The sequence below is a fragment of the Anomaloglossus baeobatrachus genome, chromosome 5, assembly GCF_048569485.1.
Source record: "Anomaloglossus baeobatrachus isolate aAnoBae1 chromosome 5, aAnoBae1.hap1, whole genome shotgun sequence".
Classification (NCBI taxonomy): Eukaryota; Metazoa; Chordata; class Amphibia; order Anura; family Aromobatidae; genus Anomaloglossus; species Anomaloglossus baeobatrachus.
The window spans coordinates 442303119-442375207 of record NC_134357.1 but is presented as its reverse complement, the minus strand read 5'-3'; the positions used below and the strand labels follow the sequence as shown (position 1 = coordinate 442375207).

Sequence of the window (72089 nt, the reverse complement as noted above, 5' to 3'; positions counted from 1 at the left end):
AGTTAGTTGCTCGTGGTCATAATCATGGATACCTAAGCTACTGTAATGCCTTGAAAATTATGTAAGAGACATTGCTAATCAGGAGAACTATACTATATTTCTAATTGGCGGTATTTGCTATTATTATTATTATTATTATTATTATTATTATTATTACACCTACTACATATTGGGATAGAATTTTGGATATGGCAAAACCCCTTTAACTTTAAAAGGTGTTTGGAAAATGTAAGGGGGTTAAATTTTGTTCACTCTGTGCCAGGACCTGAAAAACAGGCTATGTGTGGCACCCCTGAGGCTTCAGTTGCCACAGGGTACTGCACCTCACCAGAGGTGCAGTATTCATCCGGGTGCAGAGGAGGTCATTGCCGGTAACCCACCACAATTTACCAAAACACAGTTAGTCTCCCTCTCACCAGGACTGGGTTAGGGTAGGGTCATTTGGATGTGTGAAGCCCCGCTAGTATGTGTCGGTGCAGTACCTTCAGGGACTCCACGTGGATGGAACAGTCTGGTCACAGGTAGGGAACCTTCTTTTAGGATTGTCGTGACGCCACTCTCAGTATTGCGGTCAGCGGGGACCGCCACTGCAGATTAAGGGATGCCTGGGGCTGATGGTGGGTGCAGTCAGTATATTAGCCCCCTGAGAGTGAGGCAAGCCCCAGGCCCCGGTGTATGTATGTGGGACCACAGGTCGCAGAATGACTCAAACACAGTCCAAGAAGTCTTTCAACGTGTTTACTCACTGTTTGGAGGTCACGGTGAGATGCCCGGGCGACACTGTGATAACCAGGTTGAACCAGGAATTCCAGGAGGCCGTTCTGAGGGTAGCTGTCCACTCGCCTTCCTTGCACTCTTTCTGTTTTAGGAGGATCCTTTGCTTGAAGCGTGGTAGGACCCCTCCAGGGAAGCTGTTACCACCCTGCTCCCCTCTCTCTGGCTCGTCTGCCGGCAGCGTGGCCTTGGTGGGATGGCTTCTGGCCCTGTCCCCTTATGGGCCTGGTGATTGCTGCTTGGCTCAAGCTCTGTGTAGTCGTGGTGAGGGCATGAAGTACCCCCCCACCTGTAGGTTAAGCAGCTCTGGATGATCTGCTGCCTGTACTGGGGACCTAGTTCCCCTTGTGTGCTCGGATACCGGGATCTCCGTACTCAGCCACCCTTCTCTCTGGATGATTTTCAGGCCGACCCACGGTACTCCTTTCTCCCCCGCTTTCAGCTACTGCACTCCTCAGGACCTGTCTGACACGAGAGCTCCTCTGCTCCCTTCCACACACTTCAACTTCTTCCTCCAGACTCCCCTCCTTCTCTCTCTCTCTGCCCTGCTTCCTAGCAACCAGCCCCTGAACACACCCCCAGCTGGGAATTGAAAGTTAACCCCTTCTGGCTACCCAAGGGTCCCCTCTGGTAATGTGGGAGGCCTGGTCACTATATGTTTGTGTGTGCACCTCATCCTGGCCTTTGGAGATTACCTGGAAGCATTGCTCCCGCATGGGTGCAATACTCTGTGGTGCCTGACCAGGTCAGGGGCGCCACAGATGGTCACCACAAGGTATGGGACCTCCCACCCCCTAGTTCAGGAGCCCGGGGGGCGGGGCCAGACAACAGGGAGTAAGGCGACACACACACAGACATTCAGTGAGAGACAGATGTCAGTGACGGTTATTCAGCAACAAGGGAACAAGTGAGGCGTGGGGAGAACACGGTCACTCAGGGGAGAGCGGCGCCATAGCTCCCTTAGGACCGAGCGCACAGAACAGGTTGCGGAGCCCTAGGCTGGTGGGCATTGCATGTCCCGCCAGCAGAATCTGCCGGGCAGAGGATTTCAAGTCTTCTGGCCCACACAAAGTGCGCGGGGCACAGCAGCATATGGAGCCAGGAGTCATGACAACAGAGCGGCACCAGTAAAGGAATCACACTGCCTGCCATACGGGACAGGAATGGAGCCCATCCAAGGACTCGGGTCCCAGTGTAGCTTCAAGTCGCAGGGACCCACACCAAGAGAACACTAAAGTGCAGACATAGGTGGATTTCTGTCTTTAGGGTGAGAGAATTTGTTTTGTTATCCTTAAAAAATCTACATCTTACAGTACCAGCTAAGACATTTGCTCACAAATTTGTTGGTCTGTATAAGGTAATTTTAATCCTGTGCCAGTCAAACTCCAACTCCCGATGGTGTGAAGGATCAATATTTCCTTCCATTCCTCGCTCCTTAAAAGGTTTATGGGGACGTATGATCCTTGAGACATAATTGAGGTAGATTCGGAGGAGGATCGGGAGTATGAGGTGCAGCGAGTATTGGGTGCCAAACGTGTCAAACGCTCTGCAGTAGCTTGTTAAATGGAAAAGTTATGGTCCAGAGGATAACTCCTGGGTTAATGAGGAAGAGCTGCATGCTGATCATCTGGTAAAAGAGTGTTATCAGCGACATCAGAGAATATGGACTTTGTAGTGTCCAGTGGCCCCTCATGGGAGGAAAAGAAAAAAAAATATTATACCACTAAATATGTATATTTATATAAAAATAAAAATGTACAACAGAATCACCATGTTCAGAACAACTTGATCTATAAAACTGTCACTAGTTAACCTCTTAAGTGAACACTGTAAAAAACAAATTAGCAAAAACTATGTCTTTTCATACATCTGACAAAAAAGTGGAATAAAACACAATCAAAAATGTATATGTAAATAAAATGGTATCACTGAAAACACCATCTTGTCCTGCTAAAAACAAGCTGCCATACAGTTGCATCAGGGAAAAAATAAAAAAAAGCTATAGCTCTTAGAATACAGCAATTAAAAAACATTTTTTTCTATAAAATTGTCTCTCTTTTGTAAAAGAGGCTAAACATAAAAAATAATATAAATGTGGTATCACTGTAAACGTGCTGACCCGAAGAATAAACCTGTTTTATGACAGTGAACCGTGTAAAAAAAAGTAATTCTTGAATTGCTGTTTCTTCTTGGTTCTTCCCCACAAAAAGCAGAATAGAAAGTGATTCAAGAATATTATACAGCCCAAAATGGTACCAATAAAATCTCCAACTCACCCTGCAAAAAACAAGCCCTCATGACATGAAATGTTAGCAGAAAAATAAAACAAATCTATAGTCCCCAAAAATCGATGATGCAAAAAAACCCCTTTATTTTGTAAAAAAAAGCATGTTTTTTTCGTGTGATAGTGGCCAAATCTAAAAAACTATATAAATCTGGTATCACTGTTATCATACTGACCTGAGGAATAAAGCTGCCTAATCACTTATACCGCAAGGTGAACAGTGTAAAAAATAGTTATGAAGCCAATTCTTCAACGGCTCTTGATTTGTTTATTCTGCCTCCCAAAGATCGCAGTAATGCACGGCTCACATTTATCCTGAGCTCTACGCTGAACGCTTACATTGGGAATTACTTGGAAATCTGTGAAAAACGTGATTCAGACAAAATTCCCAATGGAAAATTCACTGTAATGAGGCAGAGAGAGTCACTTTGAACTCCCTTCTTGCCTGTGGTCCAGCGATGTCCATATTTTTATGCATCTCTTTAGTTGTGAACAAAACAGCAATCAACAACAGTTTTGTTCACTTTTTAACAGGCGGACACTGCTGAACAGAAGCCAAACAGAGTCTGGAGTAATTCTGCTACCTCATTATTGAATGCATGTGTCAGAGGTTTCACATGAATCACATATTTAGGAGATGTAGATGGAAACCCTGATGTAAGTGCTTAGAATAGAGCACAGGATAAATGTGAACTTATCAAAAATGTTCTGTTCCCCAAATTGCTATCAATAGCATTCAACTGAACCCACAAAAAAACAAATCTCCACTCTGATCCATCATCTGTTAATGGAAATATAGGGGGCTTCCATGTTACCGGTATCGTAGAGGCTCTGGAAAAGCGCTATGGCTCCTCCCAAAAAAGAAATGCAGAAAAAATCTGCACTCCAAACCCAAATGCCCCTTTTTCTTCTGAGCACCACAATGTGTCTAAATCACAGTTAATGTCACATGTTTGTCATTGTTGTAGTAAGGAGAGCCCGCTTAATGTACAGGATGTGTGTCTCCAGAAGCATGAGTTGGGCACAATGTATATGCAGTACAGTGTACTGGGCACTACAAGGGCTTATTTGCAATTTTTTTATTCTGCAACATTCATAGCGTGTGATGTTTTCCAGAGACAAAATCATCACTACAACCGTAGATGACTTCTCAAAGGGGTTTAATTTCCAAAATATGGTCACTTGAAGGGGTTTCTGCTGTTCTGGCACTTAGGGGCTTTTCAAATGTAGTCCGCAAGTTTTTGTATGTAAATCTCTGCTCCAAAAATGAAGTGACGCTCCTTCCCTCCCATGCACTGTGGTGCGGCAAATTAGTACTGTACAGTCACAAGTGGAGTAATGCCACCTTCAGGAGAAATTGTGTAACACATTATGGGGCCTTTTTTTACCTTTTTCCCTTTTGATGATTTCCTCAGTACACAAAACATTGTTGGTTATAAATGACTTAAGCGGGCTTTACACGCTACGACATCGCTAATGCGGAGTCGTTGGGGTCACGGAATTCGTGACGCACATCCGGCCGCATTAGCGATGCCGTTGCGTGTGACACCGATAAGCGATTTTGCATCGTTGCAAAAACGTGCAAAATCGCTAATCGGCGACATGGGGGTCCATTCTCAAATCTCGTTACTGCAGCAGTAACGAGGTTGTTCCTCGTTCCTGCGGCAGCACACATCGCTGCGTGTGATGCCGCAGGAACGAGGAAGCTCCCCTTACCTGCCTCCCGGCCGCTATGCGGAAGGAAGGAGGTGGGCGGGATGTTACGTCCCGCTCATCTCCGCCCCTCCGCTGCTATTGGGCAGCGGTTCAGTGACGTTTCAGTGACGTCGCTGTGACGCCGCACGGACCGCCCCCTTAGAAAGGAGGCAGTTCGCCGGTCACAGCGACGTCGCCGGACAGGTAAGTATGTGTGACGGCTGTGGGCGATGTTGTGCGGCACGGGCAGCGATATGCCCGTGTCGCGCAACAGATGGGGGCGGGTACCCACACTAGCGATATCGGGACCAATATCGCAGTGTGTAAAGCAGCCTTTAGTGACAAAATGTAGAACTGGTGGAGGAAAGTTGAACTAGATGGACCTAGGTCTTTTTTCAACCTAAGTAACTATGTAAAAAAAATTGGAAATCTGGGGCTAAAACAATATTTTTGTGGTAAAAATGTACTGTATTTTTCGGATTATAAGACGCACTTTTCCTCCCAAACATTTAGGAGGAAAATGAGGTGTGTGTCTTATAAGCCGAATGTAGCTTACTCAGGGGTGGTGGAGAATGGTCACAGATGGCAGAGGCAATGCAGCTCATTGCGGGCAGTCAGGCAAGGGCCATCCTGAAAATGTTGGCGGTGGGGCCTTCAAATAACGGCGCCCAGAGTTGACGTGTATGCAGATTGAGCTCTCGGCTCAAGATCTCATTTGCGCATGTGCCACCGGAGGACCATTAATCTCCCAGCAGCGGACTTAAGGAAAATGGTACCCGAAAGTGGCGTGCACAGATGAGATCTGGGCTTGTCATTGAGCCGATAGCTCAATCTGCACACATCCTGACTACAAGCGTTATTTCTTTGAAGTCTGCACCTCTGACAGTTTCTGAATGTTCCTGCCTCACCGTTCCTGCGGCGAGCATCCGGGACACCTTCCGCACCGTCCGCAGCATAGCCCTACTCAACCACCTTCCCTGCCTCTTGTGACCTCACTCCACCACCGTTGCCGCCCTATTCCCTTAGCAAGACACCAACAGATTATAAGACGGACCCAATATTTTTTTTACCTTTTTCTTTCCTCTAAATTTTGGGTGCATTTTATAAACCGGTGTATCTCTTTAAAACGAAAAATAAGGTAATTATTTTTTTTCATCACAACTAGAGTTGAGCGGAGAGAGAGAGAGAGAAAGGGAGAGTGGGAGAGAGAGAGAGAGGGGGAGGGTGAGAGAGAGGGGGAGGGGGAGGGAGAGATAGAGGGGGAGGGAAGGAGGGGGAGTGGGAGAGGGGGAGAGGGGGAGAGAGGGAGAGGGGGCGGGGAAGAGGGGGGAGGGAGGGGGAGGGGAAGAGGGGGGAGGGAGGGGAAGAGGGGGGAGGGGAAGGGGGAGAGGGGGAGGGGGAGGGGAAGAGGGGGGAGGGAGGGGAAGAGGGGGGAGGGAGAGAGGGAGAAGGGGAGGGGGAGGGGAGAGGGGGAGGGACAGGGAGAGGGACCGGGACTGAATCGTGCACCTGGAATCCCGCGTCCGGGTCGGACTCGGATCTGCCGCTCAAACCGCACGGATCCGGATTTTGCCGGTCCGGGTCCGCTCAACATTAATCACAACCCAATAGTACAACCTTTTGTGACACATCTGTGGTGTCAATATGCTCACTGCACCTCTAGATGAATTCATTGAGGGGTGCAGTTTATAAAATGAAGTCACTTATGGGGATTTCTGCTGTTCTGGCACCTCAGGGGCTTATGTCAAATGAACACTGAAACCAAGAAAACTATATAATAATAAAGCATATGACTGCCTGCATTCATGTACAAAAGACAATTTTTATTACAAAATCAAGATTAAAAAACACCTAAAAACACTGAAAGTGAAAAGTGCAGTGCAGAGCTACCCGGTAGTCTCTCCAAAGTATGCTCAAAAAAGTTATTACCTACATATGGAGCATGTTCAATAGAATAGATGGTATAAATGACACCCGTCAATAATAAACATAGCAGAAGAAAGTAATATGAACAAACATGAAGGAATACATGAGTAAAGGTACAAAATAATAGTAGATCATCCCTAAATCATAGGATGATTAACAAAATATACCTGAAAATGCAAGGGTATAAATGGCACTTGTCCATACAAGCAAAAGAGAGACCGGGAGCCAGCTCATTGCCCCACACGTTACGCCCTTACAAGATGCTGGGCTTCCTCAGGGGTACAGTGGCTAAACACTACGTAGCAGTTTAAATAGTCACTAAAAAAGGTGCGGGCAGATCCAATTATATTCAATAAACAAACAAGAATTATTAACAAAAAAAAACAAACAAACACGAGGCAAGGAAAGACTGATGAAAACAATCTATCAAAGAAATCAAACAGAAGTTTGGAGAGATCGCGGCGTGTGTTCCACTGTAGAATGCATGGTCAGAACAGGAAGTGGAGGCAATCAACGACGTCACAGAGAACAGCGGACTGCGCGGAAAAGGCCTGTATTCCAGTGTGGGGCGCATTGCCAGACCAAGAAGTGAAGCCAGCTTTACACGAGTCGATCTATCGTGCGATAGCACAAGCGATCGTACCCGCCCCCGTTGTTTTTGCGTCACGGGCAAATCGCTGCCCGTGGCGCACAAACTCGTTTAACCCCCGTCACACGCACTTACTTTCCGGACGACCTCACTGTGGGCGACGAACGTCCACTTCCTGAAGTGGGAGGGACGTTCTGCGTCACAGCGACGTCACACGGCAACCGGCCAATAGAAGCGGAGTGGCGGAGATGAGCGGGATGTAAACATCCCGCCCACCTCCTTCCTTCCATTAAGCCAGCGGGTGCCGTGGGACGCAGGTACGCTGTGTTCATCGTTCCCGTGGTGTCACACGGAGCAACATGTGATGCCACGGAAATGATGAACAACCTGCATCCATGAAAATAAATGATATTATGAAAGTTAACGACGAGTACACGACTCACGATTTGTGAGCGATACTGTGTCGCTCAGAAGTGTCATACGAGACGACGTCGTGCGCTATGCCGGATGTGCATCACGAAAACCGTGACCCGGACGACATATCGCATGATATATCGTCTCGTGTAAAGCCTGCATGAGGGCAATACACCATGCCACATGGAGTGCTGCGATACGCATGTGCAATGATAACATACATTACAATATGACAATCCACAGCATCACAAAGAATAGCAAATTGTGCATGCGCAAAAACGGCTTGTGTTTCAGGGTGGGACACATTGACAGACCAGTAAATGAGGGCAACATAACATACCACATAAAAGGCCGTAATGCACATGCGAAATAATGGCATGCGGTAAAATATGGAACACTGACTAGGGGAATATATTTTACGTGTTCATACAAAAACGTATAGAAACGCACCTGTCAAAGGCATCAGACAGGGGCAAAGAGCAGTAGTAGCTTGTGTTCCTAAATGGAACAAATACCCATACAAAGGAGTGGATCAGTATACAGTGCCTTGCGAAAGTATTCTGCTAACTTGAATTTTTCAACCTTTCCCACATTTCAGGCTTCAAACTGTCATGGTTCTACCTCCCCGTCCACATCGCTAGGGGGCGAAGCCTTCTCTCGGAGCTCACTTCCGGAGCTTGGATGCTTTAAATTCTGTTATCTCTGGTGAACCAGCGCCGGCTATAAGCTTAGCATTACTTTACCTGTGATTGCTGGTCCCTGTAAGTGTTTCCTGATCCGTCCTTCACCTGTGCTCTGTCTGTGTTCCGTCCCACCTCCTTCCTTCCCACAATAGCCCTAGTCGTTCCCCCTTCTCCTACCTCCCCACTCGGTTGCTTTCTCTGGTACTGACCTCGGTCTGAACTCGACCCCATTTTTGCTTGTTCCTCCAGTCTTCTTTCTTACCATACTGTGTATGACCAGGCCTGCCCGACCAACCCCCGCACGTCACGTTATTCCGGCTGACTCTGCAGGGCAGTGCTCCAGCACACACTGTGTGTCCACCTCCATGCTGATTCAGCTCTGTGTAGTGTCTTTTCCTGCAGGGCTCCAGCTCCCCCTGGTGGTACCCTGGCACAAACATGTCACATTTCAGGCTTCAAACATAAGATAAAAATTTTAATGTTATGGTGAAGAATCAACAACAAGTGGGACACAATTGTGAAGTTGGACAAAATGTATTGCTTTTTTTACACCATTTAAAAAAAAAACAAAACTGAATATTGGGGCATGCAATATTATTTGGCCCCTTTAAGTTAATACTTTGTAACACCACCTTTTGCTGTGATTACAACAGCAAGTCGCTTGGGGTATGTCTCTATCAGTTTTGCACATTGAGATTGAAATTCTTGCTCATTCTTCCTTTGCAAACAGCTGGAGCTCAGTGAGGTTGGATGGAGAGCGTTTGTGAACAGCAGTTTTCAGCTCTTTCCACAGATTCTCGATTGGATTCAAGTTTGGACTTTGACTTGGCCATTCTAACTGCTGGATATGTTTATTTGGGAACCATTCCATAGTAAATTTTATGTTTTGGATCATTGTCTTGTTGGAAGACAAATCTCCGTCCCAGTCTCAAGTCTTTTGCAGACTCCAACAGGTTTTCTTCAAGAATGGTCCTGTATTTGGCTCCATCCATCTTCCCATCAATTTTAGCCATCTTCCCTGTCTCTGCTGAAGAAAAGCAGGCTCAAAACATAATACTGCCACCACCATGTTTGACAGTGGGGATGGTGTGTGCAGGGTGATGAACTGTGTTGCTTTTACGCCAAACATATCGTTTGGCATGTGCCCAAATAGTTTGATTTTGGTTTCATCTGACCAGAGAACCTTCTTCCACATGTTTGGTGTGTTTCCCAGGTGGCTTGTGGCAAACTTTAAACGACACTTTTTTGGATATCTTTGCGAAATGGCTTTCTCCTTGCCACTCTTCCATAAAGGCCAGATTTGTGCAGTGTACGACTGATTGTTGTCCTATGGACAGACGCTCCAACCTCAGCAGTAGATCTCTGCAGTTTATCCAGAGTGATCATGGGCCTCTTGGCTGCATCTCTGATCAGTCTTCTACTTTTTTGAGATGAAAGTGTGGATGGACGGCCGGGTCTTGGTAGATTTGTGTTGATATGATACTCCTTCCATTTCAATATGATCGCTTGTGTTACACAGGTAGAAGAGAAGACCGGGTTTATGCCGCGCTAAAAACCCGTGATGCGTGTAAATTAAAAGATTTCCTTTTTATTTGACAGTTCCTACGCGTTTCAGAGACATCTGTCTCCTTCCTCAGGAAAAGAAATCAATAGGATGATTTCTTTTCCTGAGGAAGGAGACGGATGTCTCTGAAACGCGTAGAAACTGTCAAATAAAAAGGAAATCTTTTAATTTACACGCATCAGTTGTTTTTAGCACGGCATAAACCCGGTCTTCTCTTCTACCTGTGTAACACAAAATTCCTTTCCCGGGGCTGCAGCTAAACCACCAGGCACTCACAGGCTATCATAAGGGGTTGTGACTGGCACAACCTCACCAGGTGAGTGCTTCTTAGTCTTGTCTGTCTACCCTCATACAGAGTAAGACCCTATTGCGCTTTTTTTCCCCCTACAGTTTTACAAGGTAATATGATCTCTTGCACAGTGCTCCTTGGGATGTTTAAAGTTTTGGAAATCTTTTAGTAACCAAATCCGGCTGTAGGCTATGTCCACACTTTGCGTCGTCCTAAACGCATGTCAAAATGCACATTTAGGCAGTAATTGATTTTGCCAAAGTTGCTTTTGTCCACAAAATAGCGCTTAAAACGCATGCGTATTTACCGCGTTTTTAGCGCTTTTTACATGCATTTCCATTGCGTTTTGACAGATGCATTTTGAACATAAAGACACAGCTAAATAAAGTTTAAACAGTCAAACATAATGAAAAAATAGAAAAAAAATGAGCACATATCTAATTTATGAAAAAATAAATTAAATAGTTATATTACATATAATTATAGCGGTTTTATACTATTTAGCGGAAAAATATCAATAAATTCATATTTTTCTTTAATTTAATTGTCGGACTATATGTGTGTGTAAAGGGTCATACTATACCATTATTTCAATTTCAGAAAAGCATGCGTTTTGTAAGTCCAAAACGCATGTTTTCAGCACCTAAAAAGCAGGTAAAACGCTGGAATTTTGATTTAGCTTGCTTTTTGCCATTTCTCATTGACTTCAATGTTAGCAAAACGCAACCAAAATGGCAAAAACAATTGACATGCTGCTTCTTTGAACGCATGGTTTTTGCCACAAAATATGCAAATTAAATTCTGCGTTTTGAAACGCAAAGTGCGGATAGCAAATCCACATTTTCCATACACTTTGCTGGAAAAACAAAACGCATGCCTTGTGGCATGAAAACTTGGCAGTTCAAAACGGACCTAAAATGCACCTGAAACGCAGGTGGAAACGCAAAGTGGGGACACAGCCTTAAAGTTCTCCACAACAGTATCACGGACCTGCCTGTTGTGTTCCTTGGTCTTCATGATGCTATCTGCACTTTAAAAAAAACACTGAGACTATCACAGAGCAGGTGCATTTATACGGAGACTTGATTACACACAGGCGGCTTGTATTTATCATCATCAGTCATTTAGGACAACATTGGCTCATTCAGAAATCCTCAATGAACTTTTGGAGTGAGTTTGCTGCACTGAAAGTAAAGGGACCAAATAATATTGCACACCCCAATTTTCAGTTATTTATTTTAAACAAGAGTTTAAAATAAGCAATAAATTTTGTTCACCTTCACAATTGTGTCCCACTTGTTGTTGATTCTTCACCATAACATTAAAATTTTTATCTTATGTTTGAAGCCTGAAATGTGGGAAAAGGTTGAAAAATTAAAGGCAGCCAAATACTTTCACAAGGCACTGTATACTCCATGTCATAACTGGGAAGGTGGGGGGGGGGAGGAAATAAGGAGCACAAGGTGCATATCTACATGGGACATACAGTATGTCCCCGCTGTATAAAGATTAGTTTGCATGTGTCACAGGACACAATACACACAATGAGAAATAGAAATAATCATTTTATGAGTGTGATATCATGCAAAGTAATTCCTAAGTGGAATGTCACTGGTGGCATCACAGCATGTCACAATAGACAGCTGTTGAGCTAGCTGTATTAGACACAGTGAAAAGTGTAGGCGTAAAGAGAATAAACAAGCCCAAATCTTGAGAGCAAAAATATCTAAAATATGTAAAGGATATTAAATTATAATCGATAACCAATCACATTAAACACACTTCAGGAAGGATATAGAAACGAGCTGATGCATATCCAATCTAGCCAAGAATTAGGAAGGCATAAACTAAACAGAATAGTATTCATAGATTAAGAGATATTGAACAAAGTATAATTGTAGGAAAACAATTGACAAACGTGTGGCAAGGCAGAAGGCTTATTGTTTGTAAAAGCCTGGCAAAGAAGTGGTAGCGTAACATTTCCACCTCTGATGTTGTCCGTCACGCAGTCCAAGCCTGTTATCTCCGTACCCCGGATCCGACTATTATGGTGGTGCAGGTAATGGGCTGCAACAGTAGAGTCTTCCCTTGTTTTCGATGCTTCTCAGGTAATGCAATATTAGAGAAATGCTGTTGTATTCGTTTTCGGAGCTCCTAAATAACATGAAGTACAATATGTCACGAAAAAACAATCTCAGAATCACTGGGATCCGCTGAAGCGTTCCAGAGTTATTACATCATAAAGTGATACTGGTCAGAATTGTAAAAAAATGGCCTGGTCGTGACTGAATATTATCCACTGTGGAGTTCTCTGAGATAAGGAAGCTTTTAGACTTCAAGGGAACCTGCCACAGATTTGTCCCCTATAACCTGCGGCCACCACCAGTAAGCCTTTATATACAGCCTTCTAGAATACTATATATAAGAGCCCAGGCCGTGCTGTATAATATAAAAAACAACTTTTATTATACTCACCTGCAGGGCGGTCTGGTTTGATGGGTGTTGCTGATCTTGACCTGGCACCTCCTCTCTTCTTATGATCACCATCTTCCTTCCCAGCTCCGTGTGGATGACACATGCTACATTATCCAATGTTCTCCATTGTGCCAATGCTCATGTGTAGGCGTGGGGAAAGGTCAAAGAACGCCCACACATGCGCACTACAATACTTTGATCTGCCCTCAGTAGGTGCGTATGCACAATGGAAACCTCTGTGTGGATGACATAAGACGCATCATCCACAAGGAGGAGGGAAGAAGGACAGCGACTGCACAGGATAGAGGAGGTGCCGGACCCGAGATGCTCATTGGCCCAGCCCGCCCCCCAGGTGACTATAATGAAGATCTTTTTTATGTTATACAGATTGGCTTGGGCACTTATATGCAGTATTCTAGAATGCAGTATATAAGGGTTCACTGGTGGTGGCCACAGTTTATAGGGAACAAATCTGGTGACAGGTTTCCTTTCAGGACATGGGAAGACAGGGGTATATTTCTGGTGACGCATTTACTCCAAACTGGTGTATTTAAGAGCTTAGAACAACTTCAAAACGCAAATAAAATGCCACGCACATCCTTCTATCAATATTTGCAATTAAAACATGCTTTTAAGATGGATTTATCTAATATTAATATTGAGCACATCTGTGCAATTACAGACGCTTGTTTCCGACTTTTCCAGAGGCACAACTTCCATGTTATGTTACACCAATCACTCCTATCAGTATACATAAGTAAAGGCTACTTTACACACTGCGATATCGGTCCCGATATCGCTAGTGTGGGTACCCGCCCCCATCTGTTGCGCGACACGGGCAAATCGCTGCCCGTGTCGCACAACAGCCGTCACACCCGTCACACATACATACCTGTCCGGCGACGTCGCTGTGACGGGCGAACCGCCTCCTTTCTAAGGGGGCGGTCCGTGCGGCGTCACAGCTACGTCACTGAACCGCCGCCCAATAGCAGCGGAGGGGCGGAGCTGAGCGGGACGTAACATCCCGCCCACCTCCTTCCTTCCTCATAGCGGCCGGGAGGCAGGTAAGGGGAGCTTCCTCGTTCCTGCGGCGTCACACGCAGCGATGTGTGCTGCCGCAGGAACGAGGAACAACCTCGTTACTGCTGCAGTAACGAGATTTGAGAATGGACCCCCGTGTCGCCGATTAGCGATTTTGCACGTTTTTGCAACGATGCAAAATCGCTTATCGGTGTCACACGCAACGGCATCGCTAATGCGGCCGGATGTGCGTCACGAATTCCGTGACCCCAACGACTCCGCATTAGCGATGTCGCAGCGTGTAAAGCCCGCTTAAGTCTGCATTGCAGAAAAGAACTAAGTGGGAAAGAGGCTCGGGTCCTGACGGTTGATCAATGGCTGATGAGTTGGAACAGACTCCCAGACTCTCTGTTATTTCTCCTCCACAGAGTGTATAGGACGCCCAGTTTTCTATATAAGATTGGGGCCAGGTCTGATGCTCTCCAGGTGCGGACAGGATTATGCGCATCTAATGTGTATAATGAGGGAGCATTGAGGACACTGGAGAATTACACTGCGCTTTATATCACAGGAACCTGGTGTTCAAACACAACCAGACTCTCGTGTCTGTGTCCTGGAGGGGAGGGGAGGTACATCTGCCTGCTATTGATGGGTAAATAATTAAATGCCACTATTATATTATAGTAACGTTATAATATTCTGAATATCAATATGATCTCTTATTAATTGCTATATCTTTACCCTGTTTCCACGAAAAAAAATAAGCCCTAGCATGATTTTACAGAATTTTTGAAATATACTGTAAGCACTACTCCAAAAATAAGCCCTAGTTACAGTCAGGGCTGGTGTTAGGTGGGAGTCAAACTGCACAATTTCTCAGGGTCTACCCACTCTCTTAGGGACCCCAGCAGTTGTATTCCAGGGTTAAGATTCTTTAACGACCTTTGATGACTTCACAGTTATGTGACAAGCTGGTATGTAGGACTGGCATTAGGGGAAAGGAGAGCAAACTGGGAAATTTTACAGGGGCCCCAGCGTTTACATCCTGATAAACTGCTTCAGGTCCTTTGTAACATCATGTGACCAGGTTGTCACCAAAAGGTCTCTTAATTGCAGGATATCGCTGGTGAAAGCACCCATCCCTGTCGTTTGTGCGTCACGAGCAAATCGCTGCCCGTGGCGCACAATATCGTTCGGAGCCGTCACACGGACTTACCTGCCTAGCGACGTCGCTGTTGCCGGCGAACCACCTCCTTTCTAAGGGGCGGTTTGTTTGGCGTCACAGCGGCGTCAGTAAGCGGCCGCCCAATATAAGCAGAGGGGCGGAGATGAGCGGGACATAACATCCCGCCCTCCTCCTTCCTTCCGCACTTCCGGCGGCCGCAGGTAAGCTGTACTTCGTCGTTCCCGAGGTGTCACACGTAGCGATGTGTGCTGCCTCGGGAACGACCAACAACCTGCGAGCTCAACAGTCAACGATCGTTTGAAAAGTAACGACGTGTCAACGATAAGGTGAGTATTTTCAATCGTTAACAGTCGCTCCTTGCTACCATACGCAACGACGTCGTTAACGATGCCGGATGTGCGTCACGGAATCCGTGACCCCAGTGATATATCATTAGATACGTCGTTGCATGTAATGGGGCCTTAAGGCTGAAGAGGAGATCAGCAGGTATGTGCTGTGTGTGTATATGTGCTGTGTGTGTATATGTGCTGTGTGTGTGTGTATGTGCTGTGTGTGTATGTGCTGTGTGTGTGTATGTGCTGTGTGTGTGTATGTGCTGTGTGTGTGTATGTGCTGTGTGTGTATATGTGTATACCTCCCAACTTTTGAAGAAAGGAAAGAGGGATAAACTCTATGGTGCGCGGAGTGAGCCACGGCAAATTATAGCCATGCCCATAGCCACACCCATTTGGCAGTAAGGGTCATTCAGCAGATGCCCTGGACTGTTCATTCATGATCATAGCAGCCAGAATTTTCTTATATTTATATAAGCGTCACTATATGACATGTTGCTTATTTGTGCTTCTAAAGCCGTGTTCACACGTTGCATAAATTGTGTTTTTTGCGTCTACCGCTGTCTGCATCAAACTACACAATAACAATCTTCTCTGGTTCTTCCATTTTTGCTGCATTTTTTCTGCCTTCTCTAAATTATTTAATGCGTTTTTGGTTCCGATGTCAATCTGTGTTATTGTTTTTATAGTACAGAAAGTTTTTTCCCTGCATTTTTTAAGCTCCACATAGAAACCTCTAGAGAAAAAAAAAGAACCAAAACCGCAGAGTTCAGCGGCGTCTTCTCATGGAATCACATCCACTTTGCTTGGATATTTACACACAGCAGAATTTATGTGCAAAAAAAGCAGCAGAAAAAATGCAGCATTTACACTACATGTGAACACAGACTAATTGTCCAAGCAAAGTGGATGAGACGTCATGAAATCTCCGCCCCTTTTACGTCTAAAGATGCCGCTGAGGGGGGCGTGTCCTGGCTATGAAGGAGTGAGGACGTGACTTGTCTTAGCTCCTGCCACTGGACTTTATAACTGATGATCCACGCAACTGAGGACTCTGCAACACAGGCTATGCAGCGGAGGAGACGAGGGAGATCCCAGGGGTGCAGCAGCAGAGCTTCACAATCGGAGGAGAGAGGGATCAAACACTTTTTATCCAGGCCGGGGCAGAGAGAAGCTTCACAGGTGGCACCCAAGATGGCTGCTAAGGCTACACACGAGGTGACCTCAGCATGCAGCAGTGAGATGGCAGCTATGGAGATGCAGGGAAAGGCTCAGCAGCTGACGCGACTGAGAGGAGAGACCACCCGGAGTGAAGAGGAGATACAGAAGATAAGGCCAGACAGCCCAAGATTGCAGGTACAGGGGAAACCCGGAGTGAGAAGCACGGGGGACGTGCCTGCTGATACAAACAGTAGCCCTGAAGCCTGGAGGCCTCTGGAGGGGGAAGTAACGTCCTCTCCTATAACACACATGCAGGAGTGTGAGGAATTTCAGGAGGGGGGACCCTGCACTGCAAATGAGTTACAGGTCCCTGACAGAAGTGAGACCATACCCAGGGAGAAGCACAACATAAATCTAAAGTTACCAGATGCAGACAAGCATGCAGGGTCAGGGCCAGCCATAACAACAACACAAGAGCCAGGAGTTCTGACAGAGCTTAATGAGATGCGGGCACGTTTCTCAGCTATACCCACCAGGGAAGATATGGAGGCATATATAACCAGGCTGGAGCAGGCGTACCGCACAGAGCTGTCAGCCCTGAAGGGGGAGGTGGAGAGAGTGGACACCCAGAGTCAAGTGCAGGCAGCTAAAATTCAAAATATGGAGGACACTTCACAGGCCCACGGGGCACTATTAGAACAACACTCCCGTCAAATACAATACGTGGTTGAAGCAATGGATGATGCTGAAAATAGGGGCCGAAGAAACAATCTCAGAGTGCGCGGCCTGCCTGAGTCTGTCGAGTCCAAGGACTTACATGGCACCCTTCAAGTGATCTTCAATAATATTCTGGGTGAACCATCAAGCCAACCCCTGGAATTGGATAGAGCGCATAGAGCGTTGGGCCCCAAACCAGCCCAGAACGACCGACCTCGGGATGTGATCTGTAGGGTCCACCGCTATGTTATTAAGGAGGCCATTCTGTTTAAGCTCCGCAGTGGAGTATCACCATCGTATGAGGGGAGCCAAATCCAGATTCTACAAGATCTATCCCGTTTTACCTTACAAAGGAGAAGAGCTCTTAAACCTCTGCTGGACATTCTCCGCTCATACGAGTTTCCATATAGCTGGGGGTTCCCCTTCCGCCTGCAGGTTCGGCACGCGGGACGAATGCATGTTCTTCGGTCTCCGGCGGATTTACCCTCGTTCACCGCGGCCTTGGACATTCCATTAGTGCCTATAGAGGACTGGCCGGACTTTCCAATTCCGTCCAGGTGATCGGATGCGTGGCTCTCGTAGAGAAAGAGGAGGGAGGCCGGTCTGATGTATAAGAGAATGGTGGATTAAATTGTTCTAGTATGTTTTTGGTTATAGGATCACAGTACGATGGAGTCTATCCCCTGGTCCTGATGGGAATTTCGCGTTGTGGGGTTATTGTATCGCCCTGGACAGGGGGGTGGGGGGTTCCCTCCTTCCATCCTGGGTGTAATGGGGGGCGCCCCTCAACATTATAAGGTACAATACCCTCTCAAAGCCCCTTCTCCCTTCTTTATACAGAGCTTTAGTTGAAAATCAAAATATATATAGTTAAAAGTTGTTTTTTAGTCCAGGGCAGGGGGCTCCTTTGTGGAAAGTTCCCTCCCTGATTGGGATAACACGCCACAGGGTAGTGGCGTAGGATTAACATCCCTGGTATATAGAGATTCTTATTTTTCTGCATTTACCTCTAGTCTATTTGACCAAGTATAAGGGTCACGTTACGACCCTACAGGCAAGAGGTGCTTTGACCTTTTTGCCTACGGTACTCTCTCTTTGTTTGTAGTTTCCTTTATATACTTAATCCTTCTACCCCCCCCTCTTTTTTTTTTTTTTTTTTTCTTTCTCTCCCCCTCTCCTAACCTTCTCTATTCTCTCCACCCACACCTCTCTTCCCATCCCCATCCTCTGACCCTACTTCCCGGTTCCTCACCGTTCCTCCTCCTCAGAATGACGCAGATTACCTTTGGCTCATTGAATGTGAGAGGCCTCAATGTCCCGCAAAAACGGTCTCAGGTATTCTTTGACATGCATAAGAAACGAGTCCATATATTATTGATTCAGGAAACACATTTCAAAACTGGTCACCTCCCTAACTTTAAAGACAGATATTACACCAAATGGGTCCATAGCACCAACCCAGAGTCAAAATCAAAAGGGGTGTCTATAGGCATCCATAAAGCCCTGGTGCACACGGTTCTGGACACGAGAGTGGACACTGAGGGAAGATTCATTTTTCTGAAAATTAATGTTAATTCATCTATCTTTACCATTGTCAATTGGTATTTACCAAACAGAGATCCGGCGACGTCCTGCTCCTCTCTCCTGTCATCATTGGATGAATTCGCAGAAGGGACCGTGATCGTGGGTGGCGATTTAAACTTCACTTTGGACCCTAAGGTAGATACAACTTCGGGACACAATTTTCTCTCTCTCAGAAAACTAACAAAAGTTAAACGCTCAATACAAGAGCTTCGATTGGTAGATGTGTGGAGAACGTTACACCCAGTGGAGCGTGACTACACATACTTCTCCCCGGCTCACTCCTCGTACAGCCGCATAGACCTGTTTCTTGTGAGCCAAAAGGCTCTGACTTGGCAGATACAGGCCTCTATAGGCAGTATATCCTGGTCTGACCACGCTCCTATATTCCTGAGCCTTACTATCCCAGATGGGGCAGGGAGGCCGTGGTCTTGGCGGCTGAACGATAGTCTGCTTGGGGATCAGGGGTGCATGAAGGATCTACAGAACACGATTGATGAATTTTTAGAAATACACTCAGAAGACCCCACAGCCCTTCCCGTGCAGTGGGAGGCACTTAAATGTGTGTTGAGAGGGGTTTTGATCAAACATGGGGCTAGGCTTAAGAGAGAGCGAGCCCAAACCATTTTGTCCCTACTTCAGAATATTTCAGATCTGGAAAGGGCCCATAAGAAGACATTATCACCTTTGACACTGGCGGAGCTAGTCAAAAATAGAGAGGAGCTTAAATCGATTCTCGACCGACAGTATGAGCGACATAGGACTGGAATAAAAAGATTCCTCTATGAGTATGCAGATAAATGTGGTAGACCACTAGCTAGGATTCTACACCCTAGGGGAGACCCCAGCCACATTCCCATGATTAAACAAGCAGACGGCTCTTCGACTCAGAACCCAACTCTCATCGCGGAACAGTTCCAAAAGTATTATAGAGACCTATATAACATAAAGGGCAAATTTGGAGACATGCCACATGACGCATTAGAAAATAAAATAAACGACTACGTATCCAGAACGGCCCTACCGGTTATACCCAGCGCTGAGGTTGAAAATTTAGAGACGGACTTTACAGAAGCAGAAGTGGCATCTATCATTAAAGAATCTCCCTCAGGCAAAAGTCCGGGTCCAGATGGGTTCACCCCTAAATTTTATAAAATATTCCAAACTCAGCTATCCCTGTTCTTGACTAAAGTATTTAATTCCATCTCAGAAAATTCCCAATGGGTGGCGCAATCTCTCGAAGCCCATATATGTGTTATCCCCAAACCGGGGAAGGATCACATGTTAGTTACAAATTACAGACCCATTTCACTGATCAATCTAGACCTAAAACTTTTTTCCAAAGCCTTAGCCAACAGACTTGCTCCTTCCTTGCCCGGGATAATACACACAGATCAAGTGGGGTTCGTACAAGGTCGGGAGGCGCGTGACAATACCAACAAACTGTTCCTCCTGATGACCCGGTCGAGGGCTCATTCTCTTCCCATGTGTTTACTCTCAGTGGATGCGGAGAAGGCCTTTGACCGGGTCAGTTGGAATTTCATGATGGCCGCTCTAAAGCAGGTGGGTTTGGGCAAAAAATTTTTAGATAGGATTGCGTCCCTTTATTCGAGACCCTCAGCAAAAGTTAGGACGGATGGGTTTCTGTCGTCATCGTTTCAGGTCCACAATGGAACAAGGCAAGGATGTCCATTGTCACCTCTGCTCTACGTCATTGTCATGGAGCATCTCGCGGTCGCCATAAGAAATAATGCTAGTATCCATGGGATAGAGGCCGGGGTAGGGAATCGCAAGTTAGCTTTATTTGCTGACGACCTTCTCATGTTTATTTCCCAGCCACACATATCCTTCCCGTCTTTGCTCAAAGAGTTCGAGGAGTTTGGTAACTTAAGTAATTTTAAAGTGAACTTCTCTAAATCAGAGGCTATGAATGTGACCCTGTCGGCGGAAGATCTAGCCCGTACAACCCAAAATTTTCCCTTTAAGTGGCAACCGTCAGCTATAAAATATCTGGGGGTAGTTGTACCTCGGGATCCAACAAAAATTATGCATCATAATTTTCTACCCCTGTTAGAGAGGACAATTAGGGATTTAAAGAAGTATGACAAAAAAAGACTATCGTGGTTTGGGCGTATCAACGCTATTAAAATGGATGTTCTTCCTAGGTTTCTTTTCTTGTTCCAAACGGTACCTATTCAGCTGCCGGGGAGTTACTTTTCCAAAATTCGGACGGCTTTGTCAAGGTTCGTTTGGGGGAATAGGAGACCTCGGACAAGCATAAAAACTCTTACCAGACACAAAAATAATGGAGGGGCAGGGCTCCCAAATTTCCAGTTATACTACAGGGCAACTATTCTAACGAGGATAATGGATTGGCACTTCCATAGGAACTCGAAACAATGGGTCGCGATCGAACAGGACGGATTGGGAGTCCCTTTGCACTTCCTCTCATGGATGGGAAAGGAGAGTAGGTCACAGATAGAGAAGGGAATGGAGTTTATTTGGACAGTGATGGGGACGTGGGACGGTGAGGTTAAGAGGGGTTCTCTCTCACAGGGGAGGGGTCCACTTACCCCCCTCTTTGGCAACCAGGAGTTCCCTCCGGGGCTTCATTCCAATAAATTTCTGGGATATGCTCGGGTGGAGGAAACTCGTTTTTTTCATGTGCTCCAGGGAAATACCCTGCCCCCTTATGCATCTCTACGGGCCACAGGGAGAGAGGTTTCCTGGATAGAATATATGCAGCTGAAATCGTTTCTATCCAACCAGGACAGGGAGAGGAAGTTGAGGACCCCCCCTACTCCATTTGAGAAATTGTTCTTGCAGGGTTCGTCACCTGGGCATGTCATCTCTCTTATTTATAAAATGCTGAACCAGAGAGACATGTCGGACAAACCCAAATTTGTCTATAGATGGGGAAAGGAACTGGGAGAGGACATTTCGGAGGACAGATGGAGCAGGGCGTTTCTGTGGACCCACAAACTTTCTCTGGCTTGTGCCGCCCAAGAGAAAAACTATATAATTCTCACAAGGTGGTACCAATACCCGACCAAATTGCATGCTATCTTTCCCTCAGTGTCCGACATGTGCTGGAGATGTGGTACAGAAAAAGGGTCTATGTTACATATATGGTGGAGCTGTGCTAAATTGCAACTATTCTGGGACTCAGTGTTTTATCTGTATAAAAAGATGAGTGGGGGTGAGGTGGAGAGATCTCCCCAGGTGGCCCTCCTCTCTATCCTCCCAGGTTCATTCAAGTCACAAAAGAGGGACCTGCAGCGATTTTGTTTAGCAGCAGCCCGTATAATTATTCCCAGATACTGGAAACAGACTAGATGCCCCACGTTAGCTGACTGGGTAGAGGAGATGGCAAACCTCCAGAGAATGGAGGAACTCACAGCTGAACTTAATGGGCTCACGGAAACATTTATCACAGTGTGGGGACCGTGGATTACGTTCATGGAGTCTCCTGAGTTCACGGTGAGTCTGGCAGGTTATTTGGGATGAGAAATGGTGACATACCTTGTCTTCCCCTCTCCCCACACACTTTTTTCCCCCACCCCCTCTTTACCCTACTTTCTTCACTCTATTTGATTCCTTCTTTTCTAAGCTTATATCTGTTCTTTTTTTTTTTTCTAGTTTTCTACTTTTTCTTAAATGTTTATTCAATAACTTAAAAGGGGATTGTTTTATGCTGAGAGTGGTCTTGTCAATTATCAGGAAGACATGTTTAGCTGGAACTCTGATTTCTAGTGTATGGTTTGTCATGGAGTGTTAGCATAAGGATAGCTTATAGAGTTCCAATGAAATCTACAATGTGATGTTATTTTTGTCATTCCGAAACTGAGAGATCACTGTTTATGTTTTATAATCTTTATAAATGTTCAAGATGTATGCTTGATTTATAAACTTAATAATAAAACAGATTTGAAATAAAGATGCCGCTGAACTCTGCGGATTTGGTGTTTTTTTTTCTTTATAAGCTTCAGGATTCACTTCTGCAATAAACGTATCAAATAAGGGGGACAATGCATAAAAAAAACCACAAATACGTAATAATCAGAGAAGAATGTTATTGCGCTCGTGGTGCGGACACCTGCAGAAAAAACGCAGCATTTATGCTACATGTGAACAGGGCCTCAACAATACATTTTTATTACATTTTTTTAGGGGTTTTAATAAAGAAGTAAAATCAATTGCGCCTTTTTTTACACCATTTACTGATCCCTATCAATACGCTAATCGGTGTTGTTCGGGTCGTTACAGTTACAGGGACACCAAATATGTCCATGGTATTTGCTGATTTGTGATATTTATTATTTTATAAAATAAAAAACGCAATCAAAATTACATTATTCTAATTGTTTTTTATTATTTTTAGTAATTTTTATTAGAAGAAAAAAAATCTCTTTTCCTCTCCTTCTAGAATACAGGACACAAGAGATGCTGCTGTGTACAATGGATCTCTATGTTCTATGTAATCTGCTGTGTAATTGGCTGCATTGTAGGTTCATCTATATAAAAACTTCCCTCTGATATCATTATTCCTTGTGGCTCAACAGCTAAGGGCTGCTTGACAGATGTTTGAAAGTTGCTGGTTTGAATCTAAGGGGGTGAAAATAAAGACGTTTATATCTACAGTGGTACATTGGATTAAGAGTAACTTGGTTTGAGAGTGTTTTGCAAGACAAGCAAAGCTTTTTACAAATTTGTAACTTGGTTTAAGAGCAATGCTTTGCAATAAGAGGAAATACTCACCGCACACACTTACGATTCCATCCTTTCACCACGCTCTGACCCGCTCTGGAGGTAACTTTCTGTACATATGTACTGTATACAGTATGCCATTGTACAGTACAGTATATACTATACAGCATGTCTATCAAACTGCATATGTGGATACAGTATTGTACTTTCTTTCTGCTAACCAGTACAGCACATTGCTTGTACTGTGATCTGCCTGTGCAGTATTCCTATCCCACATTTGGCTTAGTTCTGCCCTTATTTTGGGGAGAATAGATTTGGGGTGTGTTTTTTTGTGTATTGTACTAGAATAAAGGTTGTCAAATTTATACATAATTTTTTCTCTCTATAGTGTACCTCCCGCACACCAACAATTCTTTTGTAAGCTAACGTGCAGTTTAAGTTGTCTTAGGCCTTGTGCGCACACTGCGTTATTACTCGCGTTTTTACCCACGGTTTTGCTGCAGAAATTTCTTGAGAAATGTTTGTAACCTTTCTGCAGACATTTCCCAGCAAAACCTATGGGAAAAAAAATAGCTGTGCGCACACTGCGTTTTTTTTTCAAGAACATTCTTTCTGCAGAATTTCTTGAGAAAATTTCTTGAGAAAATGTGCATGTCACCAGGTACCTGCGGTATTTCACTCCATTCACTGTACTGTAATCGCAAAATACTGCGGATATATCGCAGGTAACAAATGATGTGCAGTATACCCTCAGTATAGCCGCGGTTTACCTGCGGTAATGTTCATCACTGCCCTGCGTCTTGCAGGGAAGTGATGTAATTATGACAGGAAGAGGAAGCCGTGCAGAGAGTAAACACAAACACATATCAGACACAGACATATAGTAAACACACATATCACACTCATACACAGATATATAGAATACACATAGAAATCAAACGTACATATAAAAAAAAAAAGGGGGCTCCGCTGTATTTTTACCGTCCAGCCGAGGTAAGCACACAGCGGTAGCCCGATATTCTCAGGCTGGGGAGGGCAAGGGCCATGGCTAATGCCCCCCCCTCCTCCCGCAGCCAAGAATATCAGCCTGCAGCTGCCCCGGGACTGTCGCATCCATTATGCGTCAGTCCCGGAGTGTCCCCGGCTCTTCCAGATTGCTGTGATGCGGTGGCAATCCAGGTAATAAAGAGTTAAATGGCAGCGGATCGCTGCCATTTAAGTCCAGGTTTAATCATGGGAGCGTCTATGAGACAGCTTTCATGATTAACCCATAAGTAAAGTGAATAAGCACACACCGAAAAATCCTTTATTTTAAATAAAAGACAAAAAAGCCCCCTCTTCACCCCTTTCTTACACCCCCCGACACACAGCTCTGACGTAATCCATGCAGGTCCCACGACGCTTGCATCCAGCCGCGATTGACACTGTACAGAATGCAGCTTCGTAACGAGACCGCAGAGGTAATTACAGGTAATTTCTCACGGTCGGTAATGTGAACACACTACCGACCGTGAGAACTGCAGTGTCCTCACAGGGACTCTATCTATTGATTGATAGAGGACAGATCAATCTATTGATTATCTATCCATCTATCTATAATTCTATCTATCTATCTATCCATTATCTATCTATCCATTTATCTATCTATCCATTATCTATCTATTAGTGATGTGTCGGTCGCAAACGATCCGACACAAAGATCCGGCTCCCTGCTGTGAACGACAGGAGCCGGATCACTAGTGCGAGCCGCTGAAATATCTAATCGGCTCTTTTCGCCGTCAAAACCCCGCCCACCCGCGGCTCAACTCCGCCCACTCAGCAATCTAATTGGCTGGATTGTAAGCGGGCGGGGCTTAGTCGTGAGTGGGCGGGGCTTTAGCGGCGTTACCATAATCTTAAATATGTGTTCACCTGGGGTGAACACATATTTAATAAGGAGCCGAGAACGAGCTGAAAGATCCGGCTCTTTTTGGTGAACGGAACCATAAGAACCGGCTCACCAAAAAGAGCCGGACTGCCCATCACTACTATCTATCCATTTATCTATCTATCCATTTATCTATCTATCCATTTATCTATCTATCTATCCCTCTATCTATCCATTTATCTATCTATCCATTTATCTATCTATCTATCCATTATCTATCTATTTATCTATTTATTATCTATCTATCATTTATCTGTCTATCCATTATCTATCTATCCTATCTATCTATTTATCAATCTATCTATCCATTTATCTATTTTTTTTCCTTTCTTTTTCAACATGCTTTATTTATATATTACTGCAGTTACAGCATAAAAAACTGCAGGAACCAACCTGCGGAAAAAACGCGGCAAAACCGCATGCGTTTTTCCCACGGATTCGGTGCGGTTTTTTTACGGCAGATGTGGTAATCTTCAACTCCCAGAAGTTTCTCAAGAAATTTTCTTGAGAAAAAATCACTTTTCTAGTGTGCACATAGCCTCATGTTTGTACAGTATCTTGTATTAGTGTACTGAAATAATTTTATATGAATACAGTACATTATTTTGTATTACTGTAATAAGTTTGCATAAATACAGTAAATATATTTGGGTTATGGAACGAATTGTCTGCGTTTCAATTATTTCCTATGGGAAAATTTGATTTGATATAAGAGTAACTTGGTTTAAGAGCACACGCCCAGATCAAATTATGCTCATAATCCAAGGTTCCACTGTATATGTATTTTTTTCCCTCATTTCTTTATAGTAGTTTTATGGGAACAAATAAATCTGACTTTTTCCTTCACCTACAAAGAGATGCAGTGTTTATCTATTATGTATCTACAGTATATCTATCTATCTATTCTATATCATATATCTATCTATCTTGTATCTATCTATCATGTATCTATCTTTCCATCTATCCTGTATCTATCGCTAGCTATCAATCTCTATCTATCATGTATCTATTTATCTAGTATCTATATCTATTATCTAGCTCTATCTATATCTATTCTAGTATCTATAATCTAGCTCTATCTATATCTATCATGTATCTATTCTAGTATCTATATCTATTATCTAGCTCTATCTATATCTATCATGTATCTATTCTAGTATCTATATCTATTATCTAGCTCTATCTATATCTATCATGTATCTATTCTAGTATCTATATCTATTATCTAGCTCTATCTATATCTATCATGTATCTATTCAAGTATCTATAATCTAGCTCTATCTATATCTATCATGTATCTATTCTAGTATCTATATCTATTATCTAGCTCTATCTATATCTATCATGTATCTATTCTAGTATCTATATCTATTATCTAGCTCTATCTATATCTATCATGTATCTATTCTAGTATCTATAATCTAGCTCTATCTATATCTATCATGTATCTATTCTAGTATCTATATCTATTATCTAGCTCTATCTATATCTATCATGTATCTATTCTAGTATCTATATCTATTATCTAGCTCTATCTATATCTATCATGTATCTATTCTAGTATCTATATCTATTATCTAGCTCTATCTATATCTATCATGTATCTATCTATCATGTATCCATCTCTATCTCTCATGAACCTATCTATCTACCATGTAACTATCATGTATCTATATATTTTATCTATGTAGCTGAATAATCTGCTTCTGGTTTCTCTACTGCAATACAGGTCAAGATTACCAAATCTTCCTATGTCTTTCAATAGAGGCAGTAGCTCAATGGTAGAGCTGCTGCCTATGGACAATGAGTTCAGGAGTTGGAGTCCCAGTACTGAACTGAGTTAATTTATTCATTGCACTGAGGGGAGGAGCTGGGACATCAGCTGTGAGCAGTGGGACTGCTGGAGAAGCTCTCAAATTGGGTTGGTTGGGAGGTGTGTCTAGACTGATAGACATATGTTACACAGGGTTTGGAGAGTTATGTTGATGTTCCAGATTGTGATGATTATATTTGAATAAATGTTAATTTTTTTAAGAATAAATGTGGATTGTTGTTAATGGAAGACATAAGACATCCCCTGAAAATAAGCCCACTGCATCTTTTGGAACAAATAAGAGCCTGTCAGGGAGCACGGTATCTATATAAACCACCTAAAACCATCTTCCTCGTCTATATAATGTCTTTTACCTTCATGATTTAAGTTACGACCTATGTAATGTTATTGTTTAATAAAAATCGAATCTGATTGTTAAAAATGGCCCGGTCATGACGGTGAAGCTGGGCTTGGGGGTGACACGTGCTATTAGTGTCTGATGGAAATGTGGAGGGTTCTGCTAATCTCCAGGACCGTCCGGTGCGGAGCGCACAGCGCAGACAACCGACCGCGGAACGCTGGAAGAAAAGAACAAACGAACGCTGTAGAATGGCTGATCGTCACGTGGTGGGCTGTTCCCACAGTTCCACTTCCGCTCGCACGCCTGACGTCACTTCCGTTGAGAAGCCGCGCTGACTGCCACTGGCCTGAGAAGCGCATGCGCAGTGGCCTCTCATTCCGGCATGCAACGCGCTGTTGCTGACGTCAGCCGCACTCTGCCCAGTCCCCTCCGCCATTGGTGAGTGTGGAGTCTGTAACTCCCGGGCCAGGCCTGAACCGAGACACCGAGCGGGCCCCGGCTAATAAACCGTACGCGAACCTTCCCGACCAGGCCTGGAACTGACGCCCGGAGAACGGCACCTCTGAACCGAAGCCTGCACCGAGTGACCGCCTGCGGCCTAACCCCGCTGTCCGGGCCCCGGCCTGTACTGAGCCGCCCGCCCCCTCCCCATCCGGACTGTGTGGATTCTCCGTATCTGCTCTTCATGAATGATGTCTGCCACAAGCGTGGACCCGCAGGTGAGCGGATGTGCGCCGGCCCGGGCCCGTCCATGCTGCGGCCGCCTCCCCCTCCATCCATCCCCGCCGGCTCCTCCCGCCCCCTCACCAGGCCGGCTGTGCTCATCCTTCCTCTATGTAACGCATGTAGATGTAGCAGTGCTGAGCGTGTCTCCCGGCTCAGTGCAGGTTCTCCCACATCTCCGGTTTAGTGCAGGTTCTTCCATATCCCCCCGGCTCAGTGCATGGTCTCCCACATCTCCCTGGTTTAGTGCAGATTCTCCCCAGCTCTCTGCAGGGTCTCCCACATCTCCCCAGCTCTGTGCAGGGTCTTACACATTTCCGTGGTTAGTGCAGTGTCCCCTGGCTCTGTGTAGGGTCTCCCACATCTCCCCAGCTCTGTGCAGGGTCTCCCACATCTCCCCACACGTTCAGCTCTGCTACATCTGTTACTAAATGCACAGTAAAGCATTGCCCTGTGGATGTGCCCACCCTGTGTACAGATATTGTATACTGTTCATTACCATCTGTCCCTTTTTTTAATCTGATGCTATTTCCTCCATTTTCAAGTGCAGTTCTTTGCTCTTCCTCCAGTTGTTCCAGAGGCCTCTAATCCGTGACTTTTCCTGAACTACAACTCCCAGCCTGCATTGTCCATGTTGCGGGTGTCAGGGCATGTTGAGAGTTGTGGTTCTCTGGTTGGGGACCCTTGTATTGTACTTTATTCCTCCGCTCCCCCGTGTCATTTCTGTCTATATTCACATATCCAGTTCTTTCCATGTGGGGGTCTCTGGCCTTTTGGGTTATGTCCCTCTGAGCTCTCTTTGCCTCTGATCATCTTTCTTTGTGTTTCATCAGTTCCTTATGTCTTTTCTCCATCTTTTTCCTCCTTCCTTCTGTTTGCAGAATATTGTCTGCTTCCCGTCTATAAGGCTCTGTGCGCACTAGGAAAATGGATTTTTCTCAAGAAATTTGAGTCTGAAAGATTAACGCACTTGCGTTCAAAAAACGCATGTGTTTTTACCGTGATTTTTTTATGCGTTTTTTCCGCAGGTTGGTCTCTGCGTGTTTTTACTATTATCTATGGCAAAAAACGCAGGTACCTGCAGAAAAGAAGTGACATGCTCATTCTTTTTCTCAAGAAATTCTGCAGAGAATGTTCTTGAGAAAAAAACGCAGGGTGCGCACAGCTATTATTTTTTCCATAGGTTTTGCTGGGGAATGTCTGCAGAAAGGTTATAACCATTTTCTCAAGAAATCTCTGCAGCAAAAACGCAAAAAAACTCGGGTAAAAACGCAGTGTGTGAACAGATTCTCTAGGAATACTTTATTTTTTTTTATCCCCACAACCTTGCGCTTGGTTAAAGGTAAAATCATTACTCGCCTTCCACCACTGCCCCCAGTTTTTGTTGACAGGCTGCAGCGATGACATCATGACTTCAGTACATGTGACCACTACAGCCAATCACGTCCTGCTCACCACTCAGCGCAGTGATTGGATGCGGAGGGTAGTTGACGGTGACATTTGTTTCAACTAGAGCGTCTATGGGAAATAAACATATTTATGGGGAAAAAAACCTTTAATTCACAGTTGCTCATCATATCCATGGGAGATCCTTAAAGTGTAACTGCTTTTATAACACTTTGTGTAATGACATTAGAAGTTGTTGATCTACGCAAGTCCAGGTGCTGAGACTTACACCATTATCAAAAAGTGAGCGGAGACCCTTCCAATCACACTGTCCCCGCACCCGATGTCCATGGTTCCTTATACGACGGATACATGTTTGTGTATCTTTGGTCTCAGATCTGGATGGCCATTTCTGCAATGTTTGATTGTTCTTGTGCTGTCACTGAAAGGGGAAATAAAACTTAAGATTTCATAAATACACTTAAACCCTATTTTTTTTGAACAGTGTCTATTATCTACTTTCTGAAAATCAAGAACATACAAAAAAAAACCCCCAATCTCTTACTAGGTGATCAATTTTTTTTTTTTTTGTTTTTTTTTTTTATTAAATGTTAAGTTTTGGGGTTTTTTTTTCTCCTTTTCAGTGATTAGTATCTATTATTCGGAATTTTTCCAATACCGCAGTGATTGTACCTGTGGTCTGATTTTATACTGTCCCTTCCTCTGGTTCTACGCGAAGGAGTCGTAATAAAGCAGAGGGGGACGTCTGTCTCTTAATAGGACATATGGGGGTAGAGGGGAGGGGGCGCATCTATTGATCAGAGGAAACGCTGCAATGAAAGGCTCAGCCTGTCTATATTCCATGAATGGCTATTGATTTCACAAGACATAGCTAAACGGTCTTTTACTGTACTAAGTCAATGCTCCACCACAACCCCCACGTTGCTTCTAGTTCCCCATGAAAACACTTCCTGTTACCTCCACTCCATATGGTTCTACATGAATATCATTCCCATTGTTCAAGCCACGTGGGATGTGATCATTGATTTGGAAGCTGATTCATACCCACATCATGTTCCCAACACTGAACCTCTTACAAATCAGAACAGGAAGTGTTGTCATAAGGACATTGCTCTGATGCAACAGGCTTTGGGTTGTAAATGTAGATACTACTTTTATTGAAGCTGGCAGATCACTGCAGGTAATACATGAATGCCACTGGGACCACCGGAGTGAGAGCCAGCCCCTCTACATTAAGGCCCCATCACACTAAGCAACATCGCTAGCAACATCGCTGCAGAGGCACAACTTGCTAGCGATGTTGCTTAGTGTGACATCCAGCAACAACCTGGCCCCTGCTGTGAGGTCGCTGGTTGTTGCTGAATGTCCTTGGCCATTTTTTAGTTGTTGCTCTCCTGCTGTGAAGCACAGATCGCTGTGTGTGACAGCGACATAGCAACAACTAAATGTGCAGGGAGCAGGGAGCCGGCTTCTGCGGACGCTGGTAAGCAATGTAAACATTGGGTAACCAAGAAGCCCTTACCTTGGTTACCCGATATTTACCTTAGTTACTAGAGTCCGCCGCTCTCAGCTGTCAGTGCCGGCTCCCTGCACACGTAGCTGGAGTACACATTGGGTAATTAACCCGATGTGTACTGTGGCTAGGAGTGCAGGGAACACTGAGCCGACACTGGCAGCGGCGGACGCTGGTAACGAAGGTAAATATCGGGTAACCAAGGGAAGTGCTTCTTGGTTACCCGATATTTACCTTAGTTACCAAGCGCAGCATGCTTCCACGTGTAGCGACGCTCCAGCGATCCCTGCCAGGTCAGGTTGCTGGTGGGATCGCTGGAGCGTCGCTTAGTGTGACATCTCACCAGCGACCTTCTAGCAACTTACCAGCGATCCCTATCGGGTTGTATCGTTGTTGGGATCGCTGGTAAGTTCTTTAGTGTGACTGGGCCTTTAGGGGTGCTTCACACATAGCGAGATCGCTACCAAAATCGCTGCTACGTCACGGTTTTGGTGACGCAACAGTACCCTCATTAGCGATCTCGCTGTGTGTGACACTGAGCAGTGACCTGGCCCTTGCTGTGAGATTGCTGCTCGTTACACACAGCCCTAGTTCGTTTTTTTTATTGTTGCTCTTCCGCTGTGACACACACATCGCTGTGTGACAGCGAGAGAGTGACGAAATGAAGCGAGCAAGGAGCTGGCATCTGGCAGCTGCGGTAAGCTGTAACCAGGGTAAACATCGGGTAACCAAGGTGGTTACCCGATATTTACCTTCGTTACCAGCCTCCGTCGCTCTCACGCTGCCAGTGCCGGCTCCTGCTCTCTGCACATGTAGCTGCAGTACACATCGGTTTAATTAACCCGATGTGTGCTGTAGCTAGGAGAGCAGGGAGCCAGTGCTAAGCAGTGTGCGCTGCTCTCTGCACATGTAGCTGCAGTACACATCAGGTTAATTAACCCGATGTGTGCTGTAGCTAGGAGAGCAGGGAGCCAGCGCTAAGCAGTGTGCGCGGCTCCCTGCTCCCTGCACATGTAGCGACGTTATGATCGCTGCTGCGTCGCTGTGTTTGACAGCTAAGCAGCGATCATAACAGCGACTTACAAGGTCGCTGCTACGTCACAAAAAATGGTGACGTAACAGCGACGTCGTTATCGCTGTCGCTATGTGTGAACCCAGCCTTAGTCTATATACTCTGATAGGATTACAGGAGGTTTTTATCTGTGAGCGCACCAAGGGGAAGAAAAGTGGCCGTATGATCCAATCACATCCCAGATCTCATTTGTCAGAAGCCTTTTTCATAAAAATGGGATCAGCAACCTAATTGGTTAAAGGGAATCTTATTAGCAGGATTTCACCCCCCCCCCCACACACACACACACAAACTATGCACATGTAGCTCTTTCAAAGACAAGTCCAGCAATACCTGTACATGGGCGGTAACAGGAGCAGACTGGCCAATAACACCTATTCCTTCTTGACTTACAGCACACAACAAAGAGGCTGTCAGTCAACAATGTGGCGGCAGCACTGGGCAGGGATAGAGCTGAAGTGACGGAGGCTTCAGATATACCATAGATCTTCAGCCTCATGCACATATCAATTCAAACACTGATTTCTCAGTAACAGAGGAGCAGACTGGCCATGTACAGGTATTGCTGGACTTGTCTTTAAAAGAGCTACATGCGCATATAATTAGATTGGGGGGAAATCCTGGTGACAGATTCCTTTTAAAGGCAACCTGACCACTGACACATACTGCCCGATCCTTGGCAGCAGGTATCAGACACTCTTAACAATTTCAGCTAGGTATGTTTGACCCTGAAACAATGTTGCGTTTTAGAGAAAAACCTCACTTTTAAAGGGAATCTGTCAGCAGGTTTTCGCTATGTAAGCTGAAGACAGCATGCTGCAAGGGTTAAAACATAGAATTCAGGGTCTGTAGGTTATTTGCTATGTTTGTTTAAGCAGGAAGACCCTTATTGTGGTCGGACTAAAAAGTCATGCTATAGTTTAGCGCTCGTCCCCTCCCCTAACACCTCGCTGTCAATGTACAAGCCTTGTTGGGAGCCTGGTATGGGCGGGACAGCGCTCTAAGCTCTAATACATTGCTAAATATAAAAATTCTGATTGTGTCACAACGGCACCAGCCAGTAATCATTGGATTTGGGATCTCTTTGCCTACATCTTGCTGCTCTCAGATGAGGTAGACAAAAAACTGCTGACAGATTCCATTTAAAAGGAACCCACCATCAGGATTTTCAGTAAAATAAAGCCAGTGTTATACTGGTGCTAGGATGCTGAATGTATCCGTACCTTTTGTTCAGAGATTGGATATTTTATTTCAGAAATATGTGAAAGTAAAGTTCCAGCAATGCACTGCTGTTTGACAGGTGCAACAGGAAATTAATACTAGGGTCGTGTCTTGCTATCTATTCCCACCCTCTTCCCCTTTTGCCGTCATAGATGTTAATTCCGACGCAGGTTGACGGGCGGTAATAGATGGCAAGACCCGACCCACATATTCCCTTCCTTTTGCACCTGTCAATCAAATAGTGCATTGCTGGAACTTTACTTGCACATATTTCTGAAATAAAGCATCTAATCTCAGAACAAAAGGTATGGATACATTCAGCATCCTAGCACCAGTATAGCACTGGCTTTACTGTTATATTGGAAGATCCTGCTTGTTGGTTCTCTTAAAAGCCGCCAGGGACCAAGTCACATGGGAGACTTGTCACACAAACTGGTCTCTGATTTTCTCCTCGCCTACTACCTTGGAGTGACAGATCTTCCCCTGCATGCATTCTTAGGGAGAGACCTGTCAGGCACCAGCAGCGAGCGGGGAGAAGCCCCTGTGGACCCATCTTTTCAGTTGGTCACCGGCAGCTTTCAAAGTATGGCTAAAATCATTCATCACGTGTCTGATGATGGCCATGGATCGGGCAGCATGTATCGGCTGTCAGGCTCCCGCTAATATGGGCAGCTGCTCCAGCTTTCATTCATCCAGGCTTTTTATCCCCTTCCCACATTTGATGAGATGACAAGCATCGCAGTGTTATACAGCATGTCTAGAAATATGGATCTAATTTACCTTATTTTTTTTTTCTTCTTTTTTTCATGTGGAATACGCCAGAGACCAAAAGGACAGGACAGTAAAGGTAATTATTACCCTCCATCACCCCATCTATACATAGACTATAAAGCCAATGTCTGGGAGTTACTACAGCTACAAGCTGAAGGCTGCATTCACACAAATAGGCTCATATAGGAATATTATAATCCTGCGCCCCTCCTCGCTGTTGAGGGTCCCATTCCTAGAGTTGTGCCTTTATAACGGCTTACTACCCATTTACAAGATCGGTGATAATGTTGCTGATCACTGGGATTCCTGCAATGGGTTTCTGTAAAGATGGGGGGGGGGTAACACCTACTAGAGCATTGTTAAAGGGGGTCATATAAGCTTATATGGCTAGGTCAATATGAGATCGATGGGGGTCCAGAACCGGCCACCACCGCTCCGCACACGGTGTAGAGCAGTGTCAGGAGCCGCGGAGGGATGCTTTTTTATTATTAATCATTAATTTAAAATTAGATTTGGGTCCATTCACATAGCCGGGTGCAGTATGAGCCCCCCTCAGCCTCTGTTTAGACTCTGTAAGCCCCCTCTCATGTCATGTTAGTTTGCGAACTACATTTTTTCACTTGGATGCTCAAACAATGATCTTATTTCAGTTCAAAATGGATCCTTGCACCAGAAAGACAACGTCCATGACAACGACTTTGAGCAGTACCTGTCGGGGCAGTCCAATCAGGTGAGTGCGGTCATCACAAATCCCCCTCCACTTTATTAAACCTATAGAGAACTGCCGTCTATGGGATGTCCCCTTGTGGGGGTTTGTTCATAGTCCCGAGACTTTCTGCTTTACTGAATTTATGAAGGAAGGATACATTGCCAGTATAGATACATCATGTGGGTGGTTTACAGATAAACTAAGGAAAACTCTTATTGAAAAGTCTGCAACTTTTTGCTGAACTCTATTAAAGGGGTTGTCCACTATTAGGACAGCGGCTTTTCATTGCCGTTGTTTGGCCCCATTAAAATAAAAACGCATACACCCAGGGCTCACGTGAGGTTGTGATGTTATGTGAACATCGAGCCCAGTCAGCGCCGGCTTCTCTCTCCCCGCCTTCTGAAGTATTAGCAGTCAACAAGAGGTGAGCAGCAGCTGCAGCTCTTCCTGTTAATTACTTATACATGTGAATACAGACGCCGGCGCTGATTGGCTCGAGGTTCGCGTGACATCAACCTCGCATGAGCCCGGGAACGCAAGCGTCGACACTGCTGCTACCGCGCCAGCACAGGAGGGGAGTATAAGTGTTTATATTTTGGGGGCAAACATGGGGAATGGGATTGTTATCCTACTAGTGGACAAACCCTTTGATTCCATGTTGATTTCATGATGTTTTCCTGCTGTCAGTCATTTTGTTACATCCCGATTTTTATTCAAACACAAATCGCATTCACTGACAGCACGCAAATACGTTATTGAGTTTCAGATAAGGGTGCTCTCTGCTTTCCACAATTCCTACTTAAAGGGAATCTGTTGCCAGCCACCACCAGTAAGCCCTTATATACAGCATTGTGGAATTCTGTATATAAAGCCCAGGCCACTCTGTATAACATAACATAAAAACCCCCCACCTTTTATTATACTCACCTGCGGGGGAGTCCGGCTCCTCCTCTTTTCTTGTAATCACCATCCTCCTTCCCTGCTCTGTGTATGACACGTCTTACGTCATCCACACAGTGTCCACCATTGCGCTCCTGCACATACGCACGTTTCTGCCTTGCTGAGGGAAGATGAAAGTATTGTAGTGCGCATGCGTGGGCATCCTTTGATCTTTCCCCCACCTGTGCATTACAGTACTTTGAGCTGCCCTCAGCAGGGCAGAGAGATGACCGCACTGGAGGACACTGTTTGGATGACATAAGACATGTCGCCCTCACGAACCGAGGAGGATGGCGATTGCAAGAAGAGAGGAAGCACCAGACCGAGACCAGGGACGCCTATCGGACTGGACAGAATTCTGTATATATGGGGTGTACTGGTGGTGGCGGTTGCTTATAAGGCACAAATCTGGTGACATGTTCCCTTTCAAGTGGCCCTATTGATAATAGGCTGATCATCTCATCAGTGGGTTTTTTTTGTGTAATGCAAGACCTGACAGGTCCTCCAGAGCAAGAGACATATATTGTAACCTCTCACGAGATGAGATTCCTGAACATAAGGATATTTATTTATTACGCATTACTTATATAGCGCGGTCATCATCACGGTTCCCGCTGCGGCTCATAAGGATAGGCAACAATTTGTTTTCCTGGAAATTAATTTGATAGGGCTTTAGATTTTTGCTCTTTCTTTGACTGATTATTTGGGTTCTAACTCTCTACTTTCTTCTGCTAACAGAGTAACAGCTACCCATCCATGACAGACCCGTACCTCTCCAGCTATTATCCGCCATCAATCTTCCCGTACTCGCTGAGTGAAGCGCCGTGGTCAACAGGTGGGGACCCCCCCATCCCATATCTTACCCCATATGGACAGCTCAGCAATGGAGACCATCACTTCATGCATGATGCAGTGTTTGGACAGCCAGGGGGTCTGGGAAATAACATCTACCAACATCGCTTCAACTTTTTCCCTGAAAACCCTGCATTTTCCGCTTGGGGCACCAGCGGCTCTCAGGGTCAGCAGACTCAGAACTCTGCCTATGGGGGCAGCTACAGCTACCCTCCCAGCTCTTTGGGCGGGACGATTGTGGATGGACAGACCGGGTTTCATAATGAGACTCTTAATAAAGCACCGGGCATGAACAGCATTGAACAGGGCATGGTGGGGCTAAAGATAGGCAGCAACGTGACTGCATCAGCAGTGAAGACGGTGGGCTCTGTGGTGAACAGCGTAGGAATGCCAAGTGCTCTGTCTGGCAATGGTGGCAACAGTATAAGTATGCCACCTTCTAAACCCACCTCATGGGCAGCCATAGCCAGCAAACCTGCCAAACCACAGCCTAAGACAAAAACTAAACCTGTGACTATCATTGGTGGGGCACTGCCCCCACCACCCATCAAACATAACATGGATATTGGCACCTGGGACAATAAGGGTCCGGTCACTAAGCCCCCAATGCCTCCGCAGATCCCATCGCCTCAGTCCATCCCTCAGCCCCAACCCCAACAGCAGCTGCTGCAACCCATCCCGGCTCAACCCCCACCTTTGTCCCAGGCCCCTTACCAAAATCCCCCAGCGCCACCACAGCAGCAGCAGGCCCCACAGAACCGCTGGGTAGCCCCCCGTAACAGGAACGCTGCCTATGGGCAAGGTGGGGGCCCTGACGGTAATCCTTTGGGTGGGCCTCAGCCTCACGCTGTCCCTGGTAGTGATTCCCATCCAGTGTTGGAGAAGCTTAAAGCCTCTCACAGCTACAACCCCAAGGACTTCGACTGGAACCTGAAAAACGGACGTGTGTTTATCATCAAGAGTTACTCCGAGGACGATATTCACCGCTCCATCAAGTACTCTATCTGGTGTAGCACGGAGCACGGCAATAAGCGTCTGGACAGCGCTTTCCGCTCCATGAACGGCAAAGGCCCCGTCTACTTGCTCTTCAGCGTCAACGGCAGTGGACACTTCTGCGGCGTGGCCGAGATGCGGTCACCTGTCGATTACGGCACCAGCGCTGGTGTCTGGTCACAGGACAAGTGGAAGGGCAAGTTTGACGTCAAGTGGCTCTTTGTCAAGGACGTCCCCAACAACCAGCTGAGGCACATCCGTCTGGAGAACAACGATAATAAACCGGTCACAAACTCGCGAGACACGCAGGAGGTGCCCTTAGAAAAAGCAAAACTAGTGCTTAAAATCATTGCCACTTACAAGCACACGACCTCCATCTTTGATGACTTTTCTCATTATGAGAAGCGCCAGGAGGAGGAAGAGGTCGTGCGCAAGGTAATCCACCAGACTTGTTAACCCTTCTCACTGTCTGATTCTGGTAGTCGTGTGAATGTCAGTTGACTATGAAGGGTGGGCGGGGGAGGAGGGGCATTCTGGGCATTTATATTATAAGGTCACTTCTCATATTCAAGAGCTCTGCCAGCTGTCACTGAATGAAAATGGGCATCTACAGCATTTTTTTTTTTCCTATCCTGATCACATCTAACTCTCACAGCTGCAGGGCTTGTCACAGTGTATCGGAGCACTCTATGGAAACCAGTGAGATCGCATAGGGACGGGAAACGCAAGGTTTTCACTCACTGACAGCAAGCAAAGTTCTGCCTTCAAATGGTGAATGTATTTTACAAAATGAAAATGCATGACTTCTATTTCATGGGCAGAAGTGTCGGGATGTTCCCTGTCCCTTCTTACCATTCTGTGTAAAAGGAGATCTAACACCCCCCATATTGGGGCAGTGGTTGGTTCCACAGCAAGCATTGGAACAGACCACTGCATACATTTAGGGGGCTCTGTCTATTAAATAAAAAAAAAAGTTTATGAAATACAAGACTACAATAGTGGAAGAATAAGTGAGACATTCTGTTCAAATCCACCTCCCCTGGGGGTGTGATGGCTGCTGCAGATTGAGCGGCCGTTGTAGTTGCATCCTGATTGATTAGTAATGTCTGATCCTAATCTGGCCATAGACGTGACAAATCTAGCCAACGCTCTTGGCAGACTGCAATCTCTTCTGACCCCCTCATGTTCGACTGTCATCTAATCCGCTTGGGGGTCTGTTATATGTATGGTACATACAGGACTCCCTGTAGAGATCAGACCTGACCAATCCATTCTCTATTGGGAGCAGCTTTGTCTGAAGGTAATATTCCCGTGAAAGTCGGCTGAAGTGTACTCTTCTCTGTAATGTAAATTCTAGAATAAACATTGTTTTCGCTTCCATAGAGGAACAGTTTTGGGTAGGATGTCGCTTACTGGCTTGTGTGTTTGTAAAATGAATGTTATACGTGTTATTTGATGGGGTGTGACTGCTCTTCCCTTTGATCTTCAGATATTGGGGACTCATGGACGACTTCAGCGCCACCCCTCCATTGCTCCCCGGAATAGGTAGACAGTGGGTCCCTATTTCAGACATGTCAAGATGGAGAAGCAGCAGCTAAGGCTACGATTATCAGGGCATATTCGGGCCATGTACAGACTGATGGCGAGTCTCCTGACCCTAACAGCCTCCATAGACATCTGGGGTTGATAGTTCAGGTCAGGAGACCTGTGGTTCATACACAGACTACAATATATTTCTGTGAATGTAGGCGTATGCTGAAGGAGAGTTGTATTTTTGACCACGGCCGGAGTGCCTGCATGTTGGCTTTGGGACTTGCTGAGGATGAGATTACACTGACTATATTCTAAGATGGGAATCTTGACCTCTGATCGGTGAATCCCCCCCCTTGTTGCATGATGGTGCTCGTCCCTCCTTAGGCAGCTGAGTATTAGTGCTGCTGATCTCTGATCCATTTGGTTGCTGGTAATGCATCATGGAGCATGCCGGGAGCGGGCGCGCTCTACCCGGCTGGCGTGTGCTTTGCCCTTTAGTGGCACTTACCATGGCCCTGTCTTCCCATAGCACCACAGGCAGTTTCAGATTCTCTGCAGATTTGCATCTCCCTCTTTTATTACAGCAGCCATGTGTTTTTATAGAACTGTGGTTTTAAGAATTTACATGTAGACAGTGATGTGGAAACCACAGTCTGCAGGAAGGAGAGGAAGATACTTTCCACTTAAGCTATCACTATGGATTTATGAGTAAAAAATTAAAGGGGTTATCCAGTGTGCCTCACTTCTGCATCGCGAGCGACGAGGTGGTCTCATGTTAGCATCCTATTAAAGGACAGAGGCATAAATCCTGCTGATATGTGGCAGGCGGCCATCGATACCACATTGCAGCACCGCCTAATCTGGACGTGAAAGACTCTGGATAACCCCTTAAGAGAGAGCCTTAAACCTCAGCACTGCCGACACTTGGCAGTGAAGCCCCGTAAATATGGTAGATTTTAGATTGCTACATCATATTCAAGAAGGCTGAATGGTTCTGGAGCACAGAAGACTGTGCTTATAGACTATTATAGGGGCTGATTCATTATTACATGTGCTCCCTTACGTGCAACAAGATAACTTTGCAGCTTCTGGGGATTTCATGGAGCAAAAAAATTAAAATCTATGCTGTTGTGGATAGGACCTGCATTTTATCCCATTTTCTGGCTTTTAACATTGCCACGCCCCCAACATTAAACAACACCCACTTTTTAAGGATAATGAGGGAGAAGTCACCAGTAATGATGAGCGAGTTTCGAAATACTCTTAACGGGTACTGTCTAATACTCGTGTATTCATTCTGAAAAGTGTGCAATGCAAAACAATGGGGAAAAACTCGCAAAGTAACGAGTAACCCGAATGCCGTACTATTCATGCAAGTAGCGAATAGTGTGGCATTCGGGTTACTTTGCCAGTTTTTCCCCATTGACTTGCATTGCACACACTATTCGGAATGTATACGCGAGTATTAGACAGCACTCATTACGAGTATCGCGAATCCCAGTATTTCGGAACTCTTTCATCATTAGTCACCAGTTATAAAGCAGGTGTGGCGCCAATGTTTACATCTTAGAGGTACTAAACTGGCAGAAATGTCAGGAGCGCTAATATCCCCGCCATTGTCCATTGTGTTCAGATTATGTGTAAAAGTAAATTCTGGATCAAAACTAAAGCACAAAGTTGCAATAATTTTTTCATGAAACGTGGTTTACTGTCAGTGAAAGGTAATATTGTTTTAGAAACTAGAAAAAAAATAAAGCTGTGTAGATGTGTGATGAAACCTGACACTTAGTGAGCTGGACTAGGTCAGGAAAGTCTATAATGTTACCCAGAACTTGGATATAAGACGCCTAGCCTTAAGGCCACTTTACACAGAGATAAATCTGCGGCAGATCTGTGGTTGCAGTGAAATTGTGGACAATCAGTGCCAGGTTTGTGGCTGTGTACAAATGGAACAATATGTCCATGATTTCACTGCAACCACACATCTGCCAAAGATTTATCTGTGTGTGACGGGGCCTTTAGAATAGGCCACCAGTATCAGATTGTCGGACCCCCCCAACAATCGGCCATCACCAGGTCCCTTTCCACCGGATGTGGATACTGCTCCATACACTGCCTAGTGGCCGTTCTCTAGTACTGCAGCTTGTTCCCTTTCACTTCAGTAACACCCCCACTGATCTAATATTGGTAACCCAAGTCATGGACAATCTGAGTCTGATTTTGTAAATCCTAATCTGTAGGGAATGTAAACAAAAATGATAGCAAAAGATGAAGATTTTACTTCCATAATAATCTGAATACTCCATAAAATGGATTACCGTATTGGACCTCAATATCCGACTCTCAGTGCATCGGCCAAGCAGATGTGTAAAAGGCAGTATCCTCTAATCTGTACACTGCTCTGTATTTCCAGTGATGCAGAGTATTGATGTGACAGGTACGGCATCTGGCACAGCCGTGGCTAGGTGTACAGATAAGAGACCGCAGCCCCATCACACATCTGACCGGCCGGTGTGCAGTCTACCCCCACCGACCTGACACAGATGTCCTATCCTGAAGATACACCACCAATATTGTGATTGAGTAAAAAAAAAAAAAAACCCTTGAAGACCCACTAGTATCACATTGTTAGTTGCAGTGTATCTGTAGGGAAGCGGTTTCAGCCTCGGGGTCACGAAAGAATTATTTGTTGTCAATGTGCACAATTCCTGGACTATTCACAACCAAGCATGTCTCATCCACGTGAACACTGGCAGCTACTGACCTGAGGGTAAGTTTACATCCAGCAGATTTATTGTAAAAATTTCTGCAAATTAAATTCCGCTCTGTCCATCAGAATTTGCTGGTTCTGTATCAGGCGCATGGTCTCCTTCACATGACGGCCGCAGACTTGAGCAGTGCTAGGACATGATGGATGGATGCAGACCAAAAATCTTTTAGTTTTCCTTTAAAGGGAACCTGTCAGCAAAAATTTTGCACTAAACATAAGATTCCCCCTCTGCAGCTCCTGGGCTGCATTCTAGCAATGTTCCTGTTCTTGTGCCCCCTTTCTGACCTAAATAAAGACTTTATAAAGTGGTACCTTTTTGTATGCAGATACTGTAAATGGGACACGGGGGTGGGCTCTCTGGTGTCTGTTATTCTGCCTCCTGCCGCTTTAGGCCGCCCCCCCCCCATCGCTCATTTCCATAGCTGTGGACGCCGCCCAGTGCTCCAGAGGTCCCCGCGCATGCCCAGTGCCTATCTCTCGTGGATGAGCACTGTGCCCAGTGTCACCGCTGGTGACGTGTGCGCAGGCTTTAGATTATGGGCGGCGCTTTGATTTTCATTACCAAGTAACCGCCCATAATCGCGTGCCCGCGCTTTCCCCTCTGCCTCCACTGTTCTGCGCAAGCGCGGGCCTGCTGACCCCAGGTTACCTCTTTCCCATCTTGCCCTGAGGCAGGAAATAGATGGGAGGAGCGCAGAGCAGGACACCACCAATCAGGAGGAGACGCGGAGAGAAGCTTACCGACGTACACAGTAAAAAAACATGTAAAAACAAACAATGTCCTGCTCCGCGCTTCTCCCATCTATTTCCTGCCTCAGGGCAAGATGGGAAAGAGGTAACATGGGGTCAGCAGGCCCGCGCTTGCGCAGAACGGTGGAGGCAGAGGGGAAAGCGCAGGCACGCAATTATGGGCGGTTACTTGCTGAGGAAAATCACAGCGCCACCCATAATCTAAAGCCTGCGCAACACGTCTCCAGCGGTGACATTGGGCACAGTGCTCATCCACGAGAGATAGGCACTGGGCATGCGCGGGGACCTCTGGAGCACTGGGCGGCGTCCACAGCTATAGAAATGAGCGATGGGGGCGGCCTAAAGCGGCAGGAGGCAGAATAACGGACACCAGGCAGCCCGGCCCCATGTCCCATTTACAGTATCTGCATACAAAAAGATACCACTTTATAAAGTCTTTATTTTGGTCTAAGAGGGGGCACAAGAACAACAGGAACATTGCTAGAATGCAGCCCAGGAGCTGCGGAGGGGGAATCTTTTAGGTTTAGTGCAAAATTTCTGCTGACAGGTTCCCTTTAAAGGGAACCTGTCAGGTCCGATATGCACTCAGAACCATGAGCAGTTCTGGGTGTATATTGCTAATCCCTGCCTAACTGTCCCTCTATACACTAGCATAGATAAAGGGATATTTAGAAATACTGTTTCTAAAGATCCCTTTATCTATGCTAGTGTATACAGGGACAGTTAGGCAGGGATTAGCAATATACACCCAGAACTGCTTGTGGTTCTGGGCACATATCAGACCTGACATGTTCCCTTTTAACTTTGATTTTCACTGGTAACCATCAGCAAGTAGATGCTTTTGACAGTCAGCTGTGATGTTCATTTTATGCTGTTGGTTTTTTTGTGAATTTCTAGTGTCACAATACTCATTAACCTTATAATAAAGCAATTGTTAGCCAGCCAGTAGAAAGTCATTCTGAAGATGGGCACATTTCTGGTTTCTCAACCATAAAAAAACAGATGCATAATCACTTGCTTGTAATGCCCATCAGCCGCTAAATTGTGGGGAACCTAAGTATTAGTCATGATATATTCCTGATCTAATGTACCTTGTTCTCTGAACGCTTCCGCCAGCAGTGTAAAGAATGGAGGTTTTCTGGTCGCCATGGGTCTATAGAGATGCATCTGTACTGCAGTAATTTTACATAAACACAAAGGTGAAGTGTATATATATCTAAATGAGCGGTCCTCCAGAAGGAAATAACTATTGGAGGTGGCTAAACTCTAAGTCCAGTGTCTGTCCCTTTTTTGAGCTTTACACATAAGGGTTTTCACCCAAATCTGTAGCCTCTGTTATAGACATTGTTTCAGTCTACTTGCCCATCACTGGTGCGAAGTATTGGTCCATTGGATGAAATGCCTTTTAACAATTTCCCCTACAGAGATGCACTAAAGGGAATCTGTCACCAGGTTTTTGCCACTGAATCTGAGAGCAGCATATTGCAGGGGCAGAGATCTTGATTTCAGGGATGTCACTGGCTGCTTAGTGTAGTTTTGATAATCTACTGCTGATTAAACAGTGATTATATCATCATTAGAGGACTACATGTCCTGCTGCAGCTAGTCCAGCATAATCATGAGCTCCTTTTAACTGCTAGATCTGCAGCAGAGAAAACACTGATTTTATCAAAATGACAGCAAACAGCTCAGTAAGTGACACATCGCTGGAATCAGGGTCTCTGTATCTAAATTATGTTGCTCTCAGATGGGGAAGCAAAAATCTGGTGACCGCTTCTCTTTTAAAGCGAACTTGCCAGGTCCCCTAAGCCCTCTAACCCTGTCACTGCCAGCACCTGGAAATCTTGTGTATGTGCGCGGCTCATTTCAGCCTTGTCAGTGTGCCTTTGAAGCAGGGTGTACACTTCTCGGCTTCATTAGGCGCACTGTACATGACCAGACGTTCAGAAAACGTGTACATGAGCAGTCTTCTCAATTTCCAGTCATACGCGGTGCACCCCGCTTCTGAGGCGCACTGACGTGGCCAAAATGAGCCGTGCACATGCGTGAGATTTTCATTAGCTGCCAGTGACGCTATCTTGTGGATGTTATTTATCATAGCGCTATTTATTTCATGGTGCTTTACAAGTGAAGAGTATACAGAAAAACAAGTACAACAATTAGGCTATGTTCGCACGTTGCGGTTTTTTTCCCACGTGAACGCTGCATTTTGATCTGTAGCGTTTCAGTGCCAAATTGCTTCCGTTCAGCTTCCCCGGCAAAGTATGAGAAGTCCGAAAATTTAATGCGCACGCTGCGTTTTTAAACGCAGCGTTTTGGATGCCAAAAATCGCTGCGGAAAAAAAGCAGCATGTCACTTGTTTTGTGCGTTGTAGCTGCATTCTCCACCCATTGAAATCAATGATGTGGGTCAGAACGCAACCAAAATGCACTTGGACTGGATTTTTGTTGCGTTCCGCATGCTTTTTTAACAAACAAAACGCAGGTCTTTTCAGTCTCTCTATCGAAGTCGGTCACTCTCGCTCTGTCGGTCTCTTTCTCTGTCAGCTGGTCGGCTCTGTCTGTCTCTCTGTCCGTCGGTTGGTCTCTCCCCTCACTCATACTCACCGATCCCCGATCATCAGCGCGGCGCTGCACGGCGTTCACACTGCTCCGGCGGCTTCTCTTTTGAAAATGCCGGCCGCTCATTATTCCATCTCGTGTTCCCTGCTTTCCCCGCCCACCGATAAAGTAAAGCCACACGGCTCAAGGCTGGTATTCTCAGGATGGGGAGCTCCACGTCATTGGGAGCCCCCCAGCCTAACAATATCAGCCAGCAGCCGCCCAGAATTGCCACATCCATTAGATGCGACAGTCCTGGGACTCTACCCGGCTCATTCCAAATTGCTCTGGTGCGGTGACAATCAAGGTAATAAGGAGTTAATGGCAGCAGCCCCAAAGTCCTAGGTTAATCATGGCAGGCGTCTCCCCAAGATACCTTTCATGATTAACCTGTAAGTTAAAGAAAATAAACACATACACCCAAAAAAATCCTTTATTTGAAATAAAAGACAAAAAAACCCACCCTCTTTCACCACTTTATTAAAATCCCCAAATACCCCTCCAAGTCCGATGTAATCCAGACGAGGTCCCACAACGCTTTCAGCTCTGCTACATGAAGCTGACAGGAACGGCCACAGACCAGACCAGACCAGACTGCTCTGTCAGCTCCACGCAGAAACTGAAGTGAGCCACGTGATCAGTGATGACGTCACTCGGGTTACCTGTGGCCATCGCTTGATCCTCCAACTGTGACAGCAAGTCGCTCGAGTGACTGAAGTGAGCTGCGTGATCAGCGATTAAGTCACAGGTGAGTTGCGGTCTCAGGTAGAGGACTCCAGCTGGCCGCGGGTCACCTGAGTGACTGCACCGCTGATCGCGCTGATCACTTCAGTCACTCAAAGGATTAGCGGTCACCTGCGAGTCCTTCACGGGTGACCACTAATCGGGACACGACACAGAGCCGCGGGATGACAATGAAGTCGGGTGAAGCTCACCTGAGTTCATTCTCATCGCTCGACCCTGTGTCTGCTGTCAGCCGGCATGTAGCAGAGCTGAATTGCCGGGGGAACGCACCGTCAAAAATGCATCCAAAATGCATGCGTTTTGGATGCATATATTTTTTTTTTTTTTTTACAAATGCAGTGTTTACATTTGTCCAGACTGCCAGAGGGTGCGTTCTTTTCTGCACTGCACAGAACGAAACGTGCGCACATACCCTTATGAACATTACAAAGCAGACTGGTGCAGGAGGAGAGGACCCTACCCACAGGAGCGTGATAACATGGAAAGAGGGTCAGGGAAACTATTTTTTCCCTGGACTAATCACAGGTGTGATCAGCATAGAGACAGCGAGGGTTATAAGTCGTTTTTTTTAAACATTCATATTAGTGAATACCATTATACAGGGCTGGTTATGAAGGAATTTGGGCACATGAGGGTCAATGCTGCTGGGTTGGAGGGCATAGGGGACATGACAGGATCCCTTTAAAGATATGCTCGCACAAGACTTTTATCGCCTATCCATAATATCAGTGATACATTTCTGATTTCTGGAATCTTTATCTCTAGATTGGGGATTAGAGAGTGACTGGAGGTAAACACTCCTGCTCCTTTCACTCCATATAGCAAAGTGCTGTACATCTCAGTCCTATAGACAATGAATAGTGCTGCTTATTATTGGCCACCAGTGCCCTGCTCGGTGCCGCTGTGGGGGGCAGATATTCCGACACTGCAATCTACTGGTTTCTGGCCTTAGCTGCCAATGGTTATGGCTCACTCAGTTTTTCATCTTCCATGTATTTCTCACTGATGGCGTTTGAGCTGGTCACACATCCATGTATTTTTGCTGATCCAGTTGGCCGTATATAATCATGGAGACACGTCAGATTTTTAATCATGGATCAAACTTGCCAATCCTAGTCTATGGGCTTATGGAAACAAAAATGACTTGGCCTGTGGCCATCCATGTGCTGTTCGAGTTTCCCCAGACTGTTTGATAGACGATTGAGGAACCTCCATCAGCCTTTTTTCATTTTGTTTTGTTCTTTCTCTGTTAAAAAAAAATCAGCAATCTCTGATGGTAAAGACACTCTCTACCTGAACTCTACTCCTGGGATAAAGAAGCACTTCCTATCATTCCTATTAGCTAAACCTATGAGCCTAGTTATACTGACTGATCGCCCTCTTCTCACTCACGTGACGTCTCTTCCCCCTCTCCGGATCACACCGTGCTCTGAGCCAGATGTCACTTTTACCTTGGAAGTTTCCGGAGCCTCCCCCGCTGTGATCCGGGGAGTCTGAATAGCAGTCATGTGAGTGAGAAGTCGACAATCAGTATATTACTGCTCTACACTGGATGAGCATTTAATAATAATAATAATAATTCATTTATATAGCGCTATTAATTCCACAGCGCTTTACATACATCAGCACTAGTTTACCTAATAAAATTAGTATTGGGAGGGCCTGCCCCAATATCCCAAAAGCTTCATATATCCAGTAAATGGATGTGTATATACGTAGCCATGACAACTAAGGCTATGTGCACACGCTGCGTTTTTTTGACGCTGCGTTTTTGGCCGCTAAAAACGCACAGAAACGCACCTGCGTCGAAAAAACGCGGCAAAAAACGCACGCGTTTTGCCGCGATTTGGTGCGTTTTTTTGCTGCGTTTTGCTGCGTTTTTGCTCACTGCGTCCTTATGCGTTTTTTATCAGTGAACAAAAAAAAAAAGGTCTGATGTAATTTCCTTCAATGTGTTCTTCATTCTCCACTAGTGTATGCAGAAGAGCAGACAGCTGCAGAACTACAAGGCTCAGCATCCTCCATCCAAATTTGTATGCAGAAGAGCAGACAGCAGCTGTCGAACTACAAGGCTCAGCATCCTCCTTCCAGGACTGTATGCAGGATTTCTTTGCCCCCCCCCCCCCCAAAAAAAAAATGACGTGGGCTTCGCCATATTTTTGTATGCTAGCCGGGTACAGCAGGCAGGTACGGGCTGCCCCCAACCCCCAGCTGCCTATTTGTACCCGGCTGGAAACCAAAAATATAGGGAAGCCCTTTTTTTTTTAAATTATTTCATGAATTTCATGAAATAATTTTAAAAAAAAAAATGACGTGGGCTTCGCCCCATTTTTGAGTCCAGCCGGGTACAACTAGGCAGCTGGGGATTGGAATCCACAGTGCAGGGTGCCCATGCTTTCTGGGCACCCCCGCTGTGAATTGCAGTCCCGCAGCCACCCCAGAAAATGGCGCTTTCATAGAAGCGCCATCTTCTGGCGCTGTATCCAACTCTTCCGGCTGCCCTGGTTACGGGTGGCTCGCCGGGTAATAATGGGGTTAGGGCTAGCTGTATATTATCAGCTAGCCCTAAGCCCGAAATTCATGGTGTCACGCCAATATTAGACATGGCCACCATGAATTTCTAGTAAAGATAAAAAAAAAACACAACACACAGAAAAATATTTTTATTAGAAATAAAACACAACACAATTAGTGACTCCATCTTTATTGAAATAAACCCCCCTCCGCAGTAATCCTGGGTTAGGGTCCCGCGCCGTCCAATCAGGATCCAATATCATCTGATCGGTTTGCTGGAAGGCAAAGCGATCAGATGATGTGTCAGGATCAAGGATGTGAATCCCATCATACATCAGCTGATTGTATAAAAGCCGATTATACAATCAGCTGATGCATCGGTGCAAAAAAAAAAATAATAATAATACTCACTTATGTGCTGATTACCGATTACCGGCAGCTCCTGCAGCGATGGGGCGGGAGTCTGATCCCGTCCGATCGCTGCAGCAGCTGCCGGTAGGATGAAGTCTCCTGACGCATCCGCTGATACCGGCCGGGCGTCCGCGTCACCGCGATACTCGATCAGCTGATGCGTCAGGTGACTGCATCAGGTGATCCATCGCCAGGTCCTGTAAGCAAGGTCCTGCATCCATCGGAGCTTTCCCTGCCGTCTGCACACAGCCGGAGCGGGGGTGGCGATACCGTGAGAGGAGATGGGAGCGGGCATGGCACCGGGAGGCTGCAGACAGGTGAGTATAACTTTTTTTTTTTTTTTTTCTACTGTTAACTTTTGTTTTCGCAGCCGCTTCCACCTCCTGCCTGTACATGGCGCCGCACGGCAGCATACATGCACAGGACGGGAGGTGGAAGCGGTGGTGACGGTACCGGGAGGATTCACGCTTCTGTGTATACTGACAGAAGGAATCCTCTTCCTGTACACGTCACTTTACTACCCACCTCCTGCGTTTATAGCTGCGTTTTTGGTCTTAGAAACGCACCAAAACGCAGCTATTTGCGTTTCTCATTGCGTCTTTCAACATCCCATTGCACTCAATGGATGAAAAGCGCAGTGAAAAACGCGGGAATAATTGACATGCTGCGTTTTTGTGGTCACCACAAAAACGCAGCTGAAAAAAAAACGCTGTGTGGGGACAGCAAAAATGAAAACTCATAGACTTTGCTGGGGAAGCAAAGTCATGCAGTTTTGAGGCGAAAAACGCACCCGAAAAACGCGCAAAAACGCCGAGAAAAACGCACCGTGTGCACATAGCCTAAGCATGCTGATAACCTTTACGGTAGGCGATAAAATAAAGCCGTGATTGGTGGCCGGTTTTTCCTGTTGGACACCTTTTGATAAATGGGTCCAGTGTCTTTGATGCTATTTTACCATAATATTTGGGAAGTCTGATACAGGCTCGGCCTGGACACATCACTTCTAGACTGTAATTTATAACTCCATGTAGACCCCCAAGGCTGGCCGCCATAGACCTTACAGGTACTAATGTGTTCGGCTTCTGTAAGGTTCTAGTCGCTCCACCTGATTATGGGATACAAAAGGATTTCTCAAAATCAACTTCATTCACTCCAAACTGAAGGTTTGGTCGGTTTCAGACGTCCGTGTTTAATCAGGTACAAGCCACACGCATGGTTATGGTCATACGCGTGTTTGCATACGTGTGACACGTATTGGAGAAAACACAGGTTTTTTTAAATAAAGATTTTCTATATTCACCTGTATCCAGTGCTGTTTTCTCCGTCTCTGCTGCCTCCCGCTCCTGACCACTGCTCGTTATATTCATTGATTATTCACTGCACTGAGGAGCTGGAAGCCAGAGCATTGCGGATACAGCATCGCCGGTGACAGGTGAGTATGCAGCAAGCAGTGTGTGCAGTGACATCCAGGAGGTCATCGGATTTCCCAATGAACTCTGATGACATCCTGATGACACCCCAGCTACAGCGGGTGTCAGGACGATGACTTCACGGGTTCATCAGAGTTCATTGGGAACTCTGATGACCTACTGGACGTCACTGCACATACTGCTTGCTGCAAACTCACCTGTCCCCGCGATGCTGTGCCCTGCGATGTGGTCCCCGACACTGAAGTCCCCAGCGCTGCTCCGGCTTCCAGCTCCTCAGTGCAATGAATAATTAATATAATGAGCGGCGGTCAGAAGCGGGAGGTAGCAGAGCTGGAGAAAACAGAGCTGGATACAGGTGAATATAGAAAATCTTTTTATTAAAAAGACCCGTGTTTACTCCGGTACATGTCACATGGATCACATCAGTGTGCGATCCGTGTGACACCGGAACTGCCGGAGATAAAAACGGACATGTCTCCATGTGTGTGCGCGGGGCTATGAGGGGGTCATACGGTCCGTGTGAGTAGCAGTATAGGATAACAGGGGTACGTGTGGCATCTGTGTTAAAAACGTATGTCACACATACCTGAAACCGGCCTAAAACAGTGCAGGAAGCATGGCATCTGATAATGCAGACACAAATAGTCCCATTCTGCAGGACCCGTTAGTCCAGGGCATATGGTGCTGATGGTGGTGACACCTCTTCTCCGTGTACAAGCTGCTGAATGTTAATGGGCTCGTGCCAGCGTCACTCAACAAAAGTGTTGGCACGTGTGAGATCCAGAGGAAGAGGTGAAGTATAATGTGTGGTGTCATCTGATGGTCTGGGGTCCCGGATTATTGCAATGTTACTGTGTACAGTGCATGTGATTATCCCTCCTCACAGGAGAGGACTGTTTGCTCTTACATGACTCATTGTCTTCTCCCCCTTGGTTTGCATAGAATGGCAGTGGCATCAGAGAGAGGAACTGCTAGCAAAAGAGGGAGAAGACTTGTACAGAAGGTAAATGATCCACGCTGCTCCTCCAGGCGGACCGGGCTGGTCTGCTGCCATGTGTGATGTTACTGTTCACTAATTGCACTCACAGCCTATCCGCATTGCTTATGGGAGATTGACGGAAAAAAAAAAATTCCAGTGCTTTTCATCAGAGGCTATTTTGTCTCCCCTTGCTTTACACTGCAGCTCTGTTTGTTGGAGTTTCCTTTATGCACACTCTCAGCTGGAGGTCGGTGCATATAGATAAATATTGTATTCTTACTATAAACCTCAAAGCTGCAAGTGGGAATAAGACTAGAAAACCAGGGGAGTATGCCTGCAAAACTCTGGTTAACTAAGGCAATAGAGAAGTCATTTGACTGTTTAAAGGGAATCTGTCACCAGGTTTTTGCTATCCCATTGGAAAGCAGCATATTGTAGACAGAGACCCTGACTCCGGTGATGTATCACTTGTTGAGCTGTGTGCTGTCATTTTGATAAAACCACAGTTTGCTGCAGTTATTTGAATGTAGAGCAGGGCTAGGCCTTGTGCCCACATTGCTTTTTTTTCAGTCCTCTAATGGTAATCCACTGCTGATTAACCAGTGATTTTATCAAAACTACACTAAGGAGCCCAGTAAGTGACACATCACTAGAATCTGGGTCTCTTGCTTTATCCTGCTGCTCTCAGATTAGGTGGCAAAAACCTGGTAACAGTCCCTTTAAATAAAAAAAAAAAAATAAAGGGACAATCCCTTCTGTACAGACAAGTACCACCACCTCCTATACAATAAATTAGAACCTCTCCTATTTACAGTAAATAACAGGTAACACCTCTACACACAGTGGATAACACAGGTCCACTATTCACTATGGGTGATTTCACAGCTCGCCTCCTTCCCCTCCTGTACAGACAGGTAACACCTCTACACACAGTGGATAACACAGGTCCACTATTCACTATGGCTGATTTCACAGCTCCTCTCCTGTACAGACAGGTAACACCTCTACACACAGTGGATAACGCATGTCCACCATTCACTATGGCTGATTTCACAGCTCCTCTCCTGTACAGACAGGTAACACCTCTACACACCGTGGATAACACAGGTCCACTATTCACTATGGGTGATTTCACAGCTCCCCTCCTGTACAGACAGGTAACATCTCTACACACCGTGGATAACGCATGTCCACCATTCACTATGGCTGATTTCACAGCTCCTCTCCTGTACAGACAGGTAACATCTCTACACACCGTGGATAACACAGGTTCACTATGGGTGATTTCACAGCTCCTCTCCTGTACAGACAGGTAACACCTCTACACACCGTGGATAACGCATGTCCACCATTCACTATGGCTGATTTCACAGCTCCTCTCCTGTACAGACAGGTAACATCTCTACACACCGTGGATAACACAGGTCCACTATTCACTATGGGTGATTTCACAGCTCCTCTCCTGTACAGACAGGTAACACCTCTACACACAGTGGATAACACAGGTCCACTATTCACTATGGCTGATTTCACAGCTCCTCTCCTGTACAGACAGGTAACATCTCTACACACCGTGGATAACACAGGTCCACTATTCACTATGGCTGATTTCACAGCTCCTCTCCTGTACAGACAGGTAACACCTCTACACACAGTGGATAACGCATGTCCACCATTCACTATGGCTGATTTCACAGCTCCTCTCCTGTACAGACAGGTAACACCTCTACACACAGTGGATAACGCATGTCCACCATTCACTATGGCTGATTTCACAGCTCCTCTCCTGTACAGACAGGTAACACCTCTACACACAGTGGATAACACAGGTCCACTATTCACTATGGGTGATTTCACAGCTCCCCTCCTGTACAGACAGGTAACACCTCTACACACAGTGGATAACGCATGTCCACCATTCACTATGGCTGATTTCACAGCTCCTCTCCTGTACAGACAGGTAACATCTCTACACACAGTGGATAACACAGGTCCACTATTCACTATGGGTGATTTCACAGCTCGCCTCCTTCCCCTCCTGTACAGACAGGTAACACCTCTACACACAGTGGATAACACAGGTCCACTATTCACTATGGGTGATTTCACAGCTCCCCTCCTGTACAGACAGGTAACACCTCTACACACAGTGGATAACGCATGTCCACCATTCACTATGGCTGATTTCACAGCTCCTCTCCTGTACAGACAGGTAACACCTCTACACACCGTGGATAACGCATGTCCACCATTCACTATGGCTGATTTCACAGCTCCTCTCCTGTACAGACAGGTAACACCTCTACACACAGTGGATAACGCATGTCCACCATTCACTATGGGTGATTTCACAGCTCCTCTCCTGTACAGACAGGTAACACCTCTACACACAGTGGATAACGCATGTCCACCATTCACTATGGCTGATTTCACAGCTCCTCTCCTGTACAGACAGGTAACACCTCTACACACAGTGGATAACACAGGTCCACTATTCACTATGGGTGATTTCACAGCTCACCTCCTGTACAGACAGGTAACACCTCTACACACCGTGGATAACGCATGTCCACCATTCACTATGGCTGATTTCACAGCTCCTCTCCTGTACAGACAGGTAACACCTCTACACACCGTGGATAACGCATGTCCACCATTCACTATGGCTGATTTCTCAGCTCACCTCCTCCCCCTCCTGTACAGACAGGTAACACCTCTATACACAGTAGATAACTCGGGGTCCATTATTTTCCCAGATTACCACATTAGATGCTTCTATACGAATGAACAGTCTGTTTACTATAAGTCTGATCTATTAGATTATAAACCTTAACACCGGAAACGCTGACGAAAGGGAGAAAATATCTAAAGTCCTGGTGTTTTGGTTGTCTTGTGTGCCGCCCTGGTGAGACCTCTGATGTCAGGGTGCGTGGTCCAAGTGGTGATGTGACAGGCTTTTGTGATGGGGGTTAAATATAATATTAAAAAGGGGGAGAGAAAAATAATAAAATAAAGAGCTTGTGCTGCTAGTTGGGATGTTCGGCTTTGGTATGGCTGGGCACTGCTGGAGGTCCCCAGATGTTAGGTGGTGGTCCACAGTGCCAGAGGGCTGTCCCCCTCACCCCAACAACTATGGCTGGATCCTAGGGATGATGAGGTAAGGATGGCTCAGCAGAGAATAATTCAGCCAGAGACAGGACAGGGAGCTTTTACTGACACTCTGCAGAACAGTCCGGAACATTCCTTACAGCGCACACTAGCATGGCCGTCTGACTTGCCCCAATGGGAGTTCAGTTTCTCTGCTGTGTGGTTGTGTATTCCTCCTGCTACTTTCCTACCTGGAAATAGGTGTCTTGAAATCCTGGGATTTTCAAGACAAGGAAACTCTGGATCTGTAATCTTCCAGCCGGCAGGCGCTGAATCCTGAGGGAAAACTCACGATTTCTTCTAGAAGTTTCCAGACTTAAAGGGAACCTGTCACCACTTTTTTGGCATATAAGCTGCGGCCAGTACCACCGGGCTCTTCTATACAACATTCTAACATGCTGTATATAAGAGCCCAGGCCGCTGTGAGAACATAAAAAACACTTTCTCATGCTTACCTAACGGTTGCTCGGTGGGCCTAATGGGTGTCTCCGTTGTCTGGTGCCGGCGCCTCCTCTTTCGGCCATCTTCGTCCTTCTAAAGCCTGTGTGCATGACGCGTCTGTCATACACACTCACCGGTCCTGCACAGGCGCACTACAATACTTTGATCTGCCCTGCTCAAGACCTGAATGCTGGCGAGTGTGTATGACGTCGGACGCGTCATGCACCGCAGCTAGAGAAGGAGAACAAAGATGGACAAAAGAGGCAGCACCAGACAACGGAGATTCCCATATGGCCAACTGCGCGACCGTTAGGGGTTTCTTATATACAGCATGTTAGAATGCTGTATATAAGAGCTCACTGGTGGTGGCCGCAGCTTATACGCCAAAGTGGTGACCGGTTCCCTTTAATCACATCACTGAGCTCCTGGGTAAATTTCACTGCTCCTTATGAAAAGGCTAATAGCAGTCTCTAAGTTTGCTACTGACCTTGAAAGTTCAGGTGGCCTAGGGACTGATACCCTGTCAATTTGTAGTTGACCCCTCCAGAGGTTTAAACAGTTACCTCAGGACAGGACCGTCTCCATATTACACTCCTCACTTCACCTCACACCGACCTCAGCTGCCACTCCCTGAATTTACCTCACACCTCAGCTCCTCCCCTTTCTCCTTCTAGGGCGCACACACAAGCTTTATCAGCTCAGGGGAACAGCCCCAGTAAGACCCGTAACACACATCCATTTAATTTGTACATGTGCGGTACGTATTTGCACGTACCGGAGACACGTACACACGGAGACCCATGTTATTCAATGGTAGATGGCACACACACGTAAAATCACACGGAACGTGTGACCGTGTGGTAAGTACGTGTTTGCGCTTTTCTACACGGACGACATGTCCGTTTTTGGCCGGCACCACGCAGGCACGGACCCGCTTTAGTCTATGGGTCCGTGCCTGCACGTACCGCACACGGAGTATGTCCGTGTTCAGCACGTTTCGTGCGTGTGCGTTTTTACACTAGCGATCTTATTTTTTGTTTTTTTTAAATTAAATTCAGTATACTTACCTTTTTTCCTGCTGTTCTCAGCCATACTTTGGCGCTCGGTTTTTTTCTTCCCCTGGCTCATACCGCTCCCCGATCACCAGCGCAGCGAGGAACAGCTGTGCAGAGAATACCTGGCAACAATTACTTTGAATATGCCGGCCGCTCATTAATCAATCTCGTATTCCCTGCTTTCCCCACCCACAGACGCCTGTGATTGGTTGCAGTCAGACACTCCCCCCGCACTGAGTGACAGCTGTCTCACTGCACCCAATCACAGCAGCCGGTGGGCGTGTCTATACTGTGCAGTAAAATAAATAAATAATTAAAAAAAACGGCGTGCGGTCCCCCCCAATTTTAATACCAGCCAGATAAAGCCATACGGCTGAAGGCTGGTATTCTCAGGATGGGGAGCCCCACGTTATGGGGAGCCCCCCAGCCTAACAATATCAGTCAGCAGCCGCCCAGAATTGCCGCATACATTATATGCGACAGTTCTGAGACTGTACCCGGCTCTTCCCGATTTGCCCTGGTGCTTTGGCAAATCGGGGTAATAAGGAGTTAATGGCAGCCCATAGCTGCCATTAAGTCCTAGATTAATCATGTCAGGCGTCTCCCCGAGATACCTTCCATGATTAATCTGTAAATTACAGTAAATAAACACACACACCCGAACAATCCTTTATTAGAAGAAAAAACACAAACATATACCCTGGTTCACCACTTTAATAAGCCCGAAAAAGCCCTCCATGTCCGGCGTAATCCAAGATGGTCCAGCGTCGCTTCCAGCTCTGCTGCATGGAGGTGACCGGAGCTGCAGAAGACACAGCCAATCCTGTGAGCTCCACGCAGCAACTGAAGACAGCCGCGCGATCAGCTGAGCTGTCACTGAGGTTACCCGCGGCCACCGCTGTATCCAGTGACAGCGGTTAACCTCAGTGACAGCTCAGCTGATCGCGCTATTCCCTTCATTAGCTGCGTGGAGCTGACAGGAGCGGCGGTGTCTTCTGCAGCTCCAGTCACCTTCATGCAGCACAGCTGGAAGCGACGCTGGACCATCCTGGAGTACGCCGGACATGGAGGGCTTTTTCGGGCTTATTAAAGTGGTGAACCAGGGTATATGTTTGTGTTTTTTCTTCTAATAAAGGATTGTTCGGGTGTGTGTGTTTATTAGCCAGATTCCTACTCCACACTGATGAGGGGCAAATACCCCGAAACGGCTGTCTGTGGATGGATACCATGTTTGGTATAGGTGGTCTCCTTGACTGGAGACTGCCCTCCCTTTGGTTGTTCCTTCCCGGTGAAAGACCTGGCTAGTTTCCTGGCAGCGTTGAGAAACACGTGATGGTGTCTCCGCGGCTTTCTAATTTGCAACCAATCATAGGCGTCTGTGGGTGGGGAAAGCAGGGAATACGAGATTGATTAATGAGCGGCCGGCATATTCAAAGTAATTGTTGCCGCGCATGCTCTGCACAGCTGTTCCTCGCCGCGCTGGTGATCGGGGAGCGGTAAGTATGGGAGAGGGCTGCTCACTTCAGTCACTCGGGGGATTAGCGGTCACTGGTGAATCCTGCACAGGTGACCGCTAATCAGTACGCGGCACACAGACAGAGCCGTGGCATGACTATGAAGTCGGGGGAAGTTCACCGGAGTTCATTCTCATCGCGCAACTCTGCTGTCAGCCGACATGTATCAACGACATTGTGCAACACACAAACGGACATTCCACACGGACATTCTACGTACACATACACGGGCATTTTACACACAAACACGGACATTTTACACGTACACACGGCTCGCATACGCCATCACACGGATGCCATACGTACCGGAGAAATGCCCCAAAAAAACGGAACACGGACCCGAAAAACGGACCGTGTCACACGGACATTTTTTTTGCGGAACTGCGTTTTAGGCCTAAGGGAGTGTGGGCAAATGTTTGTATGTGGTGAGCAGCAGAGGAAACCAAATCTCATTAAAGCTTGAAATAGACATTGAAATACACATGCAGCTATTATTTGTGGCGACTTGGGCACAGGGCGCCATATTTGCATCTGTTTCTCCTTACACTCACACCCAAAAAAAGTGAAAAAAACATATGTACTCCAAAATGGTACCTGAACAACTTTTGTATGTATAAAATGTCACCATTTTTTTTTTTTTTTATCCCCATCTATAAAAATGACACAAAGACAAAATAGAATAAAGGATTTCTACAGTCATAAAATAAGGATAAAAATGCTGCCCCAGATCATGGCAGGGGGGTGGGTGACAAGGACTGCGCAATGTCTCCCTTAACCATTGCTTAGAGAGGGGCGCAGAATCAAATAAAAGAAATAAATAGGCAAATGGACTTCCTAGAGACTGTCTCTCACCCCGGCAGATGTGAGCAACCATTTACTGCGTCCTCAGCCCATCTGCTCCAAGCTTTTCCACATTTTGAGACGGATGTGCGGATCTCGTTCCCACCACTAGAGGGGGCTGTATAGCTTCATAATTGGATTGTGTAGAAATCCAGCTGTGCCGCGCTCCCCCTAGTGGCAGGACATAATCAGGTAATTGTTTTGCTGGAGATTTGGAGCTCTGTGTCAGTAATAGGTTATAAAATGATGCATGTAGCTTTGATCCTGTGGTCTGCGTGTTCTGGATGGCGGGATGTTTTTACCCTGACATTCGTTCACAGCTCTTCTCGTATTCTTTTCTCTTGTGTCTTCTAGGAACGCCAGACCCGAAGCAGACAGTAAGGACGTCACTTCAACTTTGACTAGAACTGATCTTAAGAAAAGAAAAAAAAAAAGAAAAGACAAAAAAATCAAATCTAAAAGTAACTTTGAAAAACACGCTAAAAAAAAACTGAATAGACTTTGTGGTGCCGCCTGTAGGCTTGGGACTGAGATGACTTTCAGTATCTGTATCTTCTAACGCGAGCTACAACGTAACTTCCACCCTCTCCTCCTAAATTTCATTTTTATTTTTATTTTTTTTTCGTTTTAGATTTTTTTTTTTCTTTGGCCAGTCCACTGTATCCCTGTATCATTATATACCTGTAGTTTATACGTGTACTCTGACCCCCCCCGGCCCCTCTGGCCCAATATCTGCTCTGTATTTGCCCTAAAACAATAATGAATTATTGTACGTCAAACTGCCTCTGTATGACGATGGACGATTATTTTTATTTTTTAAAGGGTCAATTAACCCTCTGGCCACCATCCTAATCAGTGCGACAATCCATGAAGTCGAGGTGATCTAATGAAATGAAGGCAAAATTAAAAATGCCTGGCTAGTCCATAGCAGCCGTTACGGAAACTGCTGTCCACCCCCCCTACCCTCACCGCTTATCTTTAAGGCTGTTCTGATTGGTCCTTATGGGCAGAGCCAGCGTTTCTCCTCCGTACCCTCATCACTTTGTACCAAATCCGTTTGACCGTCCATTCATGTTAGCATCTATTTCTGTGAATGGGCGCTTTGCCCCACTCCCCGTCTCATACCCCTGTTTTTATCGCTATGCACTGTTTTAGAGGGGAGCTCCTATAGGGCTACCCCCTACAACTTGCAGGGTGGTATGGCCATGGATGTGCATGGCGGGGGGTGGAGGTCGTCGGAGGGAGGAGATTTTTGCACCATTGACGTCATTGGTCGGGGACGGTCCCTGCCTGTTAATGCATATATATGATGTGTGTATGTATACCCTGCGGGGGAGGGAGGATCCATATCCTAAAATAAAGTTGCCCGTCCTCTCCCAAGTGACCAGTGATATTCTTATTGCATCCTAGCCAGTCACTTTCACCATGTACTGGGAAATTGCATAAATAGCACTTCCCTAATCCTATACATATGGTCAGTCTGAAGGATGTTTGCGTGCAAAGCCACCAATTGATAGACATATCAGCTTTCTTATCTATGGATCATGTTTGCCCCCCCCCCATCTCCGCTCTCCGGCACATTGGTGACAATGAATTATTTTGGAAAACTGGTCTGTTTCTGTTCACCATATTCACCTGTGTTCTCCTATCATCCGCCTGTCCTGTTACATTATAACCTCATGATGCATGTTCTTCCTGTAAAGACCAGCGTGTGTGTGTCTCTTATTGATCAGGGGTGGGGGGGATTGGGAGGAGGGTTAATGCTATTTCATGGTTATAACCAAATCCCACACCCCCTCCTCCTCCCCCTCGCCTCCAGATGAATTTCCAGGGGGTCTGTACTAATTCCCTGCTCTGAATCAACATTTCTCTTGCTCCTGATTAAACAATGGAAACACGAAAAAAACACCTTATATCGACCTTCATTTTGTGTCTGTGTAGAAAAGTTGCAGTTCCTGCTCTGGTCGTTACTGCTACTGGTGATTTACTTCTCTGTCCACTAGAGGGCACTGGTTAGCAGCAATTATGTCATTTTTTAAATGTCCAATTTATGCTTGGGCTCCCATTCGGCCCATGTGTATATTAGGCCTCGGTGACTTTAGCTTCCAATGCGGGCCAGTCACTGAGACTGAATGCTCATGGGCTTGATGGAGGCTGCGGATGGGAGCGGAGCTTTGCTGGTAAGTATATTGCAATATTTGCCCATATTTTCTGCTAAAGAGCAATGCAAATGTTTGACTTTTCTGCTATAAAAGTGATTTTCTTTGATCGTAGACAATCTGGTATATGGGCACGCTGTAAGGTCAGATTCATTAGTTTTGAAGGGTTTGCTCACTAGAATCATCCCCTTCCAAAATGTAACTTCTAGGTTGATCCGCTGAACACTAGGTCCTGGAGGAGTCCACAGCCGGCCGGGCATCTCCACCGCAGCAGCCAGACTCCACCTGGATGCTTTGGGAAAAGGGGTCTATGGATAAGGGTTGAGTTTACTCCCCTAATACAATGTCTCAAAAAAAAAAATTAAATAGTGTTGATGCAAAAAAAAAAAAAAAAAGACTCCAGTTTTGTGTATACAGCTCCTATGCAAATCTATGTGCTTAAGATTACAACCCCCCCTCCTCCCTGGTGGGAAATCTTTAGTGATGCTAAAGCCTTCATACATTAACATTGGGGTATTTCAGCATAGTGTCTATGTATTCATACATAACATTGGGGTATTTCAGCATAGTGTGTATGTATTCATACATAACATTGGGGTATTTCAGCATAGTGTGTATGTATTCATACATAACATTGGGGTATTTCAGCATAGTGTCTATGTATTCATACATTAACATTGGGGTATTTCAGCATAGTGTATATGTATCCATACATAACATTGGGGTATTTCAGCATAGTGTGTATGTATCCATACATAACATTGGGGTATTTCAGCATAGTGTGTATGTATCCATACATAACATTGGGGTATTTCAACATAGTGTGTATGTATCCATACATAACATTGGGGTATTTCAGCATAGTGTGTATGTATCCATACATAACATTGGGGTATTTCAGCATAGTGTGTATGTATCCATACATAACATTGGGGTATTTCAGCATAGTGTGTATGTATCCATACATAACATTTGTTGAACCTCAAAAAATTGTATCAGTGAGCTTCTTTACTCCAAATTATGGAGGAGATACTGATTGGGCATAGTGAATTATGATTTCTGATTCGCCCAGAGGAAATGGTTCTGTCATATCGTGTTCCCTCTTATTGAAATCCATGCTCTGCTGAGCTGAACACCCATCCGTATGGAATATTATTTTGGAAATCGCATAGCTTTTGCTGTTATTCTAAAAAGCAGCTTTTAATTTGCATAAAACATAACGTGTGACCACAGCCTTAGGCTACTTTCACACTTGCGTTGTTTTGCCTTCAGTTGTAGTCCGCCGTTTTGGAAAACAGAGGAATCCATTAACGGATTCCGCTGTTTCCCATAGACTTGTTTGGATGAATGATTGTGCCAAAAGTACCTGCGTTGCTTCTGCTGCGTGGAAGGAACACAGCATGTAACGTTAATTGCTTGCGTTAAAATGACACCGAGCGGATTCCGTTACCTCTGTCAATAGTTATAATGGATTCCTATGGTGGCGGATTCCGTTGCAAAGTGCTTTACAACAGAATCTGCCGCTGGATTCTGCTAATTTCTACTGAGCATGCCCAGATTGAAAAAAAAAAAAAAACTGAGCCGACGCATTCCGTTAGACGGACGCCAAACGGATGCAACTGGTCCGTTATTTCACAGGAATCAGCTAACTGATTCCTGTGAAATAACGGACCCATTGCATCCGTTGACAACACAAAAATAACGGATGCGTCAAAACGACGCAGCAACGGACCCAGCGGATTCAACCCAACGCAAGTGTGAAACTAGCCTTAGGCTTTGTTCAGACATGGATTCAACCTATTGGAGCTGTAGGCTGCAGATGTGCCCGGCTCTGTGTGCTTGTGCACATAGTGAACTGGAGCAGTCTGCTACCGTGTTTCCCCCCAAAATAAGACGGGGTCTTATACTAATTTTTTTCTCCAAAAAATGTGCTAGGGCCTATTTTCAGGGGATGTCTTATTTTTATTTTCAATGAACAACAATCTGCATTTATTCTTGAATAAAAAAAAATAAAAAAAATCAACATTTTATTCAAATCTAATCATGTCATCACAATCTGGAACATCAACATAACTCCATACCCTGTGTGTATATCTTTTTGTATGTCTGTTATGTAATCTATGTATTTCTTATCCATCTGCGCACACACACCACACTACACTCTGTCTCCTCTGCAGCTTGCCCACACACACACACACACACACACACACACACACACCGTCTCCTCTGCAGCACACCACACCACACTACACTCTGTCTCCTCTGCAGCTTGCCCACACACACACACACACACACCGTCTCCTCTGCAGCACACCACACCACACTACACTCTGTCTCCTCTGCAGCTTGACACACACACACACACCACACCGTCTCCTCTGCAGCTTGCCACACACCACACCACACTCTCTCCTCTGCAGCTTGCCACACACACACACACACACACACACACACACACACACACACCCCACACCACACCACACCACACTCTGTCCTCTGCAGCTTTAGCTTCCTGCAATGACCTTTGGTCACACGTGATGTCACAAAGGTCCTGAAGCAATGTTCTAATCAGGATATAAACCCTGTGAAATTGCCCAGTTTGCTCTCCCTTATACCAGTCCTGCATACCAGTCTGTATCCTGGTCAGTTTTTAGACTCCTGCAATTAGGAGACATTTGGTCACATGACACTGAAGTGATCAAAGGTCCTTAAACAATCTGAACCTCGGAAAACAACTGCTGGGCTCCCTAAGAGAGTGGGGCCCTGAGAAATTGCAAAGTTTGCCCTTAATGCCAGCCATGACTAACTAGGGCTCATTTTTGGAGTAGGACTTATATTTCAAGTATATGCCAAAAATCCTGTTAAATCATACTAGGGCTTATTTTCTGGGAAATCTGGTGTTTACATGCACTTATTTTATTTTTTCTTTGTGCCTCTCCACTATCACACATAAGCGTAGTGAAAGATGTACGGACTCATTTTACCCCATGTATGTCGGCAGTAACGCCGGTTTTAACCGTGCAGGATCAGGTCAGCATAGGAGCTGCGCACACAATGGTTGGTTGCTTTACATTGAGATCATTTATTTGCTGTATTTATGCCGTAGGATTGGCACAAGTAATTTTTCTTCTTGGCAGAGTACTGATGGCATTTGTGGTCACCCTCAGGTGTAGTTCACAGTTTGTGAAAGCAGCGACCATGAACTGTGTAATATTTTTTATAACTGCCAGAAAGATTGGGGTCTCTGCCGCAGCGAGGAGTCGTCACATTGGTGAGGGACCATAAACCAGTCCAATGCAATGCTGGTAAATGGGAGGACCCTGAGGTCAGAAGCCGACAGCCCCCCAGCTGTTAACTACAACTCCCAGTAAACCCTTATAGTCTGTGGATGTCAGTGCATGCTGGGAGTTGTAGTTTCATAATAGCAGACTGGCCACAGGTTGCTGATGCCTACAGCCATATGTCAATGATGCCAATACTGCTATGTACCCCTGCCTGCTGTTATATTAGGATTGATAGGACCTGCAGGGAGATGAAGTCCCCTAGTCTATGGCTGTTCATTAAGAAACGTGGAATTTCTGTCTATTTATTTCTTTGATCCAGAGCCACCTTATGTCAATAATGCTCCAGGTACGTAAATGGGAACTGCCGCTTTGTTGCTACAATAGACAGATGTCATAATGATCTCCTCTTTCTATATATACATATATAACACCATTGTTAACCCTTTGTCTGTCACATGTACGTGTTTTCCTTTGTGACCATCATCCCCAGCATCCTTCAGGCCACAATTGGAATTCCAGTTTCTGCATGCACAGAGCCCAATTCCCTCACTTTCTCTATTTGATAAGTCCCAGGGGTTCAGTTTGACTCTGAATGTAGCCAATGAGCATCTTCTTTTTCCTTGCATATGTTTTTTTCCCCCCCTTCATCATGCGTTTTTGCAGCCAGCCCCATGCACTGGCCACTCTGCTCTGCTTGTCTAGACTAATAAAGATTCAATAATGTCATGAGTCCTGCGGCTTCTTACTTTATTGCACTGAGTGAATTGACTTTATCCCGACTTTGAGACAAATGGGACACATCCCTTTAACACAATGAACACGGTGCAGGACTCTGTTATCACCAGTAGGTGGCACTTTACATAGAAAACTGAGTCGCCTTACTTAGCCTGTTCTGACCGTGGGTTACATCCTCAGAGCTGCACTCACTATTCTGGTGAAGAGATGTACATATAGTTGAGTCCAGAAATATTTGGGCAGTGACACAAGTTTTGGCATTTTAGCTCTTTACCAAAACATATACGAGATAGTTATATTAGATAGCGTTCTACAAATATCTGCAAGGTGGTCACAGAGCAGAGGGAACTACCCTATTTTCATTAGCACAAGGAAGTACAAGAAGCAATGGGATGAAACTTAAAGGACGGAGATTTAGATTAGTCTTTAGGAAAAACTTTGACAGTGACGGCAGTTAGAGGGTGGAAAAGGTGACCAAGGGAGGTAGTGAGCTCTCAATCAATGGAAATCTTCAAGCGGAAACTGGATAAACATATAGCTGGGATGATTTAGGAAAACCTGCACTTGTAGGGCGTTGGACCAGATGGATCTTGAGGTTCCTTCTAATTCTACCATTCTTTGGAATATTGGCTTCAAGTGCATACTTTCTGCTTTAATTTTAGGGTATTCACATACTAAACTGTTGCTGGAACTGTTGCTTGTTAACCCACAGCAAAGGAGCTCTCAATAGAAGTGAAACAGACCATCAAAGAGAGAGCAGAAATCTACGAAGTGGCCAAATCAACAGTTTGGTACATTTGTAACAGACGTAACACCATAGATTAGTAGATGCAGGAAGCACTGTTTGTCCCAGATGTAGGTGCCGAGCAGTGGTTTGGCTTTTCTGTGGTGTTGTGCAGTTTGGGGTGTCACGGTGCTACTACCTGGTTCCTGGCGCTCCAAACCTGCTCCCAGGGTACATCTGTATGAGTTAGGTAGTAATAAGGCAGACCGCACCTTGGTAGGAACAGTTCAAATGCTTTACTGGATCACACTTTGATGCTTTACATCTTCTGAACCATTTCGTAACGACACTGGATTTCCATACAGGCTTTGGTTAGTTGGCAACTGGACTGGTGCTCTGCTGTGGGAAATCTATAGCTGTGGTTTGGCCTTGCTGTGATGGGCTCTGAAAAGACTGTCTGAAGAGGTACAGAACATTAGCCGCCCTTGAAAACTGCTCATCACCTCATGCCCGGCTTGTCTTAACTGCCAACTATCACTCTCCCTGGTTACCATAGGGACCAGGCTATAGAGGAAATTGATCGTCCTCTAATACAGTCCCTTGCCAACACATACCACCACCTGCTGGTTTCCTGTGGTATTACAGAGCAACAACTTAAGTACATTTGCCAGAATGACAACAGGCAATACATCAAACTAAATTATTCTACAGACCTATATGAATGCAGAAACTTTTATAATAGCTCCTTCTGGGGCATTACATATCCCCTTGCAGAAGAACCAAGCCTCCCTCTGCTTGCCTAAGAGGTCTTCGCTAAATAGATAATGGGGCGTTCTCCTGCAACCACCCAGGTGTGTGGTGATATACAGCTGAATAGAACACCTTTGTCCTATCATAGTGCAACTTCAGAATTTTCCTGTTACTGGTGTTCCAGAACTTCCCTTGAGTTCACAAGGCTACGCTTCATGCTGCATGCAGCTCCCAGTATGGTAAGTGTGGCAGGCTAATTAATGCCCAGTTCCCTGAATAGGCTCTGACTAAAGTGTATTTTACTTCTTACTAATACTTGTGTTTCATGGCAAAGACTAGCCCAGCGGACTCCTTATATCTTTGAGCTTCTAAGAACACAAGGAGTGTGGGGTCATGACTATCCTAACCGCTTACTCTATTGCACCAATCTACATCGAGAAGGGTGTTATGATACGGTTATCACCTCAAGTGCATCAAGGCCTGTAAGTACTGTGAACGCTTCATCACCTTGATGTCTTCTAGTGCATATTCGTGCCTGCTGGTGACCTAGTGCATAGGTAAGTACATTTCCTAGGATTCTAGCTACATAGTAAAATGAAACCATTACACATTGATCCTCAGAGACAGGGCTTTTCTGTGGCTGTAGCCCTATGGAAACCTTGAAACATCCAGCTCTGGAACTGTGGCATCTTTAGGACCTGCAAAACCTATCTATTCTACAAAACTCATAGTTAGCAAAAAGTCCGTATTGTAAAGGGGGCTTTACACGCTGCGACATCGCTAGCGTTCGCACCCGCCCCTGTCGTTTGTGCGTCAAGGGCACATCGCTGCCCGTGGCGGCCAAAATCGCCAATACCCGTCACACATACCTTCCTAGCGACGTCGCTGTGGGCGGCGAACAGCCTCCTTTCTAAGGGGGCGGTTCGCGCGGCGTTACAGCGACGTCACACAGCAGGTGTACAATAGAAGCGGAGGGGCGGAGAGCAGCCGCATGAAAGTCACACCCACCTCGTTGCCGGAGGACGCAGGTACGGTGTTGTTCGTCGTTCCTGGGGTGTCACACGTAGCGATGTGTGCTGCCCCAGGAATGACTAACAACCTGCATCCAGCACCATCAACGATATTTGGGATTTGAACGACACGTCAACGATTAGGTGAGTATTATTGATCGTTAGCGGTCGCTCGTACGTGTCACACGCAACGTCACCAACGAGGCCGGATGTGCGTCACGAATTCCGTGACCCCAACAACATCTCGTTAGTGATGTCGTTGCGTGTAACGGGGCCTTTAGAGCAATGAGTAAAGTGCAACAGATTTTGGACACCCATCACATTGTGGCTCCCAAACGGCAGAAGGAGTCCACACTATGGGCACAAGTATTTGAGCTCGATAACTGGGGTTAACAAGGTAAACCATAAAGACCACAAACAGGGTGCTTTCCAGTGAAAAACAGGACCACAGGGAGCTAAAGTATCAGTCTTGAGTCCTTTGCCCGAGCACAGGCTTCAAACGTCACATAACTGTAGGTTGAGGTACTTATTGTTAAAGGGGTTGTCCGACATAACAAAAATGTTTGAGTTTAAGCTAATCTGTGCTGTATTGTCATATTAATCACCCCTACATTGTTATTTTTTGTTTCCTAACTTTTGTTCCTCTTGAATTATACCTTTATTCTGTGCAGCTTATTGTTTACATTCAGATCCAGCAAACATGACCACTTCCTGTGCTGAATCTCCCAGTCACAGCTGGCACCGCCCGGCCTCAGTGTCCAGCCCCACCCCAGTGTCCAGCCTCGCCCTCTGCCCGCCCCCTGCACACACATTCCCTGTCAGTATATTCTGCCCCAGCACTGACCTCTCATCACTACACGGCAGGACACTACACGGCAGATCACTACAGGGCAGCACACTACAGAACAGGACACTACAGGGCAGCACACTACAGGACAGGACACTACAGGGCAGCACATTACAGGACAGGACACTACAGGACAGCACATTACAGGACACTACAAGGCAGCACATTACAGGACACTACAGGACAGATCACTACAGGGCAGCACATTACAGGACAGGACACTACACGGCAGATCACTACAGGGCAGCACACTACAGAACAGGACACTACAGGGCAGCACACTACAGGACAGGACACTACAGGGCAGCACATTACAGGACAGGACACTACAGGACAGGACACTACACGGCAGCACATTACAGGACAGGACACTACAGGACACTACAAGGCAGCACATTACAGGACACTACAGGGCAGCACACTACAGAACAGGACACTACAGGGCAGCACACTACAGGACAGGACACTACAGGGCAGCACACTACAGGACAGGACACTACAGGGCAGCACATTACAGGGCAGCACACTACAGGGCAGCACACTACAGAACAGGACACTACAGGGCAGCACACTACAGGACAGGACACTACAAGGCAGCACATTACAGGACACTACAAGGCAGATCACTACAGGGCAGCACATTACAGGACACTACAGGGCAGCACATTACAGGACACTACAGGGCAGCACACTACAGGGCAGCACACTACAGGACAGGACACTACAGGGCAGCACATTACAGGACAGGACACTACAGGGCAGCACATTACAGGACACTACAAGGCAGCACATTACAGGACAGATCACTACAGGGCAGCACATTACAGGACACTACAGGGCAGGACACTACAGGGCAGCACATTACAGGGCACTACAGGGCAGCACATTACAGGGCACTACAGGGCAGCACACTACAGGGCACTACAGGGCAGCACACTACAGGGCACTACAGGGCAGCACATTACAGGACAGGACACTACAGGGCAGCACATTACAGGACACTACAAGGCAGCACATTACAGGACACTACAGGACAGATCACTACAGGGCAGCACATTACAGGACACTACAAGGCAGCACATTACAGGACACTACAGGACAGATCACTACAGGGCAGCACATTACAGGACACTACAGGACAGGACACTACAGGGCAGCACATTACAGGGCACTACAGGGCAGCACACTACAGGGCAGCACATTACAGGGCACTACAGGGCAGGACACTACAGGGCAGCACATTACAGGACACTACAGGACAGGACACTACAGGGCAGCACATTACAGGGCACTACAGGGCAGCACACTACAGGGCAGCACACTACAGGGCACTACAGGGCAGCGCACTACAGGGCAGCACACTACAGGGCACTACAGGGCAGCACACTACAGGGCACTACAGGGCAGCACATTACAGGACACTACAGGGCAGATCACTACAGGGCAGCACATTACAGGACACTACAGGACAGATCACTACAGGGCAGCACATTACAGGACAGGACACTACAGGGCACTACAGGGCAGCACACTACAGGGCAGCACATTACAGGGCACTACAGGGCAGGGCACTACAGGGCAGCACACTACAGGGCAGCACACTACAGGGCACTACAGGGCAGCACATTACAGGGCACTACAGGGCAGCACACTACAGGGCAGCACACTACAGGGCACTACAGGGCAGCACATTACAGGACAGGACACTACAGGGCAGCACATTACAGGACACTACAAGGCAGCACATTACAGGACACTACAGGACAGATCACTACAGGGCAGCACATTACAGGACACTACAGGACAGGACACTACAGGGCAGCACATTACAGGACACTACAAGGCAGCACATTACAGGACACTACAGGACAGATCACTACAGGGCAGCACACTACAGGACAGGACACTACAGGGCAGCACATTACAGGGCACTACAGGGCAGCACACTACAGGGCAGCACATTACAGAGCACTACAGGGCAGCACACTACAGGGCACTACAGGGCAGGGCACTACAGGGCAGCACACTACAGGGCACTACAGGGCAGCACACTACAGGGCAGCACATTACAGGGCACTACAGGGCAGCATACTACAGGGCAGCACATTACAGGACACTACAAGGCAGATCACTACAGGGCAGCACATTACAGGACACTACAGGACAGGACACTACAGGGCAGCACATTACAGGGCACTACAGGACAGGACACTACAGGGCAGCACATTACAGGGCACTACAGGGCAGCACATTACAGGGCAGCACACTACAGGGCAGCACACTACAGGGCACTACAGGGCAGCACATTACAGGGCAGCACATTACAAGGCACTACAGGGCAGCACATTACAGGACACTACAGGGCAGGGCACTACAGGGCAGCGCACTACACTACAGCATTGCAAATAACAGCCCCACATCGGGCTCTGCACCCCACACCACATCGGGCTCTGCACCCCACACCACATCGGGCTCTGCACCCCACACCACATCAGGCTCTGCACCGCATACACACACATCGGGCTGTGCACCGCATACACAAACATACATACACACACATCGGGCTGTGCAACACACACACACACACACACACACACTCACCCGTCATCGGTCCCCGCCGCTCCTGCACGTTCGCGCGCTGTCTGTGCTCTAGACATATCAGCACAGTGGTGACGTCACCGCTGTGCTGAAGAGAGCTCAGACAGCGTGCAAGATGAGAAGCAGCGCTGCGCTGCTTCTCATCAGCACTTTCAAATGTACCGGCATCGGTGATCTGTGATGCCGGTATATTTGAATGTGTGATCCTGAGCAGGGGGGCCGGTGCTGGAGCTGACACCATGGCAGCCGCCGCCAGGTCACGGACCCCCACAGCAGTGCAAGGGGAGGTGCGGGGGAATGTGTGGGAGGGTGCAGGGAAGGGGGCGGGGCTCATCGCACTGTACAGCCCAGCAGGGAGGCGACATGCTGTTTCCACATTTGCATGTCAACATGGCCCTGCCCATGTAGACGTGCAATGACCGGAAGCAGCAAAATCGCGGCAGGAGCGGTCACATGACCGCTCTGAGCCGGGGAAGAGGGGCTGACAGCAGGGCAGGTAAGTGGTCTCTATCTACTTACCTGCCCCAATGTAGCCCAATAGGGAAATAATAAAAAAAAGCAAATTAAGCCAGATAACCCCTTTAAGGATATGACTCTAGACTTTGGGTTCAGACTTTGGAGGAAGAGGACTTCCCTTCCGCTTTTGGGACCACTGATAACAGTGCAGATAAGAGGGAAGTCGTCCCTTGTTCTCCCTTTATGACCTTCCCAGTATGTCCTGAGAGTCCTCTACCTGAACTGGACTTTTTGCAGGTTCAGAGTCAAGTGAAGCAACCCTGTCCTCTGGAGAGACAATTTCCTCAATCGAAGGTAGCGAAGGGGAAAGAGGAGGTTGCTGCTTAGAAACCGCCGGAACAATGTTTGTTGGTATAGGTATCTTCACTAGGATCTGTGGTAACAATGACAATTGAAGCGGGTCAGGTAGAGAAGACATCTTGAACGGAGACCTCCTTGAAGAAGAGGATGGCCTAGTTGGCTCACTTTCTCCTGACAGTTGATGAGGAATGGGCTCTTGCAGGCACCGTTTTAACCTGTTACAGTGGACTTTTTGGATAAATCAGATGGACTTCAGGAGAGACACTGTCCCTAACTACATATTGCTTACGCTCCCATCTGCTGTCTAGCTTACGTTTAGGATGATTGTTCTTAACCACACTTGATACACTTGAAACTTGAAGCGTAGCCAGGTTCTGCTACCACTACAGCCCATAATTCACTGCAGAGTCTGGCATGGCTTTTTCATCAAGGAGGACAAGCCTCTTTACCTCCAGGGTGTACCAACCCCGCTCGATGCAATGTCAGCAGTTCGAGACCACCTCTCCCAACTCCAGATTCCGTCCTGGGTGCCCTCTAGGTAGGTGCTCCTCTACATCCCTCTGGGAAACGAACACTCCAGCCGTGAGGCCCGCTTCCGTGATGAACCCCCATCCCTTGATAGGATCAAAGCGTTCCATTAGACCACGGTACCGCGGCCCTCTGACCCAGTAGGTGGCATTCCTCAGGTGCTTCTTTTTTCGTTTGGTGCGGGCAGCAATCTCCCGTCGTCGCTGTTTTC

The 72089-nt window shown here is 46.2% G+C and overlaps 1 protein-coding gene across 1 annotated transcript; it reads left to right on the top strand.

The window, feature by feature from the left end:
- The first annotated feature begins 27876 nt into the window (after nt 1-27876).
- YTHDF1 (YTH N6-methyladenosine RNA binding protein F1) lies at nt 27877-60340 on the top strand. The gene is made up of 6 exons (XM_075350422.1): nt 27877-28217; nt 34257-34281; nt 34856-34935; nt 36592-38133; nt 51394-51454; nt 58782-60340. The coding sequence occupies exons 1-5, from the start codon at nt 28188-28190 to the stop codon at nt 51424-51426; spliced, it is 1710 nt and encodes a 569-aa protein (XP_075206537.1). The 5' UTR covers nt 27877-28187; the 3' UTR covers nt 51427-51454; nt 58782-60340.
- The last annotated feature ends 11749 nt before the right edge of the window (nt 60341-72089 follow it).

Excerpts from the sequence above, each read along its gene's own strand:
- YTHDF1 (XM_075350422.1), top strand. The coding sequence starts at position 28,188 with ATGATGTCTGCCACAAGCGTGGACCCGCAG. Across the intron at positions 34,282-34,855 it reads AAAAGGACAGGACAGTAAAG|TTCAAAATGGATCCTTGCAC; the intron begins GTAATTATTACC and ends ATCTTATTTCAG. Across the intron at positions 34,936-36,591 it reads TGTCGGGGCAGTCCAATCAG|AGTAACAGCTACCCATCCAT; the intron begins GTGAGTGCGGTC and ends TTCTGCTAACAG.